This window comes from Crocuta crocuta, unplaced genomic scaffold, assembly GCF_008692635.1.
Source record: "Crocuta crocuta isolate KB4526 unplaced genomic scaffold, BGI_CrCroc_1.0 scaffold455, whole genome shotgun sequence".
Taxonomy (NCBI): Eukaryota; Metazoa; Chordata; class Mammalia; order Carnivora; family Hyaenidae; genus Crocuta; species Crocuta crocuta.
Window position 1 is genome coordinate 782,731 of NW_027529531.1, and position 72,089 is coordinate 854,819.

Genomic DNA, 72,089 nt, shown 5'->3' on the forward strand with positions numbered 1-72,089 from the left:
ATCCATCCAACGCCGCGGTGTTGCCCTCACACTCTGGTTAGGGAGCTCCTCGACCTTGCCGTGGATCTAGCTGGATAGGTCTTGATATATTTTAATTTTTCTAATCGCAAGGAAGAGCTAGGAGGAGGGAGAAAAAAAGCAATGAAACATTGAAGGATTTTAGTATTTTTTTTTAATGTGTTCCCCCCGCCCCCATAGGGAAGGTTGGCACAGTACAACCAGAGAGAGATCTCAGGGCTGAAGCTGCTTCTGCTAAAAGGAGAGTCACAGGGAGATGTGCGGAGCTGTGCCGGCATTTCCTCACTGGACGTCATAAGTCGCTTGATGGGACTGCTTCTCTTCCCTTTATGTATCATTGTTTAAAATGTTAAAGAGGGAAAAATAGGGGTGTAGGGGTGGTTCCGTCCCTTAAGTGTCCAACTTCCACTCAGGTCAAGGTGTGTCCGAGCTCCACATCAGGCTTTGCCCTGACAATGAGCCTAGAGCGTGCTTTAGGGCCTCTGTCTCTGTCTCTGTCTCTCTCTCTCTCTCTGCCCCTCCCTCACTTGTGTTCTCTCTCTCTCTCTCAAAAATAAATAAATAAATATTAAAAAATAAAATGTTAAGAAAAAAATGTTAAATGTGATCTCTGTCCTTGCACTTTCTCCTCTCCTTGCTTCCACATGGCCTCCCGATTGAAGTTGGGTGTGATGACACTTGCTTTAAAGCATCTCGTCGTGTAAAGGTAAAGGGAGAGCTGACGTACGCCTGATAGTCAAGGATGAACCGTTCCCTACGTGTGTGTGGTTCTGACGGGTTGCAAGGTGACCTGGTGCGAACGCTGAGGTGCCGGGGTGAGCTGCCGGGGATTCTCTGCAAGGACACACAGTGGGATTCTGGAAGCAATCGGAAATCCTACTCTGAGAACCAGTCACTGGGCTCAGGGACCCCAAGCCTCCTGCTCTTGAATAACAAGGGCAGCAGATCTTTCCTGGAACCTCCAGGAAGTTTCTGGGGCTGGAGACAGGAAGCTGGGGAAGTCACTCTGCGAGTCAAGGAGTCTGGGGTCTGTCTCGGGAACCATTAGCAGACGGCAGTGAATGCCCACTGTTAGGGCTGCTGTAAGGAAGCCCCACGAACTGCGTGGCTGGAACTCTATCCCGTCCCAGTTCTAGAGGCTGGAAGTCGGAAGTCAAGGTGAGGGACGGGGTAGAGTCCTTGCTGCCTCCTCCAGTTTCTGGTGCCAGCTGTGGACCCCGGGCTCCTTGGCCCCCTGCTGGGTCACTCTGCCTTTTGCCTCTGCTGTCACACGCCCTCCTCTCTGTGTCCTTTGCTTTTCTTCTAAGGACAGCAGTCATACTGGATTGGGACCCACCCAAATGACCTCATGTTAACTTGACCCATCTGCAAAGACCCAATTTCCAAACAAGATCACGTTCACTGATGCCAGGAGTCGGGGCTGTCGCAGACACAATGTGAGCCTTAACAGATGCTTTAGGGTTGTAACATTTGGACAGCCCCTGCCTCGGTCCATGAGGAACTAGATCTGAGTTTCTCCAAAGATGTAGCTAAGAGTCGCAGGGGGGGGANGGGGAGCTTCCGCAGCCTCGAGAGAAACCAGATCAGCAGGTGCAGCTCCGGACGCGCTGATGGCGGGGCAGGGGCTTTAGAGGCGGTGTGGGGCAGACGGGCCAGCAGACGCCGGCCTCTCAGATGACCCAGGACTGTGTGCAGACAGCAGAGCCTGAACCTGAGGAAGGGAGGGGGGGGCTCCTATGGGTCTTTAGGGCCCAGTGACTCCAGGTGCGGGCTTGGCCCCAACAGCCCTTCAGTCGGTTCCCTTGCCCCCTGCCCTTCTCCAGCGGGTGACAGGAGCGCGCACACCTCTGTGTTGAGCGCCAGGTTGACTAGGCAGAGGACTGGCTGGGTCTTCTGTTTCATCCTGACGCCTGCCACTCGGTGTAAAGGCTTCCTGAGGCCCTGTGGTGTGTGTCTGCCTATAAGAAACAGCCCTCGGGCTAAGTAGAGGCGGGCCAGTGATTTCCAGGCGCCCCTCAGAGGAGCTCCAGGGCTGGGAAGAGGCGTGCAAGGGCCCGGGGAGGGTGGTGGGGAGGGGTGCTGGGGGAGAGTGGCAGGGAGGGGTGCTGGGCCTCCCAGTTCCAGTCAGAGCCTCACTGATGCTTTGCTGTGATTAGTTCTCCACGCCAACGTGTATACGGATTTGGTGAGGGATCCCATCTGGGGAAGGAGTCAAAGTAAAGAAGTGATTAGTGCGTGTGTTCATTGAGCAGATGGGCGGGGTACCTGTATTCTAGGTGCATGAGACACACCCACAAACAAAATAAACCACAATTCCTACACTTGGAGAACTCACATTCTGTTGGCTTAGGGACATACAATCAAGGATAACAAATGAGAAAAATAGATATTAGGACAGAAGGCAATCTATGTTTTGAGAAAAAGCCAAATAAGGGAGTATAAAAAGACAATAGAGCAATGGTGGGCTTTACCAAGGAGATGGCGTTAAAGCAGGATTGGAGTTGGTGAAGGAGTTAGTAATGTGGGGTGTGTGTGCAAAGAAGGTTCTGGTTACAGGGAAGAGCTAGAGACTGGGACGTGAAGTAATTAGGAAACCCTGTGGGTCATGGCAAGGATCTCCATTTTTACTCTGAAATGGAGGGCTAGCCATTCCTTTTTGAACAGAAAAATGACGAATCTGACATGCATGGTAGAGGGTTTTTCTGGCTACAGGGTGGAAAACAGACTGGGGGGGGTGGGCAGGGGCAGCAGGGAGGCTGGGAAGGAGACATCACAGAAATCCCACTGGGGGTTGAGGCCACCCAGAGCAGGGAGGCGTGATGGTGGCAGGAATGATAAGATGCTGTCATATTCTGTGTGTATTTTGAAGATGGAGCTAACAGGATTCCTGGGAGGTTCGATGTGGGATGTTGTGAAAAAGAAACAGAGGATGGTGCTAAAGAAATAAAATCAAAGTTTGACCATTTTATTGGGAAAATAAAAAATCTGGAAAGCAACACACCAAATCTGAATAGAACCAAACATCACTTCTGGATTTTAAAAATGCATTAGTCAGAAGCAGGAAGTCAGTGGGTGAGTTTAAAGTTTAAAGTCAATGGACAGACACAGCTAAAGAGAAATTATTAAAAAAGAAGATGCCTGAGGAGAAAGTGTCCAGAATATGACACAGAGTGATAAAATATGGGGAAATTTTTTTAAAGGGCAAGATGTATTAAAGAGGTATAAATGTTTTTTGTTTTAATCTCAAAAAGATAGAATGATTCAATGGGATAGAGACAATAATTGAAGAGATAGTGGTTGATAATTTCCCAGAAATGATGAAAGAAGTCAATCTACAGACTTAGGAAACCAAAAGAGTATCAAACAGGAGAAAGAAAAGATGTCCTCAGCTAAACATAACAGAAAGAGAAAGTAGCCATAGAAGAAAACATGGACTATCTTCAAAGGAGCCCAAACCGACCACTGAATTTCCTGAAAACTGAGAGAGGAAGCCTGAAGACAGAATGGCATCCTCAGTAAGTGTGCCGACAGGAAATCTTGGGCAACCTTCAACAGCGACGAAAAGACGGACCCATCATTCAAGCAGTGGCTGAAATGGTTTGTCACCACAGACCCATACTAAAAGAAATTCTAAAGAATGTGCTTGAGACAGAAGTAAAATGACCCAGAAGGAAAGGCAGGGATGTCCAAAGGAGTAAAGAGAAAAGAAAGAGACAAGCATACGAGTAAACCTAAATTAATCTTGCCTTTATAGTACAAAAATAATAATGTATTAGGGGGTTAAAATATAGAATTAAAATGTATGAAGATAATACCATGTATGGCGAGCACAGGAAAAATGGAACTGAAATACTCTAAGATCTATTTTATTTTCTGCGGAAGGATAAATGTATTGATTAATGTTAGATTGTGATTGAATACAGATGTATTCTGTCTTGTCAGAGGGAACATTTCAGCGCCCTAAAGAGGGGAATATGGAGAGTTCTACACTTGATCTAAAAGGCATCCACCCAGAAGTATTATTTAAGTATTACCCCATGCATCCATAACTAATCTCAAACTAATGTTATCTCAAGAGCCCACATATTCCTTCTTCATTAGCCATCGCTTCTGTCATTAGCAGTTCCTGAGTACGTGGACTGGGTTGTCACTGGAGACTGGGACATGAGCTGCGTTCTTGGGCACAGATTCACTCACCACTTGCAACCAAATGTCCTGGGCACGGTTCTTCCCCAGATCTGAGCAGCTCTATGTGATGGTTTAGTCCTGTCTACCTGAGGCTCCCCTTATACAAAGCCCACAGTGCGCCAATGTGTTTTTTTGTAAAATATTGAACATCTGCTTCAGTAGTTTCTTATTTTGATACTCTTTTCTTCAAGATATTCTATTGGAGCTTTCTAAGATTTTTCTTTCTGTAAATTTCTTTATATAAATGCCACTAAGATTTTAATGGCTTCATTACTTTATTAGCCAGTATACTTCTGCAAATAATATTTTCTGGTTTTAACACTTCACCACTGAGTATAGCTATTAAACCAATGACAATATAAGAAGGCTCACTCTCCTAAATAAGATCAGTGAAAGTTTTGCCTTCATTTCTTCAGAGTAACTAATGTTCATTATCATCATTGGGTTTACTACCAATAACGTATTCAGGACAGATTCACTACACTTGACAGAAAAGCCCCAGGAACCTTGTTATACGACCAATAAGTCAGAAATAAAAATAAGTAACAGGGTCTTTATTTCTCTATGTAAGATAATATTCACCAACAAATTTAAAACAACAAATTAGGTTTGGTTAAGAATTAGAGATCTTGTACAATTAAAAGTTATAAGAGGGAGTAAATGCTTCCATAATTAGATTTCCACAAATTTTGGTTACAACTGACAGATTAACCATTTCACACATAGTAAGTGTTCCTATTGCCAGGTTGAAACACCTTCCTGGAGATAACAATGGCTGCACAATGCCAGTGACATATTTCAGTTCAATTCCAGGTAAGTTCATTGTCTGTGAAAAAACAAACAAATAAGAACCTTCATACCATCACAGTTGATGGAACATCTTTTATCTATCTAGCTTTTATGATGTATTTAGCTGAGATAAACTTCCAAGCAAACTTTATGTATCTGTCCATAGAACTAGAAGAAAATATGGCATCAGTGAACTAATAGGAAAAAAATCTCAACATTGAAATGGAAACTTGGGGTGCCTGGCTAGCATAGTCAGTAAAGCATGTAACTCTGGATTTCAGGGTTGTGAGTTCAAGCTCCACCATAAGCGTGGAGCCTGCTTAAAAAAAAAAAAGAAAGAAAGAAAGAAGTGGAAACTTAAAAAACGGACACCCTAGGGCTTAAAAGTATAATAACTGAAATCAAAATTAAAATAACATATTGGGAATGGCTGGAGAAAAAAATCAGTAAGCTTAAAGAAAAATCATTAGAAATTATTTATTTTGAAGTAAGTGATCAAAGATGACAGATAAATGAACAGTCCCAAGGACTTGTGGGAAAATATTAATCAAACTTTTATAGGCATTATTGTATTCCCAGGAAGAGGGCACATAGAAAGGGTTAAACAATTATTAGAAGAAATAATGGTAAGATCTTTAAATTAGATTTGAGAAAAAAATCAAATCTAAGATTCAGGAAAAGCATCAAACCTCAAGTAGAAAAAAACATAACCTCACTTGAATAAGTCATAGTCAAATTGCTGAAAGGCAAAGGCAAAGAGAAAATATTGAAATCAACAAGGGAAAACTATACAATCCATCGCATAGCAAAATGATACACAGAATGACCAATGTCTGCTCAGAAACAACGGAGACCAGATGCATTGGAATATCCCATTCCAGGTGTTGAAATAAAATACAGATAATTAAGAATTTCATATCTAATGAAACTCTCCTTCTAACATAAAGGCAAAGTAAAGGCATTTCTTAATAATTAAAAACTGAGATAATTTGTTGATCAAATACCTTTGCTACAATAAATTCTAGGTGAAATTTTTCAGCCTGAGAGGAAATAACACCAAATGGTAACTATTTGGTAAATATAAAAGATAAGAATTTGTGTATGTGTGTGCATGTGTGTGTGTGCGTGTGCACGCGCTCTCTTATATTCTTTAAAAGGTATATTGCTATTAAATAGCCAGGATTTAAACATTATACTGTTAATTTAGAAAGCTTGTAGAGATGTTATATATGACCATACTAGCACAAAGGGAGTGTGGTAAGGAATGTCACATATCGGTGGAAAGTTCCTAAATTTTACTGGAACTGACTCAGTATTAATCTGTAGACTATTTTGATAAACGTAAAATATATATTTACTCCCTCGAACAACTACTAAATAATAAAACAAAATATGGCAAAAATATAAATAAAGATATTAAGATGATGTGTTAACAAATTCTGTAACCACAAAAGAGAACAGGAAATAAGAAAAAAAAAGGAGACAAATAAAAAACAAATTGTAAAGTGGCAGGCCTTAATCCAATCATATTATTACTTACATACAAATGGACTAAACACTCTAGTCAAACACCTAGACTGGATATAAAAGTAAGATCCAATTATATTTGGTCTATAAGAAATGCACTTTAAATTCAAAGATATGTATGTGACAAATATATATTTTATAGATCTTAAAAGAATGGAAAAAAGATATGCTATACAAACAAGTGCTAAGAAAGTTGGAATGGCTACATTAATGCCTGGCAAAACAGATTATACCAACAAGGAATATTATTACAGACAAAATACAAAATGGACAATCGAAGAGTGGAAATCAATTAAACCAAACTGATTCTTTTTAAAAAATCATACAAAACTAATAAAAATTTAACTAGATTGATGAAGGAAAAGGAAGAGATATTACCAATATCATTAATGGCAGACTTTACCACTACTACAGTAGTAGCCTTCTGAAACAAGAAAGCACCAGGCCCATGTGGATTCACTGGTGAATTCTACGAAACATTTAAAGAAGAAATGATACCAAGTCTCTGTAATCTCTTCCAGAAGATGCAATCCGAGGGACTACTTTCTGACTCAGTATGTGAAACGGGCATTACCATAGCACCAAAGCCACACAAAGAAAGGTATTAAGAAAAAAAAAACTGACAAAGCAGTGTCTCTCATGAACATAGATGCAAAAATCCTCAGCAACATCTTATGAAATCATATCCTTTAATATAAAAAAGAATTATACACCACCACCAACTGGGACTTGTTGGTATGCATCTCAGGTATGCAAGGCTGGTTCAACATTTGAAAATAAATTAGTGTGACCCATCATATCAACAGGATAAAGAAGACAAATTGCACAATCATATTGATAGATGCAGAAAAAGCACTTGACAAAATCCAGCACCCATTCCTAGTAAAAGTTCCCAGCAAACTAAGAATAGAGGAAACTTTCTCAGATTGATAAAGAGCATTTATGAAAACCTGTAGCTACAATCACACTTCCTGGTGAGAAACTGCAAGCTTTCCTGCTAAGATCAGAAATAAGGCAACGATATCCCCTCACACCAAGCTTTTCAACATCTTCCTGGAGTTGGCTTTTGTCCATTTTCTCCCAATGTTATTGAGATGTAACTGGCATGCAATGCTATAAAAGTTTAAGGTGTATGGCATAATGATTGGCTTACGTGTATTGTAATCGATGACCACTATTAGTTAATATCCATCATTTGATGTAGATAGGAAAAAAATGTTTTCTTCCTTGTGATGAGAACTCTTAGGATTCACTCTCGTAACAACTTTCAAATATACCATACAGCGATAACTATGGTCACCACGTTGAACTTTCAAATATACCATACAGCGATAACTATGGTCACCACGTTGTCCATTATACCCCCGTACTTTTTATCTTATAAATGGAGACATTTGTCCATTTCTCCAAAACTGTATCGACCTCCAACTACTGAAAGCACATCAGTGCTTGCCTGAAGGACTGACCGACTGCAGAGAGACTTTTTTGAGCCATGGAAATATTCTATAACTAGATCATGGTGGTAGTTACACAGCTGTATGCATTTGTCAAAACTAACCGAAGCATACGCTTAAACGGGCTGTGTTGCAGTTTATGCAAATTATACTTTAACAAAGTTAAGATCAACTTAATGAACTGATGTTTCAAAAAGAAAAAAAACAAAACAGCAAAGCTAATGTCGATGACACCAAGCCAGGCTCTCATTAACATGCCGAGTGGCCGGGAGTTGTCCCCATGGCCATGACGGTCCTGCCCCACAGGGCTGTGCTGAGGCGCCGTGAGGTACAGGGGAGGAGGGCAGTCTCACAGGTTGGTCAGAAGGAGAGCTGAGTCAGCTCCCTGGTCCGTCCAAGGCAAACCGGCCCTGCGACTGCTCTCTCCGGAGCCAGTTTCGTTTTCTATGGCTTTGGGCATTCTTGGTTGTAGGGGCCCCAAGCCACTACAGAGCAAACATATTAAAAATTCACCACATCCCACATTAAATATATATGGGTTTAGTTAAATTGCAGGAAACCAGTTGGCATAACGTCATATTTTGTGGGCATTTAGTTAAACATTTGTGTATTTCAAGTTTTCTGTGTTTTTCCCACCCACAAATTGCAGCCAATTTTTTCCCTTTGTAGTTCTTAAAAATCACAAAAAGTCTAATACAGTAGGATTTCTGTACCTGCCAGGCCTATGGAGGGTTTTTGGGTTTTTTTTTTCCGAAAGCTTCTATTTCATCTACAGAGAGCTCACGCCACAGAGAACTGGGTGGGGTGGGGTGCTCGTTTGGCTCCAGCTCTGGCCACACACCCCGGGGTGACAGCCTGAGCCCTGGTCCGCTGGCAGCAGTAAGGCACAGATCACCTGTGGGTATCCGTCCTGTTCACCTGCGGGGTCTGAGCGGCCCGTCCGGGCTGGCCCAGGGCCTCTGCGTCTCTAACCAGCTCCTGATGATGCCTGGTGTCTTAGACTCGGGTCTTTCTCAGCAGAGCCTGACTCCTCTTGTCTAAGTAGTTACTGAGGAAGGGTCCCCAGAGGAGCCAGTCAGGAGGAGGGAAGCACGAGAGAGCCTAGACGAGGGAACCTCCCAGAAGTGGTGTTAGTGGAAGGTTAGCTCTGACCTGACCCCAGAGGGGCTTCTGGAGCAAGCATCACCCCAGGAGCTGCCCCTGCCCTAGCCGACTCCCCCCATCTCCCCCTCCCCCACTCCCAAGCAAGTCACTCAGGGAGGCAGCTTTGAGGCAACTGCGGTCAATGATCACAGTAGTTGGGGCCCAGGAGAGGGGACCCGGCCACCCACAGCTCCTGCCCTACAGGCTGGCTCTGGCTCCTAAAGACTGTCTTTGTATGGTGGCCTCAGCTAATGGGTATCCTACCCCAATACAGATTTCCAGGAACCACCTCCAAGACAAAGGTTGTTTCCAGACATTTCCAAGGAATTCCGATTGCAGCCAAGTTTGGGAGGCACTGAATTGTAACCAGAGTTTCATTGGCTTTAACTCTTGCCCAGTAATGAGGGTGTGCGGAGATTTTCTCCCCATCCTCTGGGCTGCCATGGGAGCTGCCAGCTTGCACCCCTTTGGCCGCTGTTGGCTGGGTGGTGTTACCTGCACTGAGTTCACAGCCACACACCTGCACCGGGACTCTTGTGGGCAGCAGACCCTCTCTCCCTCTCTCCCTTCTATCACACATTTTGCAAGCATAGCTCCTTGCAAACCCTATACTACAGAGGTTTTAGCAAAGTACCTTTTTGGTTTTTACCAAATCACCCATAGGCAGGTGATGTCCTGGCGGGGGTATGTGTGGTGGGGGGGAGGGGGAAACAGTGTGTATTTACCCCAGTGATAACGTTCTCAGAATCTCCCCCATTCCCGCATCCCGTGTGGTTGGTAAGGAAGGACTAAGGACCAGGCCGGTCTCTGGGGAGACTCCTCAGCCTCTCGTGCCAATAAACCTTGTTGGCTTCTGGGCCCCGTCCTCAGACATACTCAGTTACTCAAGCAGGCAATGAGAGCATCTAGTGGGTTCTATTCTTTGCTCTGGTTCAGGAAGTGACCATGAGTAATGTCCTCATTTTTCTTCCCTTCATGTTCCTCCCCAGAAAGAGCAACTTCATCTCACACACCCAGTGCCCTTCGGGTACCCTTGGGTCTTTGGGCAGGAAGATTGTGTGTATGTTTTTGTCACTATATGCTCTTCTGTACCCTTCAAATTTCCTCCAACAAAAGAGAGCATTTCTATCTACGCAATGAGCGCCCATAGAGATGGTCTCTAATCACAAGGGCGAGGCAACAAAGAGTGAAATTTAGACATTTACTGAGTCTGTACCAAGGTGTGATAAGTCAAGTTTCATGAATGACCTCACTCTAAAATCTTTCCAGTTGTGAATGGAAAAATGACAGTAATAGGACGTCTTGTAAAAAAGTTTTTTCTATTTTCAGCCCGCTACAGAGTATATGAAAATATCAGAGTATCTGATGAGCTGTTAAAACATTTTAATTTGCAATTATCACCCTAAAATGAAATGTCTTGTACGATGGAAATTATTTGTATATCATACTGCCAAATATCTTACTAGGCTGTATGTTATTTCTCCAGACCCTCCCAGAAAGACGAAGAAAGGCAAAAAGGGTGTTGGTTTGATGCATTTTCCAGATTACCATAAAACGCTGGGACTGTGTTTGTTGCTGATTATTTCACACATAGTGACTTAAAATGCAGATCTGTTGATTCATAGGTAGAGAATATAAGCATGTCTGAATATATTCAGATGAAAAGAGGAGATTGAGCTTTTATCATGTTAATCTCATCAATGGAGATATTAAGCTGAAGGTTGAAGCTTAGAAAAATCTAGAATTTGTAGTTCAGCTGTCTTCACTGATCTGGTGTCTGACAGTTACTAATACTCTACCACTCCTTGGCCGAGATGAGCCTAGGGAATTCCACTCTCAGATAGCGACACATTATCTTCCATAACTCACGTAGAAGAAGCAGTGGTGTAACGGCCAGGAGGCTGGGCTGATGTGTGTGACCTGGGACTTCATCCCACCTACCACTTACCTGCTGTGTGCCCCCCACCCCATGCAACCACCCTGTTGTCAAAGCGTGGGTCCACGCAAACTGTGGAGGGGGGGGTTGCCCCACTTCTAAAATCCCATGGCATCATCATCTTGAGAATGGGATATTGAAGGCAGATCCAAAATAAATTTCAACTAAAAAGGACAGAGTTTTATAGAAGCACACAACTGTAACAAATCTGGGAATAAAACGTAATGTCCAGCTCATCTGGATCCTTTCTTTAACTACTCTTAGACCCTCAAATGGGTGCCCACAACATGTAAATGACCCCACGTGGCCCTGAAGCTGGAATAACGAACACGTCTCAGTCTTCGAGATCCTCTAAGAGCTGGGTGTTGGGAGACAATTTCCCATGGGTCTTTTGTGTTCCTCAATGTCTTGCACTGACTGCTTTCTTTCTGGACATCATTTCAAGGATGTTTGTGTGTGGACAGTCTTGGGAATAAGGTGGAATCTTCCTCTGCAGCAAAGGGCATGTGTGCTTACCCTCCAGTGGGACACACAATGTCCCCTTCCATGGCCAATGGCATCCCTGCCTGGTACGTACTTTTACATCCCCCAGGGAAGTTCTTCTCCAGTACTGCACATAACTGCAAAGTAACATGTCCCCTTTGCATTGGCTTACAGGAAATGGGGCTTGGGGGACTGAGCCACCAGCTGCTGCCAATGCGGTGGGTGACCTGCCGGCTTTCCTCCGGACCAGCAGGGACCATGGGCTGGGTGGGCTGATTTGTTAGCTTCCTTGTAGGGAAAATTCTAGACCCCTTGACACTTCTGGACTGAAGGCTGACTTTTCGCTGCACACCTCTAGGACTCAGCAAAATTGACAGTGATTGTGATTAAAAGGCTTTTCTTTCTGGTAAGTTTTCAAATATCAGTGGCCTTTTGCAACCGATGCTGTAAGTTGCATAAGATGACCTTCCTCCTCCTCACCTATAAATGATGAATAACGGTCTAATCCTCATAGGAGGACTGAAGGAGTCACCACATGTGGAAATACCCAGAAAGTGACTGAATCTCACTTGAAGGTAGACATGAAAAATTTAAGAGATATAGGACACCCCAGGGCAACTATACATGCACACTAAAGAAATACAGCTAATAAACCAATTATAGCCACAAAATCAGATCTCAAAAAATATTTAATACAGAAGAAGACAGGAAAAGAGAGAAGTAGACAAACAACCAACAGCACAAACCAAAAACAATAGCAAGAGAATAGATTTAAACACAAACATGTTGATAACCACATGTAAATGGTCGAAACCAGGAATTTCTGCCAGTGGCCAGATAGTAAACATTTTATGCTTTGCATGCAATAAGATCTTTGCTACAAATACAAAACTCTGCTGTTGTAGCAAGAAATCAGTAACAGACATTCCGCCACTGAATAGATGTGGCTGTGTTCCAACAAAATTTATTTACAAAACCAGGTGGTGGGATTTGGCCCAGGGACCTTAGATTGCTGGCCTCTGGCCTAAGTAGTCCAATTAACAGGCAAAGATATATAAAAACACTGAGACACTAATAGTAAAATATTGGAAAAACATGTATTATTAGAATACCAGTCCAAAAAAATGCTGAAGTGGCAAGATTAACATGAGACAGAGTAGATTTCAGAACAAAGAGTGTTGTCCAGGATAGAAAGATACTTTTTATAACGATAAGTGGATCAATTCATCTTTAGAACATTCAATGTTAACTTGGTATGCACTTAATAGAAGATCTTCAAAATACTTGAAAGGAAAAATCAACAAATCCATTATTATAAATGGAGCTTTCAACCTACTCTCTCAATAATTGATAAAACAAGGAAACAGAAGATTAATAAAGATATAAGGGGTATCTGGGTGGTGGCTTAGTCGGTTAAGCATCTGACTCTTAGTTTTGGTTCAGATCAAGGTCTCACGGTTCTTGAGTTCGAGCCCCACATCGGGCTCTGTGCTGACATGCAGAGCCTGCTTGGGATTCTCTCTATGCTCTTCCCTTGCGTGTGCTCTCTCTTTCTTTCTCTCAAAATAAACAAATAGATATTTTAAAAAATAAATAAAGATACAGAAGTTTTGGAAAACACTAACATCGACTTGTCTTAATTGACATCTGTAGAAAACTAGCCCCCACTATAAAACACACGTTTATTTCAAGTGCACATGGAACATTTACCAAGAAAGACCACATTCAGACCCATAAAACAACTGTCCATAATTTTAAAAGATTGAAATCATGCAAAGAATACTCTGTGAACAAAATGATATTAAACTAGAAATTAAACAGCAACATATGTGGCAAGTCCCCCAAATGTTTGGATATTGAACAGACACGCAATGTTTCAAAGAAGAAATCCAAAAGGGAAATTAGAAAAACATTTTGATTTGGATAACAATGAAAACATCTACCAAAATTTGTGAGATGCAGCCAAAACAGTGCCTACAGGAAAAGTTATAGCATCAACTGCTTACGTTAGAAAAGAAATGTTTCAAACCAGTGATCTAAGTTCCCAACTGCAGAAAACTAGTAAGACCTCTGATACGGCAGAGTGGGGAACTTGGCGAATCCTCTCCCTCAAAAGACAAATATAACAAAAACGACAGGGCTCTGGGAATTGATCAAAAACATGTAACAACTGAGAAATGGTTATTCATGAAAACCTACTGACCTTCAGGTAAGAATGGGTAGATGGCAGCGTCCTTGTCCCGGTGAGTCCCAGCATTCTCTGCTTCACCAGCGAGAGAGCTGCACCAGTTTGGGGCGAGCTCAGGTAGTCGGTGACCTTGCCACTAGCCTCTAGCCCAGCCTCACTTGTTCTGCAAAACAAGCAAACGACAACCCTGCCTCCAGGGGCGCTTTGTCAGTAACAGCAGAGACCAGGGCAGTCAGGATGCAGTCAGCTAGCCTGCGTCTGGTCTTGGTTGGGACAAGGAGCAGAGCAGAGGACTGGCCAGAAATCAGCAAATCCAGGCACTGGGACGGCTCCGTGCATTCACAGGACAGACCGGAGAGAGCCCACGCTATCCGTTCGCTGACCGTGAGCCTGCACNGGGCCAGAAATCAGCAAATCCAGGCACTGGGACGGCTCCGAAGGCCAGCTCCGTGCATTCACAGGACAGACCGGAGAGAGCCCACGCTATCCGTTCGCTGACCGTGAGCCTGCACGTGGGCGGAGACGGGAATGTTAGAGCCACAGCAGGCTTGAACGCACTCTCTAAGTCATAAACTGACCCCCTGGCAGGCAGTGCAAGCTCACCAGCCGGAGCTGTCTAAGCGCTGCCTCGGAGCAGGCCCTGGCTAACCACTGCACTAGGCAGACACACGGATGAGCCCTTGAACCCTCGAATGCCAGACTTAAGAATAAAGACAAGAATTTGAAAAATCTGAGCAGAGTCAGCAGTGTCCACACACAGTAGGGGAACCAGATTCCCCAGATTTGATGTAGGGAAATCACGAAACAAACAAAACACCAGCGACGATACCCTCGACTGGGAAATACTGGATTCCGTAGTTGCTAAATATAAAGGATACATATGTTATCTAAATATTAGCTTAGACCTAACGTATTACCCAAACTGCCCAGAAACAGTTAAATATGATCCATAGTGAGGGGGGAAAGCACTCAACAGTTATATTTTTCAACACCAAGATAGCTATTTTGTACTTTTCAATGATTTCTATCTCTTTACTGTGTTGAACCACTTTATTTTAATTCATCAGATTTGTTTTAATAATTTAAACTTCTTCAGTATTTTGAGTATATTTATTTATTTACATATTTTAAAATTTTTTAATGTTTATTTTTGAGAGAGAGAGAGAGAGAGACAGAGCACAAGCAGGGGAGGGGCAGTGAGAGAGGGAAACAGGATCTGAACGGAACCCCAATGGGGGGCTTGAACTCACAAACTCTGAGACCATGACCTGAGCCAAAGTTAGACACTTAACCCACCGAGCCACCCAAGGGCCCCAGAAATCTACATTTTAGGCTGCTACATCAAGGTGTATTTTATCTTGTGAATTCTTCCACTATTTTTCTGTTTTAAAATCTCCTTTTTTACCCCAATATGTCTTAATATTCTATTTTTCTAATTTTTTAATACTTGACTTCTTTAACCTAGATCATAGTATTTTGGTACCTGATGGACGTAGAGTTCTGAGGAGTTTCTTAGATCCAGAGCTTTCCCAGCGACATCGCTTGGAGAATCAGCCCCGCCCCACTGGTCTGGGGCAATGTCCGTGCCCATTGGGCACCTTTTCCACCAGAACATTCAACACATTCGTCAGAGTGACCTGACCCTAAGGTTCATCCTCTGGGTTAACCTCTGAGTCTTGGTTTGCCCGTTGCTTTATCCCTCGCCAACTAATTGCAGGGTTTCCCCTTGCTGGGCTGTGTATCACACCAGTTTCTTGCTGGGAATTTTCTTTCATCTAAATTGAATGCTGAATATTATGTGTCAAAGAGTAGAAACTGAGGGAATCATGACTTATGCCAGGAGATGAGGAAGGTGTTGGCATGGGGGGAGGGGTTTGGCCGAGTAGGGGGTGGGGACGGCAGGAAGGTGCTGGGGCTTCAGTTCCTGCAGGGACGGCTGAGGTGCCCTGTGCTTTTCTCAGTCCTTGCGGCCCCTCAGCCATCTGCTGTCCCCAACAGCTGCCGGCAGAGTGCAGCCTCTCACTGGGGCGCCCCTTCCGGAGCAGGGGGAGGAGGGTGTTGGCCCCCCGCTGGGCTTCTGCTAGTCCTGGATGCATCCTGAGTGAGGCAAAGCCTGTGCATCAGGGCTCCGANACAGGACCCACTAGCCCACCCTTGACCTTCAGGTCGTTGCTGACATTCAAGGTGGTTTTTTAACCTTTATTTTGCAACCGTCTCTAGCCCGCGCTCTGGTGTGTCCATCTGTCCTTGGGGCGTCTGTCTTTGCAATTCGGGGGACGTGGCTGCCTTGCAAAGTCAGTTTGATGAGCAGCTCAAGAAAAGTTGTGATTGCGTAGATCCTCGAGGTTTCTCTTGTTAAGAGGAAAATGACACTTTTAGCAGCTTGCTACATCCCAGTCGAAGCACTCTCCAGTGGGGAGCTAAAAATGGAGAATGGGGCCCAGGGACACGCATTGTATGATCTGGTTTTGTTCACAAGACCCTGACATCAAATGTGTGTTCTTTTCTTCATTCCAACAAATTCCTTTGGACATCTTTTTTTTTCCCTCAGAATTTTACTAGGATTACCAAGGCTCCCAGGGAGCAAGGCAGGGTTTCTGGGCGCGGAGGGCAAGAACGTTGTCCTGACAAGAGACCTTGCGTAGACATCGAGGCAGGCTGGCGGGCACAGTGTGGGGACGGGAGGGGGGGAGGGTTGGAGGAACAGAGAGACTTGGGAGAAGAGGGTGGCAGCCCTGCCATACTACCGCTCTGGGTGTCGCAGTCCTCTGGAAATGTCAAGTGCACTCTCAGTGTGTGGGGTCAGCTGGCCTTGGTTGTGCCCCAGGAACAAACAGCCCCCATGTCGAAGGGACTGAAGCAATATCTATTCCTTGCTCACGCTTCGGCACTGTGCGCAGGTAGCGTGTCTTTTTTTACCGTGGTCCCTTCAGAACCAGTTTGATGGGGAGCCTAGCTTGTGACGTGTGGCCCCAGAGCCAAGAGAGGAAAAGGCCATGGTGGACGCGCACAGACTCAAGGCTCCTTCTTTGAAGTGGCTGAGCTTTTGTCAAAACAAGTTACACTGTCACTGCTGACTTCAAAGTGGGTGGCCGAGTGCAGTCGTGCTGAATGTGCCCGGAGGGTGAGAGCAGAGATCTCCACGGACACACGTAATGCCAACCACAGAGGCAAATGGAGATGTTGGGGTGGCCCCGGGCTTTGCAGGGGCGCGTACATATTGCCAAGATTTGCAGTCAAACCTTTGACTTTAAAGTGTGTGTGTGAGGCAGGACCCATTCAAGGAAATAGAAATGACAGTAGGTATTTCAAGCCTAGAGGCGACAGGTCATACCATACCAGGAAAGCTGGGAGATGAAAAGAGAAGAGAGGGCCGGGGGATGGAACGCGAAGTGGTCCCTGAGGTCAGGGGCCCTAACGGGCCAGCGCAGGGGTCCCTGGGCTGCATGGTTGGTCCTGAATCTCCCACTAGCACGCTCACGAATGGCCGCGACTCAGGGCTGCAGATCGACCACAGTAATGTACCATTGTTCGTTTCCCGATGTTAATGGCTGTGTTGTGAGTTCGTAAGAAAATGTCCTTACGGTGGAGAAATGCACACTGAAGGATTGGTGGGTGATAGGGCCCGAGTTTGGCAAATTACTTTCAAAAGATTCAGATGCTTTGTATCTTCCGAATTGCACCTCTCGTTTGTAAGTTTGAGTTATGTTTTGTTTTTGTAACTTAAAAACTGAGCCTAGGAGCGCTGTGGATGGTCGGAACAACACACAGATTCTCTCCTTCCCCCACGGGAAGTACCAGCCCGGCTCTTCCTGAAGAGCGCTCCGTTCCCACGCCAACCTGCTCGCTCCTCCCTTGCCTGCTGCTGCCTTGGCACCAGGATCCTGAAACGCCTGGGTGACAGCCACAGCTTGAATTTGAATAGGACTGTCATTGTGGCCCCAGATGGAAATGTGCAAATGTTTGCCCTCTGGGAACCGGGACTCGACAACTGCTACCCTCAAGTTGCAAGTGCACATTTTGTTGGGAGACTGGATCCTTTCCAGGGATCGTTGGGGCGGTGGTCGCGGGACTTTCTTCCACCCCTTGAGTCCCAGACCCATATATCACACCTGATGGGGACACAGCACCACACAGGGGTCCCTGATTAAGGGAGCCTCTCAGTAATCCTGCCGTTCCCCAACCAGTACAGTCCTCATCTCAATCAACTCCATGCCGTTATAATTTACATGCAATGAAACACAACAGTTTCCAGTGTAGCAGCCGTTGGGTTTTTACCAGGATTAGAGTTTTTATTATCTCACAGTTTCCTCCTACTCCTTCGCATCCTTCCCACTCCCCCAAACCTGGGTTTTGGCAACCACTAGTGTGACCTCTGTCACAACAGCTTAGCTCTTTCTAGAATTTCACAGAAATGGACTCAGCCAGCATGTTGTCTTTCACGGTTGTCTTCCATGACTCGGCATCATGCCTGTGAGGCGATGCTGTCGTGTGCATGGGTGGTGTGTCCCGTTTTCCCGCCTAATTGTATTGTTACGTGCAGGTGCCACAGTTTGTTTAGAATAACTTTGAAGTCAGGTAGTGTGAGCTTTCCTACTTTATCATCATTTTTCGAAAGCGTCTTGGATATTCTAGGTTCTTCGCATTCGCAAAGAAAGTTGACAATCAGCTTCTTAATTTCTACGAAAATGCCTGTTGGGATTTGGGTTAGAACAGGGTTGAACAAAAGGTCAGGGTGGGGAAAGAAAACATCTTAATAATACTAATCCCTCTATCCCATGAGGTTGAAAGTCATCTATACTTGCCGGGTCGTCTTTATTGTTTTCAAGAGTTTTCTTTTTTCAGTTTACACTGTAGAGATTTTGCACCTACCTTGTTAAGGCTATCCCTAATTATTTCATCTTTCTGATGCTTTTGTAGATGGTCTTGTTTAAATTTTAATTTCCAGGGGCGCCTGGGTGGCTTAGTCGGTTAAGCGTCCGACTTTCACTTAGGTCATGATCTCGCGGTTCGTGGGTTCGAGCCCCGCGTCGGGCTCTGTGCTGACTGCCAGCTCGGAGCCTGGAGCCTGTTTCAGAGTCTGTGACTCCCTCTCTCTCTGACCCTCCCCTGCTCACGCTGTCCTCTCTCTCTCCTAGAAATAAATAAAACATTAAAAATTTTTTTAAAAAAATAAATTTTAATTTCCAGTCATTCCTAGTATATGGAAATATAGTTAATTTCTGTGTATTGATCATGTAGCCTGCCACCTTGCTAAAGTCATTTATTATTCTAGTAGCTTTTTTTTCTTAGGTTCTTTGGGAATTTTTCTATGTAGGCAATTATGTGGTGTATAAAGAAAGTCAGCTCTATTTTTCCTTTTCAGTCTGCATAGTTTTTCCCCCTTGCTTTATGGCACAGTGTAGGATCTCCACACCATGGTGAATAGAAGTGACTTATTTCAGATCAGTATTTCACCATTACACACAACATTGGCTGTACGTTTCCTATTGCAGTGCTTTATTATGTGGATAAAATTAATTTATATATCCAGTTTTCCAAGAATTTTATTTATCAAAAATGAATATTGAATTTTGTAAGTGTCTGTTTTGCATCTAGAGAGATGATCGAATATCGTTTCCTTTTTAGTCTGTTGATATGGTAAATCACACTCATTGATTTTCAAATGTTAATTCAACCTTAACATGAAACTTTCATGAAATTATACTCATTTATTTATGATGTATTCTATTTTTTATAGTAGGCAAGGTTTGCTCTGTCGATATTTTGTTCTGGGGATTTGTGTCTCTTATCATGAGATCTATTTATCTGCTTTTAGCATCAGTGCCATCTCCTTCCTGCTATGTCCTGGAAAGGTTTGTACTACTTCCGAAGCTATCTGGACCTGGATCATTTTGCTTGGGTTTTTTTTTTCCCTGGGGCTGTTTTCAACTACCATGTAATTATTTTGAAGAAGTAGAGCTATTCTGGTCATCAGTTTCTTCTTCTTTTTTTTTTTTTTTATTTCTAGGAGACAGAGAGAGAGACAGCGTGAGCAGGGGAGGGTCAGAGAGAGAGGGAGTCACAGACTGAAACAGGCTCCAGGCTCTGAGCTGGCAGTCAGCACAGAGCCCGACGTGGGGCTCGAACCCACGAACCGTGAGATCATGACCTAAGCGAAAGTCGGACGCTTAACCAACTAAGCCACCCAGGCACCCCATCATCAGTTTCTTCTTGAATGAGTTAGTAGTTTGTACCTTTAAGGACTATTGTCTATTTCATCTGCGTTGACATATTAATTCCTATGAAACTAATTCCTGTAAAGTAACTGGTTTCTATAAAATACAGTTGACCCTTGGACAAAGCACTTTGACTACATGGATCCACTTATATATGGATTTTTTTGATAAATACGGTACAGTACCATAAATGTATTGTTTTCTTTTTCTGTGATTTCCTTATCTTCCTTTCTGTAGCTTACTTTACTGTAAGAATACAGTATGTGATGCAAATAACATAAAAATATGTGTGAATTGACTGTCTATGTTATGGTAAGTCTCCCAGTCAACAGTACGCTGTTAGTAGCTAAGTTTTAGGGGAGTCAAAGTTCAAGGTGGATTTTCAAGTGCATGGGGGGGTCAACGCCTCCAACCCCCACGTTGTTCAAAGGTCACCTGTAGTTCATAATATTCCCTCATTATCCCCTCAGTGTATATAGGATCTGTACCGATGACCCCTCTCTCTCATCTGATTTTGGTAAATTTTATCTTTATTTTATCCTTATCAGTCTCATTATACTTTATTAATTACTGACCCTTTCAAGTAGCACAGATCTGGCTTCAGTGACTTTACTGGTTTTCTGTTTCCTTTAAAATTATTTTAAATGTTTTCTGGCACCTGTGTGGCTCAGTTGGTTAAGTGTCCGACTTCGGCTCAGGTCATGATCTCATGGTTCGTGGGTTCAAGCCCCATGTCCCGCTCTGTGCTGACAGCCAGCTCAGAGCCTGGAGCCTGTTTCCAGTTCTGTGTCTCCTTCTCTCTCTGACCCTCCCCTGCTCACACTCTCTCTCTCTCTCTCAGAAATAAATAAAAAACATTAAAAAAATAAACTAAAATTATTTTAAATGTTTTAATTTATTTTAGAGAAAGAGGGAGAGAGAGCAAGCCCCAATGGGGGAGGGGCAGAGAGAGAGGGAGACACAGAATCCGAAGCAGGCTCCAGGCTCTGAGCTGTCAGCACAGAACCTGACACAGGTCTCGAACTCACAAATCGCAAGATCATGACCTGAGCCAAGGTCGGACGCTTACCAACTTAGCCACCCAGACACCCCTTGTTTTCTCTTTTCTATTTGATAGATCTATTCTCTTATCTTTAATATTTTTCCTTCTTGCTTCGGTTCAATTTGCTCTTCTTTCCTAATTTCTTAGAGTTGATGCTTGGGTGATTGATTTGAGACCTTTCTTCTTTTCTCATCTAAACACACACTTGAAGAGAAGGTGTGTTCTGCTGTGGGGTGAAGTGAACTCCGAACGCCAATTATGTCATGTCGGATGACAGTTGTGATAAACTGAATAATGGTCCCCAAAGATATCCAGGTTCTAATCCCTGCGCGTGTGTGATTAAGTTAAGGTTTTGAGAGGAGGCGATTACCCTGGATTATCCGGATGGTTCCTACACGTAATCACGAAAGTCCTTATAAGAGGGAGGAGAGGCAGATGTGATCAGAGATGGGGAAAAAGTGAAGACAGAAGTGGAGAGAGATTTGAAGATAAATACGCTGCTGGTGTTGAAGGTAGTGGAAGGGGCCATGAGTCAAGGAATGCAGAGGCTGTGGCTTTAACAGGTGGAAAAGGAAAGGAAATGGACTTTTCCAAGAGTCTCTGGAGGGAGCATGGCCTTGTCTTCGGTTTGATTTCGCCCCAGTGAAACCTATTCCTGACTTCTGACCTGCAGGTTGCAAGAGTCACATGTGTTTTGTTTTAAACCACCAGGTCCACGGTAATTTGTTTCAGCAGCCGTAGGGAACCTCTGCAGTAGTGTTGCTTGGGACTTCTGCATCCTTGCTTACTTTTGGTCTACGTATTCTATTAACAAGGAAGGCGTGTTCCAGTCCCCAAGTGTGACTATATGCCCTGTTCCTTTTTCTTTCTGCCTCCGTTCTGCTTCGTGTATTTTGTACCTATGTTATACAATTCACACTATTATGTTCTCGTGAGGAGTCGTCTCTTTCCTCGTCATGAAGTGTCTCATTTCATCGCTAACAATATTCCTTACTCTGCTATGTATGTGGACTGTCATCAACGTAGCCATTCTCATGTTCTTTGGATGAGCATTTTTATAAGCTATTGTTTTATATTCTTCCCTTTTTAACCCATGGCTTTATATCCAAAGTGGCTATTTTGTAGACGTGTCCAATCTGATGAGCTCTCACACTCAATTTTGGTGTTTAGACCACATATGTTTCATCTAATTATCAATATGGATAGACCGAAAATAACCACTTTGCTATGCATTTTCTATTTGTCCTATCTTCTCTTTGTTCCTTTTAAATTAAATCAAGTTTGCCAATAATTCCATTTCATTTCCACTGTTGACTATTAGCTATACTTTTCAGTGTTATTTCTAAGTGGTTTTTCTAGAATTCACAATATACGCCTTTAACTTAACACAATCTACCTTAAATAGTATTAGCCTGCCTTACGCGTCTGTTAAGAACCTAACAACGGTCTTCTTACCTTAATCCTTTCTGCTCTTTGGGCGATTTTGTACATTATTTCTACATAATTCATAAATCCTTCAACCTATTATTGTAATTTTTGCTTTAAACTGTCAACTATATTTTAAAGAAATAAAAAATTAAAAGAAAAAGGTATCATACAGACCTACATAGCTATCACATTGGGTTCTCTATTCCTTTGAGAGGATCTCAACTTGTATCTGGGAATATTCTCCCTTCATCTGAAAAACTTCCTTTAACCTGTTTGGGACTGCTGCTCTGCTCATGATGAATTCCCTCAAGTTTTCTTTCTCTAACAAGGGCTTTACTCAGCTTTAATATTTGAAAAAATTACTTTCACTTTGTAAAGACTTCTAGGTTGATTATTTTTCTAATTATCTTAAACATGTCACCCATTGTTCTCCGGCTTGCATGGGTTCTTTCTTTTTTTAAAAAAAATTTTTTAGTGTTTATTTTATTTTTGATAGAGAGAGAGACAGAGCACGAGCAGGGGAGGGGCAGAGAGAGAGGGAAACACAGAATGCGAAGCAGCTCCAGGGCCTCTGGAGCCCGATGCAGGGCTCAAACCCATGAGAGATCATGACCTGAGCTGAAGTCGGAGGCTTAACCAACTGAGCAACTCAGCTGCCCCTGGCTTGCATAGCTTCTGATGAGAAACTTGGTGTACTTGTTCTCATTGCTCTTAGGTGGGTGTAATTTTTTTCTGGCTCCTGCTAAACTTTTCCCTTTATTACTAGCTTTTAGCAATTTAATGATGATGCACAGGACATAGTTTGCTTGCTTGCTTGCTTGCTTTCCTTCCTTCCTTCCTTTCTTTCTTTCTCTCTTTCTTTCTTTCTCTCCTTCTTTCTTCCTTTCTTCTTTCTTTCTTTCTCTCTTTCTTTCTCTNAACTTGGTGTACTTGTTCTCATTGCTCTTAGGTGGGTGTAATTTTTTTCTGGCTCCTGCTAAACTTTTCCCTTTATTACTAGCTTTTAGCAATTTAATGATGATGCACAGGACATAGTTTGCTTGCTTGCTTGCTTTCCTTCCTTCCTTCCTTCCTTTCTTTCTTTCTCTCTTTCTTTCTTTCTTTCTCTCCTTCTTTCTTCCTTTCTTCTTTCTTTCTTTCTCTCTTTCTTTCTCTCTCTTTTTCTTTCTCTCTCTTTTTCTTTCTCTCCTTCCTTCCTTCCTTCCTTCCTTTCAACTCATTGGGTATCTGGAGTTGGTGGGCTTATAGTTTTTCTTAAATTTGTAAATTGTTTTGCCATTATTTCTTCAAATGCTGCTTTACTGCCCCTTCTCCCATCTCCTGGGACTCCGGTTCTGTGCACATGAGACTACGTGACGTTTCCACAGGCTGGTGATATTCTGTTGGTTATTTCCCAGCCTTTTCTTCTCTGTGTGCTTCATTTCAGATAGTTTCTATCATTGTGTCCTCAAGCTCACTGCTTTTTAGAATATTTATCTACAACATCTAATCTGCTGTTAATCCCATCCAATTGCTTTCAGATATTTTATGCATTTTCATCGCTAGAAATATGACTTCAACCTTCATTGATAGCTTCCATTTCTGTCTCCACCATCTCAGGATCAGCTCCATTCCCATGAAGATATGATGCACGGTGAATATCTCTTCAATCTTTTTTCCTGCTCCCTACATCGTCTTTTCATTTCTGATTCTATTTCTATTAGTTGATGTATCTCTTGGGGAGGAGTTGTATTTTCCTCCTTTTTTTGCCTGCCAGATGGTTTTATATAATGTCCTGGACGTCATGAATTTGACATTGTTGGGTTCTGAGTTTGGCTATGTTCTTCTAAAAACTGTTCAGTCACGTGTGCAGTTATAAGTAGTTGCCTCCTTTGGAGGCTTTCTTTGAAGCTATGTTAGGAAGCCCAGGCCATCCGTAGGGCTGCTCCAGCCCCACTACTGAAGCAATCTTCTGGTGAGGGTCTAACTGATGCCTCATTTCCATGTTCCTCTCATTAGTGGGTGCAGGAACTATTCCCAGTCCTGTGGGGGCTGCGAGAATTGCACTATCTGCTTTCCCTTGTCTTTTTTCTTCCGCTGCCATGGGCGAGTCCCTGTCCTCCACACACGGATCAGCACTCACTCAACCCCCCAGGGAGACCCCTCTGGGCTTCTTCTCTTTCTCTGCAGTTCCCTCATCTCTTGTATTTTGAACCTGCAAATTCTGTCCACCTTGGCCTCCATGAGGTGTCAACTGTGTCTCCGCATGTTTGTAATGCTGTCAGGCCCCGTTGGTTTCCCTCCCCTGCCCTGCAGCCTGGAGACAGTCTCAGGCACTATGCGGAGGCAGACGTACAGCTCAGCTGCTCTGTTTCCCCTTCTTTCAGGGATCTCATTCCCCTGCTGCCTGCCGCCCAACGTCTGACACCATTGCTTTATACATTCGGTATTGTTTTACAGTATGTAAGGTAGGAGGTAAATCCAGTCTCTCTTACTCCACCTGGGCTCGAGGTGGAAGTCCCCAGGACATCCTGTATTGAGATAGCGAATGAGGTATCTTCTGGACCCCACACCAAATATGTCAGCTTACGGGCTCTCTGGACTCGGGTTGTCTATTCATTCATGACCACCAGCTCTGTGCCACCTACCCTGGAAGTTCTCGTGTTCCTACTTCACCTAATAGAAAAAGCCATCGCTTTTCCAAAATCCCAGGTCAGCCTAGCTATACGTCCGCCCTCTCTCCTGGGGGTCCTTGCCAGGGTGTTAAATCTGACGTCATGGAAATAGCACCTGGGACAGGAAGGAAAACGGCAGAAAGCCACTCTCAAAAAAGAAAAAAAGGTAGGTGACCTGGTCTGGTTTCTTTTTGAACATGCTGATAATTGGACCACTTGACAAGTAGTATTTTCCGGGAGAGCCCTTATCTGTTGAATATTCGTATCTAAATTTAAACCCATGGGAAACAAACCTAGACTCTACACACACGTGGCACATATTTCCCTGGAAAATGTCACATAGGCCGTGCAGTGATCTGTGTGTAAGATGGAGATATTTCATAACCTACCCTGCACCCTGGCATGTGAGGTGCCCTGCACTTTGCTGAGAGACCTCTTCATCTACTCTGGGCCCGCGTCATGTGTCTCCCATGGAAATGGGGGACCCGAGGGCCATATTTGCGCTTCCAGATCTCTCTCTGCTTTTCACGTGCCTCAGGACCCTGCCAGTGGGTATTTTCTAGATCCTGTTGCTCCCCCTCATCTCCACACGGCCCCTCTGTTCTCTTGGCAAGCCCGCATATCCTCAGTTGGCTTTCAGTAGGATTTGGCCCTTGACATTCATCTAGCTTCTAGAAGAGAAAATGGAGCTCTTTTTCACCAAGGTCCTGGCCAATCCTGTGAGAGACTTTGGAACTGAGGTGACCCTTTCCCGTGCTTCCCAAGCCGAAGTCAAGAGGTCAGACTCTGTACCCCCACCCACCGGACGTTGGTCACGCGCCCCTCCGTGAACAAGGTGGCCCCTGCGCTCATGGGCATTGTCTGGGCAGGGCTGTCGCTGTCACCTGAGCCAGCTGCTGTTGCCAGCACCCCAGCTGTGTGTGCGGCCAAGTATCCACGGCGTCATTCTGTTTGATTCTTTAAAAAACATTCTGAGAATCACTGCATTCCAGCGTCCTAACTGGTCATGGCCTGAAGCTGGAAAAACACCGGCCTGGCTCCTGCTTAGGGAGTTAGCCCCTGGCACGTGCTGAACACAGCCGGCGACAGCATCCGACTGTAATCCCATCTCTGTGGATGGAAAGGAAACGTCTTGTCTCCAGTAGCTCAGGCCAAAAACGTCAAGTTACGCCTGACTCATCTTTCTCTCTCACATCCCACATCCATTCCTCCCCCTCACGGGGCCAGCCCCCCCTTCAAAATGCAGCGTGTCAGAGTCTGAACCCTCGTCCCCCTTCCCTGCTGCGGCCCGGGGGCAGGCTGCCAGGCTTCCGCCGGAACCACCCTTCAAAAATATAAATCAGACAATATTATTCCTACTCCTCGCTCAAAATCCCCCGGTCGCTCCCCATTCCACTCAGAGCGAAAGGCTAAGACTTTACAAGGGTCCGTAAATCCCCGGGAGTCTCCCCACCGCCTGTCTGCCCACATCTCCCACGTGGCTGCCCTGCTCGCTGCCCCAGCAACTTCTTTCACGGTCACTCCATCAGGGCAAGGGACCCCAACCCCAGGGCCTGGAAGACCCTTCGTCAGGGCATCCGCAAGGCTCCCTTCTCCTTCTCCAGGTTCACTGCTGGAAACCAGGCCCACACTCCACCCTTCTGTTCGTCCTGTGCCTCTTCCAAAACCTTTTCTCTGTGCCACTTTTTATAGCATTTCCATCTTAAAGCACACTAAACAATGTACTACGTTCTCACTTTTTCTGTCGCCTTTACTAGGCTTTCGATCGTGGGACGGCAGGGAGTTCTGAGTTTTCGTGCACAAGTGTATTGTGGGGAGAGGGGAGGGTAGAATGTAGCAGGGCCCCCATAGGTGCTCAGTAAGTATAGAAGCTGTCAGGGGTGATGGAGAGACCTGAGGGACCGAGCTTTGACTTGTCTTTTCTCCAGAATTTACCCTCATTTTTAAAAACCTGATTCTCATGCACGTACTGGAATGTCACATTCTTTTTTTTTTTTAATGTTTATGTATTTAATTAGACAAAGAGAAAGTGCAAGTGATAGAGAAGCAGAGAGAGAGGGAGAGAGAGAATCCCAAGCAGGCTCCACGTGTCAGCGCAGAGCTCCGACATGGGGCTCGATCCCACAGACCATGAGATCATGACCTGAGCTGAAAAGGCAGACACTTCATCGACTGAGCCACCCAGGGGCCCCTGGAACGTCATCACGTTCTTAAGCTCTAAAAGATGAACATACAAAATGATTTATTTTCAAAAGATTTTAATTTATCAGTCTTATTACTAAGTTCAAATCTGATTTGAAATTATGAATTTTTCTGATTTATCTAACCGACAAACATGAATTCAGGAGACCATCCTTTCTGATAGGAATTTTATCTCCAAGGCTTCTGCCAGCAATGAAAACAGTCTGTGATTCTAGGAGTCTGTTAACTCTCCACGACCACATCCAAATATTTTAACACCGAGCCACAGCCTGCACAGTTGGGCGGCCCAGCTGGTCTGCGAGTTCCGGGGGAGGCTCATGGTGGACTGACGTCAATTGGCAGAGCCCAGTCTGGAAGGAGCTCGCACTTAGCCTGCCTCCCACATGTTTCTGTCTTTTCCATCCCCTGTTATCAGCTAACGTTGCTTCTCAGTATTCAAATTCACCTTCTACGGTTTTTTTCAACACAGGAATGTGTGGCTTTCCTGGGCTCCTCAGTCAGCTGCTTCTCAGGCTGTAACCATGTCAATGGAAAATATGGGAATTAAGTGTGAATTGTGTCAACTAATGACATCCTTAACTGTATGTTTCTTTGTTACGATGGTGCTATTTTTTTAAAAATGTCTGAACCAATTCTTTTAAGCGTTTGCATTTTCTATCTGCATGGTGGGTGAGTTTGGGAGAGAGACGCCGTTGAGCAGGGCAGGGCCCGAGACCGCAGACACAGGAGCAGCCGTATCAGTTCTCTTACCTGAATGCTAAGGTCTGCGAATTTATCTTTTGTTTTTCGGTGTGTAGTTGCCTTGGTTAGGCTTATTAAACAGTATGTCTCGTTGTCACTATGGTGTGCAAATAAACCAAAGAGAAAACTCACCCAGCGAAACTGATGAGAGTTTAGAGGGTGTTGTGTGGAAACAAACAAAACTAGCACAATTCGTGATCTAAATAGGAAATGTTCTCTTCTACCAGCACTGACTTTCATCTGAAATTCCTCCTGCAGTCCTGGCAATCTAACTTAATTACAGAATATGAATGCCTAAGGCTCCAAACGTGGAAACGGGGAGAGGAAGCGTGGAGGCCATCCCGCCGAGAGCCGCACCGCAGACCGGCCAGGCGTGGGCGCTTGTGTCCCCAGAGCTTCTGTGCCACGTGGACTTCGTGAATTGTCCTGCCCTTGCTCTCGGTGACAATTCTGCACCATGCAACCCCTCCCTCAGCTGCCCTCATTTTTTCCAACCTTTACTCTATTCTCAGAATCCTACAGTTATTTACTGACCATTTTTTTAAATGTTTATTTATTTTGAGAATGAGCGAGCAGGGGAGGAGCAGAGAGAGAAGGGGAAAGAGAATCTACACTGACAGCGGAGGGCCCTATGTGGGCCTCGAACTCACAAACCATGAGCTCATGACCTGATCCAAAGTCGGATGCTCAACCAACTGAGCCACCCAGGTGCCCCAATGGCACATTTCTATGTGGGATGGATGACTGTGAAGACTGGTGGCTTCATTACGAGTTCAGTGGAGCAGTTAGCAGAATGATGCCGTGTGGAAGGAGGTCTCTGGGGGGGAGCCACCGGGCTTCAGTGCAGTCTTAGAAGCAAATCTCAAAAGCAAATGGTCTCCTCATCACATTCGTTCCAGATGGAAAGTTCTCATGGATAGTCAATGTGTAGGTCAGACTAAAAACCAAATAAAACAAAAAATAGAGACCTCAGCAATCTCAAATAAGAGTCTAAATCCCAAAGAATGAAACTTAATAAGTATCTCAAGTCTTGCATTTGAATTCTGCACCAGAATGGCACCACTCAACCTCAGATTATTGCAGAATTGTAGGATTCGAAACTTCCAAAGGAATGAGTGACTTAATTCACGGACCCAAGCCCCAAGGGAGTGTGCTCTCGAGCTACAGTAAAAGTGGTTCTAGAAGAAAGGGAGATGTTAATCCTGATGGGACCATTCCACCCAGCACTGTGGAAGGATCTGTGGGGATGCTTTTCGAGACAGGTTGGCAAATGTGTGAAAATCCTGGCAGGAAGGTGGGGAATAACAAGACCATCGTTTATTGGGAAGAGTGCAGTTACTGGTGATGTTCATCTTCAAGAAGAAAACTGGAGACCTCAGAGCTCACCTCAAATATTTAAAGATGCTGACGCTGTTAAAAGGAATAAATTTTCATCTCCAACGCCAATGCAATCTGATACAAATACCCCCGGGTTGTTAGTCTTTTCCTGGAAAATGCTGCCGACTTGGCACCTCAACCTTTGCTCTGCAAGTACGTATTTCCCACAAGCCCTGGGAATTGTCTGCAACACGAAGGAGGTATCCTTGCCTCATAATTGCATTATTAAAAATAATTAACATTTTAAAATATCATTAAATCAGAGATCGATACGGGAAATCAATAGTTTGCCTTTCTCTACATGCTCCCACATTCCCCAGCACCTCAGGATCCGCCTGGACTGTAACAGATGACTATGTGGGGAGTCTTTCTCACGTGGCATTGATGGCTTTTGGCATCTCCACCCGTGGGGCTGTCACTACAATCGACATTTCCATCATCCAGAGGTCATGGGGCCACATGGCCTCCTCACCTGTGACTAGGCAACTAGGAATGTGCTTTAGAACCATCATAGGTTGCAGTCCCCTTCTAGAATTTCGTCCAAATGGAGTCATTTACATGCATTCTTGTGCCTGGCTTTTGATCGGGGTAAATTTTCCTTTGAGATTCATCAATGTTACATGTGTTAGCACCTTTTCATTCCTGTGTATCTTTCCATTGTAAGGAAACCACAATTTTATATCCACTCACCTGTTGATGAACATTTGGGGTTTTCCCTAGGTTTTGGCTATTTTAGGCAAAGCTGCCATGAACATTCCTGTAAAGTCTGCGTGTGGAGAAGGTTGGCATCTCTTTTACTTAAATACCTATGAGTCATGGCCAGCATTTTCTTAAACTTTCTGTTTGGAGCATAAAGTATAAAGTTGAGTTGATCACACTCCTAAGTTCTTGACACAATATCGTCTCTACCCATGCATAGCCCTTTTTGTGTTTCTCTTATGTACTTACTAATGAATTTTTTCAAATTTTTCCCTTTCCTTTCCATCCCTGTATCCCTGGCCTTCAAGTTCTTGGGAGAGTTTGAAGCGGTTCCCACATCAAATCATGGCTCGAACAGGGAAATCCATCCAACCAGAGATGTCCACGCTATGAGAAAGAGTGCATCAACAGGTTGTAGCAAATGGACAAATCCATGGAGATTTCTTAGAGTGATTTGTTAAGAAACGCATGCTCTGCATCACAATCTCCCACCAGTTGCATGAGAGGTACAGTTTAGTAACAGACAAAAGGGAAATATGTGTCTTGTTTCTTGATTTGCCTCTGAATTTATATCACTTGTAAATGTTTTTAACAAGTCCCATAGGAGTATGCTTCTGCTTGTAATGTCTTCTCATGAAACGAGAATCATCTGAGATGTGTGTGTGTGAACACACACATGTGTGCACATATTTTAACTTACATGTGTGACATTGTGCTATAGCTCTTCTGTTGCTTCTTTTCTTATTCACCAGGCACAGTGTTTCTAGGATCTATTCACTTTGCTTCTAACCACCACCTTGTACACTGGATATACATCTACCACATTTGTCCATCACCATCTCCAAATTCCTGTCACAGAAATACACCACAATAAATATCCTTGTATGTGTCCATTGTGAACCCATGTGAAAATTCAACAAACGTGTTTTAATTCAACTAATATTGCCAGGGAACTCTTCAAAATGGTTGCACCTGTTGACATATGGGTTTCCTATACTCCCATTCCACAAAACTCGACACTATGCATCGTATCTTTAGTTTCACCAATCTAATAGGTATCGAGGGATATCTTAGAGCTTCCCGTGTGGAGTTCCTGTGGGTTGATGATTAACTCCTACTTACTCTAGAGTTGTGACAACTATACTGAATAGTGTTTTCATTATATTTTCTAGTTAGTATTGTCATGGTAGAGAGATGCTAACATTTCATAAGTTCCTGGATCTGAAAATGTTGGTGAATTCTGTTACTGGTTCTAATAGTTGGATTTTTTTTTTTTTGAAACATGATTATATCATCTGGAAGTAACACGTTTTTATGTCCTTCCAATCCTTACTTCTTTTTCTTTCATGGTAGCACCTGCCAGAAACTTAAGTACAAATGTTAAATAACTATAGTGATGATGCATATCCCCACCTTGTTCAAAGTTTTAGAGGAAAGAGTAATAAGACTAAAGTATGCTGTAACTTTTAGAGCACATAATGGTAACAAGAAGTTCCTTTATGTTTCTAGTTGGTTAGTCATCCTCACTATGTGTTGAATTTTCCAAGAATGTTTTCTGCATCAGTTCAGGTAATCATGCATCGTATACTTGAGTCTTAGTTAATGTGGCAAATTCCACTGATGTGTGGTGAGACATCTCACGTTCATGAATAAGTCTTATTTAATTATCATCTCTTTTTAAAAAATATACTATGGTATTTTCTTAGCTATATCTTACTGAAAACATTTACACCTGTGTTCAAAATAAACTATCGCTGTAATTGTCTTCTCTTGAATTGTCCTTACCTAACAATAGAATGAAAAGTGCATTTTTTATACGAAGGGGGGAATAACGTTATAAAGTAGAAATGAATTGTTTCCTGCAAGTTGAATAAAACTTATCAATACAACCATCTAGGCCTTAGAGATCTGGGGAGGAAAAAAAAAGATGTTTTTTAAATGTTATATTTATATCTAGGTACTGGGGTGCCAATTAAAAGTATGGTAAAAAAAAAAAAACAATCTCAAAGGCCCATGTTAGGAGAGTCATGAAGTCCTTTTCTTCGGTATAACTTGTCTGCAGATGCTATTTCTCAACCTCCTGCCTACCCACCTCTTCGTCATATTTCCTGTATGAGTCATGCCGACTGCGTTTTGGAAACGATCAACCTCAGGCACCTGTCACCACCGTCTCCTCCCTGGCCAGAAGCCCTGCTGAAATCTACCTGCTTTGTCTCACTACAGATAGTTGCCTTGTCCCCTCCTCACTCAACCCCCAAATTTCTTCAGCATCCGAAACTTCCGGTGTTAGAAATGACCAATTGAAACACTAGAAGGGAGGCCCCTCTTTGCCACGGCCCTTAGGAAAATCCTCTGTGAGTTTTGTTCTGTTCTACCTTGGCCAGGGGACAGAACTGACTTTCCGGTTTCCATATCCAAACAAGCTACATGAGTGCCTGGGTTCTGCCCAGCGTCTCACGCTCATGTGCCCCCGTCCACTGGAGGGAGGGCGTGCACACTGCAGGGCAGCAGGACCACGGTCCCTGGTCGTTGGGAACAGAACATCCGGAGAACGCCACCATTGTCAAAGATTTGTCTCTCTGTGACTAATTTTCCAGCCTTCTGTCTTTCCCTTCCATCTCTGGATCGATGCATCTTTATTGTGGACTGAATGTTTGTGTCCCGTGCAAATTCTTATGTTGGAATCCTAATTCAATTCCAGAGGGCTGAGAGGGTGGGGCCCTCTGCAGGTGATTAGCTCATGAGAGTGGCGCCCTCGTGAATGGGATTAGTGGCCTCGTGAAAGACCCCAGAGAACTTCCTTCCCGCTTCCAGCCATGTGGGGACACAGAGAGAAGTTCACAGACTGCAATCCAGAGGGGATCCCTCACCAGAACTTGACTGCGCTGGCATCCGGCTCTTGGGCCCCAGCCTTGGTGTATAAGCCACTGATCTGTGGTATTTTCTTATAGGAGCCCAAACAGACCAAGGCAATCTTTGGGCCAAAACATCTGGCTCTGGGATCTTGCCTCTAAATATTTAGGCCAGACCTTGGGGTTAGAGGTCCCTTGGAACTTTGTTTCTGCTTGGTGTGAGCTGAGGTGCTCATGAGGCACCAAGAAAAAAAGGCAATGGAAAGCAGAGAAATAAAAAACCAAGGGGTTAATACTCCAGAGATGTGGCCAGCCACCCACGCTCACGCATGGTCATCCAGCCAGGGCTCACACCCTGTGAAGCCAACAGACAACAAAAATGTCTCTACTCAAATTATCTTTGGGGGCTGGGGAAAGAAGAGGTAAAAGAAGACAAAATTAAGGTACGAAAAGGAATCTTAAAATTGTTGATGCAAATAAGTTTGAAGCTCTTGGACTAACCCAACTATTTCCAAAGACGTGGAAAATACTTTTGTATGGAATGGATGGAAAACTGCATGTTATGCTTGAGAAGCTTTAAAAATTACGTGAAAAAACATGTAAATCAGCTTCTTATTTTCAAAAAGCACAGAGGAAAAAATTATGGACAAAGAGAGGGGAGGTTTATAAATTACTTGATCTCAGGCCATTCTTTCCTGTGTGATTCATGCACGTGTCCATCCACACATTGAGTTCAGTAATAAACCACATCTTGCTAATTTCATTTCTGTCTTGGAGGGGATTATGTATGATGGAAATTCTTAAATTACCACCCTTCTCTTTTCTCTTTGTTTTTAATTTTTTAAATGTTTATTTATTTTTGAGAGACAGAGAGACAGAGAGCAAGCAGGGGAAGGGCAGAGAGAGGGAGTTAGAACTGGAAGCAGACTCCAGGCTCTGAGCTGTCAGCACAGAATCCAATGCAGGGCTCGAACTCACGGACTGTGAGATCATGACCTGAGCCAAAGTTGGACACCTAACCGACTGAGCCGCCCAGCCACCCCTCACCCTTCCCTTTTCCTAAGGATGTTAGAAGCAGCTACAGATATGTCAGCCAGCCCACAGATCCCCACACATAGCAAACTTTTCACTACTTCAAAATAAGGAGTGGCGAATGGATGTGCATACAAGTTGATTTTAACCTAAAGCCTAAGGGAACTAAGTGAGTAGTTAGCTAATCAGAAATCTACCCTTCACAGGTGGCTGTAACAAGATTTTGAGGCACTATTACTTCAATCTGCTGCAGAACTTTCTTGAATTTGCAAATTTTCCTTGGTGAAAGAAATTGTTTTCAACAAATGCAGTCGTATCGGAAAGTTTTACAGTTTCTCCGGCCCTTGTACAGACAGGTGTTAAAAACTGGTTAGAACTAATACACTTGGAGCAGGGCTCTCGATCCTGTCCACCTTGTAAGGACTAAGGACAGTGGTTGCCTGCTTCATCCAAGAAGACTGACCCTGACACGGGGTACTTTGGGGCTCACCACTTATACCTGAGGACACATAGAGAGGATTCCACTAAAGGCCACAAAAAGCTGTATGTTGGCCTTGGGGTCTGCCTGTTAATACACACAGGGTGGGGCAGAACTGACTCCTAGCCTTCCCACGTGGCATCAGGTTGCAGCAAAGGGGGCCTATCTTTAATCACAAGTGAGTGCGGGGCGCCTGGGTGGCTCAGTCGGTTAAGCGTCTGACTTCGGCTCAGGTCACGATCTCATGTTTTGTGGGTTTGAGCCCTGCGTGGGGCTCTGTGCTGACAGCTCAGAGTCTGGAGGCTGTTTCAGATTCTGTGTCTTCCTCTCTCTGACCCTCCCCTGCTCATGCTGTCTCTTTCTCTCTCAGAAATAAATAAAACGTTAAACAATTTTAATCACGAGTGAGTGGCAATGCTATTCAAAAATCTGAAAAACCATGCTTTACACCATGCAGCCCACCTACCTGCCACAACCGAGCAGACCAAGGGCAGTCGCCTCCTACAGGGTTTGGGGCGAAATTATCCAAAGGGGCCTCCACTGAGAGAATATAAATACGGGGCAGAGGAAGGCAGTGGGCAGACGCAGAGCCAGAGCACAGGGAGAGGCAAGATGGAGAGAGCTGGGAGGGAGCAGAAGGAGCCGTGTGAGCAGAGATAAAGCAAGGCACTGGGGTGACTGCTCGTTGGGGGCCCCAGCACAGCTTCCTAGGGAAAGCAGGGCCCTGCTACACAGCCGGGGCCCCACTGGCTTGTGAGGCACATCTCAGGCCCAGGGGATAAGCACACAGAGGAGCGGAACGACTAATGAGAGGGGCTGCTATCGAAACTCTATTTGATGAAGATTCCAGAGTGCTTGTCAACCTTCCCTGCGTTTACCACCCATTTACATGTACATCCATTGCAATAAGGAAACTTCGGAAAGTTCAACCTGAAGTTGTGTTATTAACATGAAAAGAAACATTGAAATGGATGGTTTTCAGAAAAAAATGTTTTCTCTCACAAGTATGCTTTAAGTAACTGATACATATGAAATATATATATGATATAATACATATAAAATATGTAACATATAATATATAGCATATGTTTTATGTAATATATATATGATGCTGCCCTAGGATAAAGCTAACACGGATAGAAATTAGAGGCAAATAACAGAAACAAAAACAGATTTTTTAAAGAAATTTTAATGTTTATTTATTTTTTAAGAGAGAGAGAGAGACTGAATGGGGAAGGGGCAGAGAGAGACACACAGAGTCTGAAGCAGGTTCCAGGTCTGAGCTGTCAGCACAGAGCTTGATGCGGGGCTCAAACTCACAGACCACAAGATCATGACCTGAGCTGAAGTCGAACACTCAACCGACTGATCCACCCAGGTGCCCCAGAAACAGATTTTTCAAAATGTTTATTTATGTATTTTGAGGGAGAGAGAGAGAGAGAGAGAGAGAGCACAGGAACAGGGGAGGGGCAGAAAAAGAGAAGGAATCTTAAGCAGGCTCCATGCTTAGCACAGCCCGATGTGAGGCTCGATCCTACAACTCTGGGATCACGACCTGAGCTGAAATCAAGAGTCAGACACTTAACTGACTGAGCCACCCAGGCGCCCCCAAATTTTTAAATTTTATTAATCACTCCCTGTTTTGGCCACGCTGCAAGAGCTAATAAACTTACATTGATCTGTAGTAATCTTCATCTGTACAGCATTTATCCTGCCAAATATCAGGGTTATTCTTGTTATATAAAACAATCAAAAAGCTTTCCATTATATATACTATGTCTTGGAATAGTATATAATCCACAATCATTATCTTCAAAGTTTTGAAATTATTTGCATAAAACTCCCTAAACCTGGTGCCTTTTAAAAGACTTCTGTGATTGGTTGTAAGTATGATGGCCATGCAATGTACTTCTCAAAGTGGAGCACTTCTAAGATTTAAAATGGGTGCTAACCACACAGATGCCAAGACAGACCTAAAACCAAGATGCCCCCAGACAGACGAGGGACCTGTGTGTCTAGGGAAGGAAAAGGCATGTTGGGCTCCATAATGCATTCTCTCTCTAGAGGACTTGAGGAGACAAGGGAAAAAGAAAACAAATGACCTATTCAAAGCTCCTTGGTAACATGCTCATCAGACTTCTTCATGAGATTTACGAGCAGAAAGGTAAGAGGTCTTATCTATTGAGAGCTTTTAGCAGGCTATACATGGTCTGTCTCGGTTGCATGTGATACATGACCTCAGTATTGACCAATTTATATCCCATGAGCCTCTGGAAAATGTCAATATCAAATATATAATTAGTAGAATATGTAGCTCAAGTAGAGCTATTTTATGATTGAAATGCCCCCTTTTGGGGGAGCCGTGCCCTGCACGCCTGACCAGGAGCCTCACAGGATAGATCTTTCAAGCAGGACCCTGGGAGTTGCACTGGTGACCTAGCCTTCCCCTTGATTAACCAGCGTCTCAGAATTGCCTGTACCTGTTGAGTCAGCAGTAAAGCTTAATAATGGGTACACTTTCTGATTCTTGAGAGTCCTATTTGATATTCCAACTGAACTTCCCCATTTATTATTATAGAACCGGGCAGGACGCATGCTTATAATTTCCTTGACCTCTTCTCTATGATCATATAGCAATACTAACAGCACGCATTTGCATGTTTTGTCCTGTTTTCTTGATTGCCCTTGCCTTTAGAATTCCACCCACAGCTACGAACACAATGCCACAGACAGAATGCCACTTTTATTCACGAATACTTCTGTGCACATTCCTTCAAAACAAGAACTTGCTCTTATCCAACCACAATGCAATAAATAAAATCAGGAACTAACCTTGATATGCTACTAACATCTACAATTCCAAACCTTTTTAAAATTATGCCAGGTGTTCCATAAAAGGTTATTTACAGAGAAACAGACACAGTAATCCAACTGTGATTCGGGTTATCATCCAGGACCCCTGTGTTGCTTCTGTGTTGTCTTCTTGCCTCCCTTCCTTCGATCTACAACATCTCCTTGGCCTGCCTTTGTCTTCACCACATTGACTGCTTTAAAGACTGCGTGGCCTATACAAGTTTTCAAAAGAGATTTTTTTAACAAGATGCTTGACTTGAAGGAGAATTTGCCTAGTATCATTTTGTTAGAATAATATAGTCCTGTTAAAAGACAGAGAATATCCTACGATTGACAGGAATATAGCAAATCATAATAGAGGCAAAATCCAAGTGGGGAATGTATGAAAGGCTTTTATTCATGTTTGTTTATGGTTAAACACTGAGATCAAAATAACCTACTGATATATGAACATAAGACATTTGGCCACGCGTGTCACCACTGAAGAGGAAAAGATGTATTTTCTGAGAACCAATTTCTGCCCTCATCTTTCTAGAGTCGATGTTGATCAAAACACAGTGTTGACAATTTAGGGGAAAAAGGAAGCGTTACGCTTGAGCACACACACACCAGTTATTTTGTGTATCATAAATCGCTGGCGGCAGCCAAAGACCAGGAAAAACCTCGGTCATCGTTAGAACAGGTGAGATCGACTCATGGTGTCCCAATAGTGAACATATTACTGGGAATGTTTGCCCGGTGTCAGATGAAATCGCAAGTGTTTTGTTTGCCCATAGTTTTGGGGGGTTTGTTTGTTAGTTAGATCCCTTTGGCTGGTATGAAACATAGTAATCTTACCTGAATTCTCTCCTTCCATGTGCCGTTTCTTTGATTGGCTGGTCTGATCCAACTTGAATTTGATCTGATTTCATTGACTTGCCTTCAGGCGTTCACGGTTTGCTTCGTCGGAACCTGGCTCTGCATGGTCAATCCTGTCACTTGGAAACATTCAAACACTTTATTCCCCCTTGTACCTTAAGAGATGTGAAGGGGGCGCACCTGAGTGGCTCAGGTGGTTGTGCATCAGACTTTGGCTCATGATCTTCAGGTCATGGTCTCATGGTTTGTGGGTTCTAACATCACACCGGGCTCTGTTCTAACAGCTCAGAGCCTGGAGTCTGATTAGGATTCTGTGTCTCCCTCTCTTTCTGCCCCCTCTCTAAAAAATAAATAAAACAGAGAGAGAGAGAGAGAGATGTGAAAGGATGCTCTTTGAATATTCAAAACATTCTGGCTCTGTTTTCTGCCCTCTATTTAACTGGTGATGAGCTTGGCTACGTGAAGTGGCCCAGAGATAAATGGACAAGCATTTTTCTACAGCCACAGGCCACCGCTCAAGGGACCACCAGATCACTGCTTCAGAGGGTCACGGCTGCGGCACAATCAGTGGGCTGAGGTGAGGCTCAGGCGCTAGGCAGGAGCGCAGCCAGCAAGAACAAAGGCAGACATCTCACCAGAACTTCGCCAGCATGTGCATTTTCTTCCCTTATTACATGGCGTATGAGTTACTGTTTTAGGAAGAACACTCAGATCCTGGTCTAATTGCCTTAATGGATATGGATATACTTTTAAAATTCCATTTTATTCCCCAAAGAAAGGGAAACAAAGCCATCTGTTACAGGGTTCATAAGTAAGTGCCCAGAAAGGAATCGGACCAAGAATCTCCCACCCAGAATTCTTTTGAGTTTTCTTCTTTCTCTACATCTTTATCTACAAATGGAGAAATACCTACTGTTAGTCAAGGGACATTTTAAACTCAGAACAAGTGTTAACACATGCTGACAGTTTCCTTTCATTCAGGGGACTCATAACTGGTGCCTGATGGGCGAGGGCGAGTGGCTAGCACTAATAGAGGTAATATTGCCGAGCCCTGAAGGTCAGTCCGCATGCACCTAAGCCATCCCTTGAATGAAGGGGCTGAGTGGCCGGGGTCGCAGGTGATGATGCCACAGACTTGTAACCACCTTTTACACTTTTCTTTGTTGAGCCAGAACCACAGGCAGCATCCCTGAAGCTGAGGAAATATCTATCCCACTTTCTGAATTAAAGATGAACAGAGGGAGGAACCCCTCCCGACAGGTCATCAAAGCCGGGTGAGCGCGGGTCCCCAGGGGCTCTCTCTGGTCCTTTCCCACCAAATGATCAAATCCGCGAGTTCTCCACCCCATTCCTGGTGAAGTAGTAGCTTTCCACAGGGACGGTTTACATCCTCTTCTAGATGTACTTCAGACACAGAATTTTCAGCATTTTGACACAAACTTAAAATTCCAACAAGAGGCGCCTGGATGGCTCAGATGGTTAAGCTTCTGACTCTTGATTTTGGCTCAGATCCAGATCTCGCGGTTTGTGAGTTTGAGCCCCACATCTGGCTCTGCGCTGTCAGCTTGGGATTCTCTCTTTCTCCCTCTCTCTTGGCCCCTCCTCTGCTGTCGCTCTCTCAAAATAAATAAATAAACTTAAAAAAAAAAAAAGCTGTGATGAGGAACAGAAGCCCAGGAACAAAGATGTTTAAAAATAAGTAAATAGCTCGCTTCGGCAGCACATATACTAAAAATTGGAATGATACAGAGAAGATTAGCATGGCCCCTGCGCAAGGATGATACGCAAATTCGTGAAGCGTTCCATATTTTTGTTTTTGAGAGATTAATGCCATTATTATCAATAAAGAAGATATCTGAATCTGCAAAAAATAAAAATAAAAAAATAAAAATAAGTAAATAAACAATAACGAAAATAAAAACTCCAACAAATGTCAATATTTTAAAAATAAGCCATTTATTTGAGGTTACTCCCTCCTATTTCTAGAGATTGATCATGGAATGTATGTTCTCTCCTTTTATTTTCTTGTTTCTCTTTCTGAGAGAGAGAGAGAGAGAGAGAAAGAAAGCATGAGCAAGGAAGAGAGAGAATCTCAAGCAGGCTCTACACCCAGCTCAGAGCCTGATGCAGGGTTTGATCCCATGACCGTGAGTGAGATCATGACCTGAGCCAAAATTGAGAGTTGGATGCTTAACAGAGCCACCCAGGTGCCCCATAGGATATGCATTCTTAAGCAATGTCTAATAAGCATCCCTGTGGCACCGTGAAATGCTGTGAAACAAGATATTTCTTAAAATCATAAATACATAAATTTGTGAATGTTAAAAGTTTCAAATACCAAGCAGTTTTTTCCACAGATTTTTCTGAACCAAACTTCTGTAGTTAAAATAATCAGAATCATATGTAACTCCAAATTTTGTAAATATTTCCAATTTCCTGGATTTATTCTCCTTCAGTATTTGAAAACTGATTCTTTATGAGAACCCAAGGAAAAGCTAAATGTGGGAGGGGGGTAAATGGTCTCCACTCATATGTTGTAATCTGGGGACTATAGATTTCAATACCATGTGGAAATAACTAGCTTAAAAATATCACACATTCTACAATTTCAGCTTTTATACACGTGAAGAGATCAGAACCAACTGTTGAAACTCTCAGGAAACTCAGGGCAGGGCTATCAACAAGTTATTATTGTGCTGAAGGCGTCCACACAGCCGAGAACAATGTGCTAAGCCAGAAATCTAGACACATTTCACTGAGAGTTGCCATTAATTCCTATTATAATAGGCACAGTTTTAAAGATTTTGTGTGGTAATTTGGCTAACAACTTTCAGGGTCTACAAAGCAAATATCACAGAACATTATTGGCTTATTTTTAAAAATCTTTTTAAACATTTATTTATTTTTGAAAGACCAAGAGAGACAGAGCGTGAGTCGGGGAGGGGCAGAGAGAGAGGGAGACCCAGAATCCGAAGCAGGCACAGAGCCTGACACAGGGCTCGAACTCACAGACCATGAGATCATGGTCCCCACATACTGGCTTATTGAGTAAGCACAGGGCCTTGTGTGGAGTGCCAACATCGATGTGGACATAGCCTGGGATGTCTCTGGCACTGTGGGACCGTTGGGGACACTCGCACCAGTTATGTGAGAAATAGATCACACCCAAATGAAAGTCAAGAAACATTAGGATCACGTGGTCATTCAACAATATTGGTTGTGCAATAACTTCTTGGTCAGACATTTAGGCTTGGAAGGTGTGGGATGACATCTATGGGAACACAGGAGAAAGATGATCTAAGTCTTCCTGAAAATGTCGCCAAGCTTCAGAAAGGTTATCTATCATCTTTGAACTGAGACTTGAAAAGCAATTGGAAATTTCCTTAATAAGTCAGGCAGAGAAGGACAGATACCATATGTTTTCACTCATATGTGGATCAAGAGAAACTTAACAGAAGACCATGGGGGAGGGGAAGGGGGAAAATAGTTATGGAGAGGGTGGGAGGCAAACCATAAGAGGCTTAAATACTGAGAACAAACTGAGGGCAGATGGGATGGGGGAGAGGGGAAGGGGGGTGATGGGCATGAAGGACACCTGTTGGGATGAGCACTGGGTGTTATATGGGAACAAATTTGACAATAAACTATATTTTAAAAAAGAAAGAAAGAGACATTTTCTTGCAGCCAAGTAGGAGATGAACATGTTTGGCAGAAGAGCATCTTTCATAACACACCAAAGGGGGGTGGGGACTGAACTTTTTGGGGGCAATGAACACATATAACAAAGCACTTACCACATCTAAGAAACAGGACTGGACGTTATGAGAATAAAATGACAAAGAAAAAAAATATATATATATATAGCTGGAAATAAAGAATAAGAATTTAAGGGCAGGGGCACCTGAGTGGCTCAGTCAATTGGGCATCAGACTCTTGATTTCAGCTCAAGTCATGATCTCATGATGGGTTCATGGATTTGAGCCCTGTATTAGGCTCTGCACTCACATTGTGAAATCTGCTTGGGATTCTCTCACTCCCTCTCTCTCTTTCTGCTCCTCACCTACCCACCCCCCCTCAAAATAAGTAAATAAGCTTAAAAAATTTTTGAGGACAGAGGACAACAGGACAGAAAACATTAAAGACAGGAGTGAGATTGGTCTTCAAAATACGTACTATAAGCTGCTGAACACTTAAAATTGGCTCTGTACTTCCAACCAGCCAACAGAAAGAGGAAGACACAATCAGTTGCCTGGGTGACATTGCAAAGAAATTTTTTTTTAAATTAATTGTTCCAGGGGTGCCTGAGTAGCTCAGTCAGTTAAGCATCTGACTTTGGCTCAGGTCATGATCTCATGGTTCGTAAGTTCGAACCCCACATTGGGCTCTGTGCTGACAGCTCAGAGCCTGGAGCTGCTTCGGATTCTGTGTCTCCCTCTCTCTCTGCTCCTCCTCTGCTCCTGCTCTGTCTCTGTCTCTCTCTCTCTCAAAAATAAAAACTAACTAAATATTAAAAATAATTAATTGCTCCAGAGAAGCACGGGCTAATTTAACAGAACTCTGACATATTTGTCTCCAGGTGATTCTTCATGATGTAGTGAAAAGTGTCCTTGACAACATCTCTACATTAAGAGAAGCTTGAATGGAAACAGCTTCCCTTCCAATAGCCCTGAGGCACAACGACCAGAGCACATCTGGGTAAAACAACTTCTATTTTGGGTCAAAATGACACAGCCCAGACCCACAGCTCTCTGATAGTCTGGCAGGAGGAACTGACAGACTCCATGCCCATCGGGCAATACGCACAACGGGTGCCACCACGGGACGCTCAAGGGCCATTTCCCCTCACAGGCAGGGGCTCTGGGGCATCGAAGAGAGTCCAGGTTTTCCTCAGAAAGCAATTCTGAGTTGATTACAACACAGAGAATGGCTACGGTGCCTCTGGCTTAGTAAACTAGGTCATCTCCCAAAGTCTCATCTGGGTTCAAAGACCGGCGGACGCGAAGTCTTGATTCAAGGCGGGTCGTACGGTGCTCACCACCAGACCGCCCGACGTGCGCTGCAAGGATCCACGCCGGCCACGAATACAACCGAGTGGCTGGATGCGCTCCAAGCTTTCTTCAGCTGCTCCCGAAAATGTGACTGACATCTGACACCCTGTTAAGAGGTACGGCTGCCCTGCCGGAGAGGCCGCAGGGAGACACCAATCTGGGCAGCCACCAGCCACGACAGCCATTCAGCAGAAGCACCGGATATGTAAGCGGAGACTTCCTCCTGCCAGGAGTAACACCGAGTGACACGGGCAGAGCCCAGCCCACACGGCAGAATCAGACCCCAAGCAGGGCGCCTGGAGGGCTCAGTCAGGTAAGCATCAGAATCTCACGGTCTGTGGGTTTGAGACCCGCACTGGGCTCTGTGCTGACAGTGCAGACCCTGCTTTGGATCCTTGGTCTCCCTCTCTCTTCCCCTACCTGATCTCTCAAAAATAAATACACATTGAAAATTTTTTTAAAAAATAAAAGGATCATGCAAACCGATGGCTACTGGTTTCAGTCACTGAGTTTTGGGCTAGTTTCCCAAATGACCTTAGATCACTAAAATAGCTCCACACTTGGGAAAAAAATTTAAAACATATTTGTTGAAACACCCATAAAGACCTCCTTTCCCCAAATTAAAAAAGAAAACAAATAAAACATCTAACATTTAAAAAAAAAACTTATGTTTATGTATTTTTGAGAGAAGAGATCGTGAGTGAGAGAAGGGCAGAGAGAGAGAGGGAGACACAGAATCAGAAGCAGTTCCAGGCTCTGAGCTGTCAACATAGAGCCCCACACGGGGCTTGAACCCTCGAACTGTGAGAGCATAACCTGAGCCAAAGTTGGGAAGCTTAACCGACTGAGCCACTCAGGCACCCCTAAAACATCTAACATTAAGCATTAACACTTCACTATGGGGCACCGGAGTGGCTCATTCGGTTGAGCATCAGACTTCGGCTTGGGTCATGATCTTGCAGTTTGTAGGTTCGAGCCCTGCATCGGGCTCTGTGCTGACAGTTCAGAGCCTGGAGCTGCTTCAGATTCTCTCTCTCAATCTCTCTCTCTCTCTCTCTTCCTCTGACCCCCACTCCCCACTTGCACTCTGTCTCTCTCTTTCAAAAGTAAAACAAACATTTAAAAAAAAATACCTCCTGATCACTAAATAAATCAAAGAGTTATGTAGGCTGTGATCTCTATACTAGTTAAATGCTGGAGGTGACCCAGTGATTTGTGGTTAACAGGATCAGAAAGTGCCTTCAACAACTACCTGAAGCATCCCCCACACAGGATGTACTTTCACCAAAAATGAGGGGTTTGATTCTGCGATATTTACTCTTAAACCCTTCTCCTGCGTTTCAGGTGGAGCCTGTAACCACACTGAAAAGTCAGAGGTGAGGCCGCGTGAGAAGAGAAGGTCCGCACCTTCCTCCCGATGGGGAAGACGTCACGCACAAGGCCCGGCGGTGGTGGTGAAATGGCAGGCGTGCTAGTGGCCAGTGTGGTAAACTGGAGGATGGCGTGGTGGAGCTGTCCGCGTGGTCATCAACTACCGCCGAAGACATCTCCTCGGTTGCCCGGGGCCACCGTAACAGAGTGCCGCAACCGAGGCGACTTGTAACAACAGGGGACTGTTCTTTCATGGGTCTGGAGGCTGGAAGTTCTAAATCAAAATGGTGGCAGAACTCTGCTCCCTCTGAGGCCTCTAAGGGAGGCTCCTTCCCTGCCTCTTTCACTTCTGGCCGTCGCCAACAATCCTTGGAGTTCCTTGGCCCATGACAGTGAAACTCCCGTTGCTTGTCTCCACAGTATCATGTGCTCTCCATGCATGTTTCTGTGTCTGCACATGGCCTTCTCCTCTCTGTGAGCCTGTGTCCAGATTCCCCTCGTCTTCTAAGGACACTGAGTCATGACGGCCACCCTATCCAGTGTGAACTCACTTTAACTTGATGACCTCCATAAAACCCTATGTCAAATAACCTCACATCCTGAGGTTCCAGATGAACATGGAACCAGCCTCTTTTCAACCCATTCCAACCTTCGGTTCCAGTCGGAAGACCCCGGGATGTTTCACAGCACACAGCTACACCCCCCCCACCCCCACCCCTCCGGAGTGACAAATTACTGCGAGAGGGTGACAGGTCAGGACCTTCTGTGAGTGAGGGAATAGTAATGACCTTCCTCTGATAATGACAGATGCTTGTGTGTTACTACCTGACTCTTGTGGGTGTATCTTTCTCCCCAGCCAGAATCTGGTGGAGGGCCAGTGACCTCCATTTTTTCAACATTGTGTTGCACAGTTAATACTTTCAACACAGAGAAATTTTTGAACAAAGGAGGAGTGGGAAGCCAGGAGAAGGGAGTAGAGGGAAGCCAGGAGGAGACCACGTACTGAATCCACACTCCGAGTCGGGCATGCTCACCAGGCATGCTGAGACCCCACCCCAGAATGAGGAACCTGATGAGAAATTTGACGCCTGCCCAAACCAACAGTCTGCATGTTTTACTTGCCTTTATGGGGACCCCGCTCTTGCACCTCAATAGCATTTAACTAGTGTTGGCGACAGAAGAGGGAAGGCTCTAGGGTCTTGTGAGGTGCTCAGTGTTGCTGTGGAGTGTGGACTTGAGAGGGGCTCTTAAAAGACCGGATTTCCTTCCAGGTTATTGTTGGTTATGAGACTGTCCATCTCTGGATTCAAGAGAGGCACACGGCTGCCTCAGGAAAATATGAAAACTATGCAAGAAAATACTGTTTGGTGGAAACTTAGATTACTTGTTTTCTTCCTTATACTTTTCTGAATCTCTCTTTTGTTTTAAGTTTTTATTGATTTATTTTGACAGAGAACAAGCAGGGGAGGAGCAAAGAGAGGGAAAGAGAGAGGATCCCAAGGAGGCTCACGTTGTCCGTGCAAAGCTCTGCACGGGACTTGAACTCACGAACCATGAGGTCATGACCTGAGCCAAAATCAGAATAAGACCCTTAACCAATGAGCCTCGCAGGTGCCCCACTTTTCCTAATGAACATCTTTGTTTCTGCAATAGAAATGAATAAGCACTTAAGCATACACACACAAAAAAATTGACTTTGGCATTTTAGGTCAAGATGTGAATATTTCTTCCCCTACTCATCTCTGAGTACCTACTAGCTAATCATCTCTAGGTGAGGCTGTGTTACTTCTTTATCACCGTGGCCCACAACTAGAAATATCTATGTAAATAATCACTACCAGCCAAGATCGAAGAGAATCAAATCAGATCTTAATAGTTTAAGCACCGAACACAGTACAAAAGACTAAATATGTGGCATATACAAGCAGCCGCCACTTTTCATCTCCCCTCGGGAAGTAGCTCAGCTCCGAGCAGACGTGGCCACAGCTCATGTAACCCCAGAATATTTCTTACAGACCCCCGGATGGCACCGTTCACGAACACAGCCTTTCATTACCGGCCTGTCTCCCCACAGTTGTTCACCTTTATTAAAAGAAAAGAAAATGGAAGCCAGGCTTGAAAATCTCCCAAGCACACAAAATTATTTAAGCCGCATCAGCAAAACTAAATCTAGCTTATGTCGTGAACGTTAAGCAAAGCCTAAGCTTGTTCTTGTAAATGTCTCTGATCATCATGAAAGAAACGTAAGCCATCTTTCGAAAATAGTATGAGAGAATTGTTTTTAGCCAATCCCCTGCTGTCTGGAAACCCACACTGTAATAACCAGTTACGGTAAAGGTTGGACAACCTCCTCATTTTCATTTTATAAGCCATCCCATGATGCCACGCTGCTGAGTTCATATCAGTTTGGGTTTGGAGCCTCCCAGTTGCCAACCATACTTATGCATTCAATGATCTCTCATTAAATACTATTTTCCTGATCTGGTGGTTTTAATTTTTGCTGTTTCTGGATTCAGGACACATTTCAGGGTAGACTACACATTCATGTCCTTAAGCCAAACGGCCCCCAAACGACTTCAAGCATGGGATGGTACTCGCATGTCTTCAAATTTGTATATAAATTAATATTACTCAACAATATGGTGTTACACTTTTTTTTTAAAAAGCATGTAAAAATTTAAGAATAGACTCTTTCTTTAAGGCTGTTTTGTAATTCAAAATCTTAACACATATTTAAGGCACATCCCTCCAAATTTTGGAGGAGGGCAGTTTCACAGAGACTGATATCTGTTACCTAAAAGGACCAAGGTGTTTAAATATAAAAACACAAAAAAGTAGGCCAAAATATATAAAGGCATGAAATGGAGACAAATTAGTTCAGGGCTACATGGCATAGTCCTGAAAAGCCCAAAAATCATATTTATACTTTTTTGCCCCAATTCTCTCGGGGAACACTTAAAGGCTCCTTCCCACCACAAGGTCAAAAGCAAAGCTCTTAGCATAGACTTGGTTTTTCAACAGCCTGTGAGTAAATGCATATGTGTCACTGGTCGCTGAAATTCACAAACATATTTGGAGCGTTGTTGCCCAGTGCAGATTGAAAGCCACCAGCAATGGATCAAGCCATGGCAAATATACCAAACAAGTACTTTATGTTTAGGATTCTTCACCAAACAGCTACATCGCCTGCTGGAAATCACATTTTAAAACTTTTAAGAAATTAATCTCCAAAATAGTAAAGGGCAACAGAAGGATTTCAAATTTTGGTAGGTTTAAGATGGCAAAGACCTTCCCCTGGGGCCAATACAGAAGCGCATGGGTTTTTGTTTGGTATACTGAGCACTTCCAGACTTTTGACGTCAATAAAAGGAATTTTATTTTTTAATTGCACCGTACTACTTTTAGTGAAGAAGAAACTAAGATTTGATACTGCTGAGTTAATAATGTAACACTCATCTTCTTAAGGGTAGTTTTTGTCTATATGCAGCATTAAAATAAAATTAAATGCTACGAAACATACAAAATGTTTCACCTTTATATTTTTTGAACCAATGGAGAACATAACAGATCATTCAAAACCATATTTTTTTTAATGTTTTTTAAATTTATTTTTGAAGGAGAGAGAGACAGAGTGTGAGTGAGGGAGGGGCAGAGGGAGAGGGAGACACAGAATCCAAAGCAGGCTCCAGGCTCCGAGCTGTCAGCACAGAGCCCGACGCGGGGCTCGAACCTACAAATTGTGAGATCATGACCTGAACCGAAGTCAGACGCTTAACCAGCTGAACCACCCAGGCATCCCCAAAACCATATACTTTTAAAATAACAGGTGCTTATCCAGAATTTGCTGCTTATCAACTGGACAGGCAAACTACTTATCCAATATAAGCCCATTTGCTCAGCTATAAGTTTGGAATAACCATCCCTAGCTCGGAGGATGACTGAGAATTCAAAGCAGTAATGAACGTGACAGTGATTTTGCATCTGAAGGGGATGTACACACACAGGGCGTATTACTATAAGTGTGGGTTCAAGAAAGAAGTAGCAAAATATGTGAAGTTGTATCCGCTCAGGGACTTCCACTACCCAAAGTTTCCTCCTATGCGCTTTCTTAAATCTAAGCTTCGAACACTAAGCCTTATACTTTCCCCTTTTGCTTTCTTTTCTGCATCTGTTTTTAGCAAAACACAAACCCCTTAAATACCTTGGAGAATACTTCTGAACCGCTTAGCTGGTACTTCTGACCAATTTCGTTGACTGTTAAAACAGCTTAGGGAAGAAAAGAAATCTAAATTTTGGAATCAGTGTTATAAAATCAACTGCCTTTCTGAAACTCTGAAAACTTCAACTACTGCAGTTGGTAAAGAGCTACCTCACACCTTTGCGTGGGTGAAAGACATCCACGTGTTCTGAGAGAGACAGCTGTTAGGTTTTCCCATAAATATGGGTAGAATCTCTGCTTGGAAAGGTAAACAACCCAACTTCCCCCAAATTAGTCATGTTACATGACTGGTCATTTTTACAAGCCTCCAAATATCTCTGCAGAGCTAGTTGAAAGGTAGACATCTGGGGCGCCTGGGGGGCTCAGTCAGTTAAGTGACCGACTTCGGCTCAGGTCATGATCTCATGGTTTGTGGGTTCGAGCCCCATGTCGGGCTCTATGCTGACAGCTCAGAGCCTAAGCCAGTCTTCAGATTCTGTGTCTCCCTCTCTCTCTGCCCCTCCCCTGCTCACACTGTCTCTCTCTCTCTCTCAAAAATACATAAAACATTAAAAAAGAAAGGTGGACATCTGCTTCTGTTTGAATCCCTTGACCTCCTTTTCTTCAAAGGCAACAGGCTAGAGAAGGGCCACGTCTGTGTCACACACAGGTGTGCAATTGTAAAACGCATGGACTAATATAGCAACATCACATACTGTCTATGTCTGTCACTTTTATATTTGAATGCATGGTAAGGATTGGTTTAAATCTATGGAGACCATACAATCTGATAAAGCAGCAGCTGTGTTCTAAAGAAGAAGGAAATCAGTGTACTTTGAGTCCAGGAATAAGCTCTTGCTCTTGGGAAGAAACACATTTTCTCAGAGTTTCGATCTCTCGGTTCATCAAATGGGTGGCCTGATACCACCACAGTGTAAGGGGTTGTAAGACAGGAAAAAGCCTTCAAATTTAACCTACATACAGGTCCCCTGTGCATCTCGCGAAAATCCAGATTCTGATCCCACAGAGCTCGGGGAAGAGAGAGACTCTGCTGCTAACCAGCTCCCAGGAGATGCTGGTCCCACTAGTGGAGGGCCACACTGTGAGCAGCAAGCTGACAGTACCCACGCCACCCCTCTCCTTGGTGGTGGCTTTGTACGGCTTGCCAGGTAACCTCATTGGAGAAGGGAAAGGACAGTGAATCCATTTTGAAGTGAAATATGAGGCAAACCCCAAAGTGACTATCAAGGGTCAAACTGTGTTAAGTTTTTCACTAGAAATAAGACAGGAAGCCATCAAAATCCTGGAGGAGAAAGCAGGCAAAAATGTCTTTGACCTCGGCCGCAGCAACTTCTTACTCAACACGTCTCTGGAGGCAAGGGAAACATGAGCAAAAATGAACCACTGGGAACTCATCAAGATAAAAAGCTTCCACACAGTGAAGGAAAGAATCAGTAAAACTAAAAGGCAATCAATGGAATGCGAGAAGATATTTGCAAATGACGTATCAGATAAATAGTATACAAAATCTATAGAGAACTTATCAAACTCAACACCTGAAAAACAAATAATCCGGTGAAGATACGGGCAAAAGACATGAATAGACACTTCTCCAAAGAAGACATCCAGATGGCCAACAGACAAATGAAAAAATGCTCAACAGCACTCATCATCTGGGAAATACAAGTCAAAACCATAATGAGATACTACCTCACACCTGTCAGAATGGCTGACATTTACAACTCAGGCAACAACAGGTATTGGCAAGGTTGTGGAGAAAGAGGCTCTCTCTTGCACGGCTGGTGGGAATGCAAACTGGTGCAGGTGCTCTGGAAAACAGTGTGGAGGTTCCTCAAAAAATGAAAAATAGGACTACCCTATGACCCAGCAATAGCACTACTAGGTATTTTTCCAAGGGATACAGGTGTGCTGATTCAAAAGGACAGCCGCACCCCAATGTTTACAGCAGCACCACCGACAATAGCCAAAGTGTGGAAAGAGCCCAAATCCATCGATGGATGAATAGGTAAAGAAGGTGTGGTATCTGTACACAACGGAATACTCCTCGGCAATGAAAATGAATGAAATCTTGCCATTTGCAACTACATGGATGGAAATAGCAGGTATTATGCTAAGCGAAATTCGTCAAAGAAAGACAAATATCATATGACTTCACTCAGATGAGGACTTAAAGATACAAAACAGAGGAACATAATGGAAGGGAAGCAAAAATAATATAAAAACAGGGAGGGGGCCAAAACATAAGAGACTCTTTAATTTGGAGAACAAACAGAGGGTCGCTGGAGGGGGTGTGGGAGGGGGGATGGGCTACATGGGTGAGGGGCTTAAGGAATCTACCCCTGAAATCATTGTTGCGCCAGATGCTAACTCCCTTGGATGTAAATTATAGAAAATAAATAAATTATTAGATTAAAAACAAAGACACAAGACAGCTGGAGCTGCACATCACTTTTCAACCCACCTGGGCTGCGTTTCCTGCTGCCCCACTCGCTCCTTCGGGCTTACATTCAATCCACGAGAGCCAAGAAGTTGGGGATTGTTCCTATCTTTTTATTTTTTTTTTATTTTTTATGTTTTTTTTTATTTATTTCTAGGAGAGAGAGAGAGAGACAGCATGAGCAGGGGAGGGTCAGAGAGAGAGGGAGTCACAGACTGAAACAGGCTCCAGGCTCTGAGCTGGCAGTCAGCACAGGGCCCGACGCGGGGCTCGAACCCACGAACCGCGAGATCATGACCCAAGGGAAAGTCGGACGCTTAACCGACTAAGCCACCCAGGCGCCCCTGTTCCTATCTTTTTAAATGTTAGGCCCCAGAATCCCCATTGCTCTTGTTAGCACACTTATTTCCATGAGATCATGAATCCTCAATTTGGTTCAGAAACAAAAGGCCACCGCGTTAGAGAGGGCGGTCTGACCGGTCCCACTGCTGCATCTGGTTGGCAGGAAACGGAAGGCTGCACACCATCCCTCTCGGGCCCCGGGGTGTCTTTGGTCTACTGGCCCCACCTTCCCCTGGAGCCCTCAGGGCCCTGGGTCCTCTGAGCTCAGGTGACAGATAATGGAAAAGGGACAGAGCGTGGCGTTGGGAGAGGTGACACCACCTTGTCCACCAGGAAGAAGCCAGTCGTGCGGATCCCCTAACTGTGTGGATGCTGGTCTAGTGGCGTGATCAGGAGGGAAAAAGCAGTGTCCCTGTGGTACCGCCTAACTGACTTGCCGGCTTGGTCTGAAGGCTGAAGAATTCACTGGACGTGAGGCGTGAGTCCAGACCACGTGGAGAAGCATGGCAAAGCGTGGAGTCTGGAAGAGCCCTGACGTGTTCCGGAACCACACCTCCTGCCCAGGGAAGCAGGCATGTGGAGAACCGTTAGCACTCCTGAGCCAGGTACATCCCTGTAGAAAGCAGAGGGGAGTTCAGCAGAGGGAGAGGACGATGCTTCTCGGAGGACCTTCACGATCGCCTGGAGCTGGATATGACCCTGTAGGTAAACACATGAGGAATCCAGGAATGTCTGTAAGCCCTAGAGTGAGGCCAGCCCTCTGAGGGCCCTTCTAGTCCAACACCAAGCTTCCCGAGCGTTGTCCTTCTGGATGTAGGGAGCCTAACCAGACCACCCCCAAGGGCGTGTGTGTGTGTGTGTGTGCGTGTGTGTGTCCAGGAAAGACAGAGAAGGCTGCTCATGGTTAATGTATTTGTTAGAGCCCTATGACCAGGGTCTCTGCCCAGCTACATATTCCAGACTCTGAACATGGGAAATCACGTGGGAACATCTGTGACAACACCAAAATGCTTTTTCATAGTTGAGCACAAGTGTGTCCCTGATGCCAACTTAGGTGACCGTGATTTCCAGTTTACACCGCCCCCACCCGCGGGAACTCACAGCAGCCCTCCATCTGCGGGGAGGGCCCTGCGGTTCTTACTTCAGTTTTAAATTGAAACTGATTCTAATCATGTTTTCAGTATGTGCGGTTGTATGTGCGAAATAAGAGCCCTGCTGGTAAACAACACTTCTGTGGGCACACTCACAAGATTTTAGTTCTTCGGGTGTGAACGAATTGAGCCAATGTCAGGGGAGAAAGGCTCCCACTCTGGGAATTTATCTGAGGGGGGGTAGTCAACTGCCTCTTGGAAAATCCCAGGTAACGTCCCAAAATTTAGTAAACGGTTTAATCACAACAGACACCAGAATAAAATACAAGCATAGGAAAGAGGTCCCCCCCTCAAATCCTTCACGTGTGACTTTTTCTGTCACTCACAGAACTACTATCCTGGGGATTCCCCTCCCCACTGCCTCTAAAACCAGAGAGGAAATACAGAATATCTTCAGACTAGGCTTCAAATGTGCACATTTTTACTTGGCAAAGATTTGGAATTACCTTTTTTAATTCGAATGTCTTGTAAGAACAAATACCAGCTTGGAAACTGGATGGGTCAAGAAAGGGGAGGAAAGGAAACAGGTAAACCACAGAGTCAGTGTCTGACATGCCCAGTTTCCCAAGCTTCGGGGCGGGCGCGGTACAGGAAGGAAGAAATTGTGAGTTTACAACTTTCCTAAAGGTCACCCCTAAATCACACACGCACACGCTAATCCTGATTTTACTTACAAAGTACCTTAGAATTAAGTCAGAGTAGCTGTGCGCTTGCCAAAGTATTGAGGGGGAATTTGTAATGCATTCACCTTGATCTTGTATTGTATTCTGGAGCGATTCCAGTTTAAAACACCTGATCTCAAAAACGAAAACTGCTTTCCATTTGCGGAAGGGTCTGTTTCAGGGCCTCCTGGGGCCGATCAGGGCCGCAGGGAGCTCAAAGAAGTTCCTCTGTTTAAGGGGTCCAGGAGCAGCCCCCCAGGAGGCACCTTGCCCATGCCACCTGCCCTGACGTCCTGGACAAGGGAGGGGGAGGAGTTCCAAACCACACCACCTGCTCCCCCACCCCAAGGGGTGCCTGGCCCACAACAACTGCGGCCCCACCCCAGGGGGCACCTGGCCCTCGCCACCTGAACACCCCCCAGGGGCCTCCAACCCTGAACACCTGCCCCAACACTCAGAAGGGAACGACTGGCCAGCACCCTCTGCCTGTGTGTGTGGCGGGTGGAGGGGGAGGGAAGGAGGCTCCCTATGGGCCCCGTCACCACTGCCCCAAGGATGCCCCTCAGCCAACATCCCGGTAATGCAGCCCCGCGCATTGTGGGACAAACCCCTGCTGGAAAGAAGGAGGAAAGGCAGAGGGGAGCCAGCTGCCTGGACACCTGCCGTCTTCATCACCGTGGACAACGGTTCCGCGTCTGAGACCCGCTAGCTTCCCTGTAAGAGCCATCAACGGGACTCAGACTTGGCTGTGCTGGCTGCCCGCAGGGTCCCCTGCGCCCCACACGCGCCCCAGGACCGTCCTGTCTGCGCCTGCGTCTCTGCAGACATTCCCTCCCGGACAAGCCCTTCCGCGGATTCGCCTACACTCTGTGTCCACCTCTGCCTCCCCTTCACCCCTTTCCTCCCCAGCTTCCAGCGCCAACGCACCCCTCATGTTGCTCTGTTAGCTGGCCGCCTAACCTCCGGGGAGACATCCCTGACCTTCCCTGGGGGAGCGCTCTTCGCGGTTGACATCCCATCCTGGAAACACCCCCCGCCCCTGGCTCTCCTCTGCTCTCCAGGCCTGGCCGGTGACTCCTCTCTGCCTGCTTGGTGAGCATCTCCTCACCTACCCTGGCCCTAAACTCCGTGTGGCCCCGAGGCCTTCTTCCCATCCCTCCCGGAAAGTCAGTGACCATCTGTGTGCTGGGGACTCCACGTGATCATGTCCGGGCCACATTTTCTTCCCGGCCTCAAACCTGACTATGCAACAGAAATCACAGGGATCTCACACTGGGTGTGTCTAAAAGGAAACTCACTGATGTACCCCCAACAATTCGCACCCGTGCCCCCCAGTCCATGGGGTCACTGTTCATCCAGCTGCTCCAGACAGAAACCTAGGCAGGCAACCCTGTCTCCCCTTTCTCTTAATGTTCACATCCAATTCCCGACAAACCCAGTCAAACCAGTGCCCTGAACGATGCCGGCGCACCCTCTCGGCTCCTTCTCAGCCCGGCCGCTCACCTCTTGTGGGGATGGACGCAACGCCTTCCAGGTGTCTCTGCCGTGGCTATTGTCCCCGAACCCCACCCATGGTTCTCTCTCCCCTCAATTCCTCATGGCCTTTAAGATTCCGCATCTTATGGGCGCTACCCATCTCCCCACCCTCATCTTTACCATTTCTCTCGCGTGCACACCCGCTCCTGGGACATTTCTTTGGTTCCTAGAAAATACCAAATTGTCCTTTTCTTCAAGGCTGTGTCCTCTGCCTGCAACCCGCACACAGAGTCCTTCTCGTGCTGGTGTCTTAATGAAACATCACACCCCAGGAATTTATCCCACCTCCTACTGTCTGTTATGAGAACCTCACCTATGGGCTCCAGAGCAGACTCCGTGGGCTGGGGCGCCCTCAGCTCCCAGCTCCATGCCTAGGGTGCAGCAGGCACTCAACAAATATCTGAAGAGGGAGTGAAAACTCGTGCTGCATACTTTGTGAGGTAAGGCAAATCCAATTAAACAGAATTATTGGAAAATGCTTTGTAATTGTAAAACTGTTTAAGTAAAACCTATTAGCACTTTACCTATGATGCATATATATTGGTAAAAATCTAATACAGGAGAGGTCTCATAAAACTAAAATAGAAGCCATTGATGTTTTCAAAAGGAATAATCATACAGAGTTGTTAAATTCCTCTGTAGCCAATAACTTCGAACACCAACGCCATGGATGTGGACGCTTCCTTTATTCACCCAAATTCTATCTAACAGCCTGCTCAGTGATGGGCTGTGTTTAATCAGCTAGGATCAACAAACAGAAGTACAACCAAAATAATAACAATAGTAACATGACTCAAATGACATAAAATCACAAGGGAATTTATAATCTCATGACAAGAATGCTGGACATAAGTTGCACACAGAATCACAGTCTCTCCAAAATGGGCCTCACACACAAAGATCTCTCTACCCCACCTTCCTCTGGCAAAGGCTCTCTCCTTGACCAGACCTTAAGCAGGCTCCTCTGAGCTCTCTTCTACACTGGGACTTGACCTTGTCCAGCCACCCTGCCCTTGACCATTGAGCCCAGTGTTAGCAAGGAATCCTTCTAAGTAAGTTCAGCAAGAATCCCTTCACCTTTGGTGTCTAATCAGGCTCCTCAGTGGTTTTCTAGCCCCGGACCCTCCACTCTGCTCACCAGCTGTAAGTCCTCGTTGCCTTTGCTGTATGTGGATTGGAGCTCAGTCTAGATAAAGTCGCTTTCCTCTACTGCGGTAGCTCAAATAAAACCTGTCTTCCTGTTTTTAACAGATGTCCGGTGACTAAGTTCACTCTTACACCTTGTTACTGGCTTCCTTCTCCGCTTGGTCACTAATGCAGTTCTGTGGGTCAGATCTTGCCTGGGTAGCAATGGCAAACAAAGGAGCATTCATCTTTCTTGAGAGCAAAGAGACCTTCCCCCAAACAACCTGGCAGACTCCTTTGTCTTATAGGGGCCATAGACCCATCCCTAAAATCTTTAGACAGTATTATACTTTGTAACTGTAAAACAGTTTAAGTCAAGTATATTGAACTGTATCTACTATGCATATATTGGTAAAATTTATTATAGAAGACGCTTCATCCCATACTAATAAAAAGCCACTGACATTTTTAAAGAGAACACACATGCAGATTTTTAAAACTCTTCACAGATGAACTTGAGATGCGAAGAGGAGTGCACCATTGCTTAGACTCAGTGTGTGAGAAAGAACGGTTGTTGGGCACTCACAAAGACCATCACAGCTCTAGGACAGGTACAGCAGAGAACACATCATGTGGGAAATCACCTTGATGCATGGTGGCCTCCAAGCACACTATGGGGCAAGCAAACCCAGAGGTCACTGGCAGAATAAAACGCTCACGTCACACAAGTTACCAAAATCAGCTAAAGAAGCAAGAGGAACGAGATGGGGTAAGTTAGCACACTTCGGATAAGGTGTCCTCCTGCCTGAATCCTGGGCATGGGATGATCGTGTCTCTTCTGTCTTTCCTTCTCTCTCTCTCTGTCTCTCTCTTCTTTGTCTATCTGTCTATCTATCTACCTACCTACCTATCCATCTGAATCTGTCTGCCTCTCTTTTTCTCTTGCATCAGCTTTTCCCACTGATGATGCTGTTGTGGGGACCAAAGTTGAGTTTTGAGCACGAGGGGGTCCATATTAAGAAGGTGCCCTGGGCCAATGACATGTGGCTGTTCTACTGAACAAGTTCTATTTGTGTTTCTTGGGAAGAGGACACAAGACCAAGATGACTGTCACCAAAACATGACTGAATTAAACTATGGCCTCGTGAATATTAAGTGCATATGTGTTGTATATTTAGTGTGTATTTGTATACACTATTGTATATTTAGTGTATCCTGAATATGTAGTGACTCATGCATTTAGAGAGTGCATATTCTGTACATTATTATTCAGCATATCATAAATATTTGGCACTTTTGTGTATTTAATGGATCGTGAATATTCAGTACCCAAGCGACTCATGAATATTAGGTGCCCATTTCTTCCATCTCTCTCTATTTAACACTCACACACTGCTAACTACTTATCTATACTTAGCACGACCCGTGAGCTCAGCCCGTGTCTAACAAACTTTTTGCTTACTAACTCCTCTCCTATACTTGGCATGTCTTACGTTTTCACCCTGATTTACAAACATTCACTTCTTACTATAGAATTAAAATGCTCATGGAGGAGGACACTTGTGGGGATGAGCACTGAGTGTTATGTGGAAACTAATTTGACAATAAACTATTTAAAAAAAAAAAAGAATTAAAATGCTCAAAACTAATGCACACTGCAGAGCCTAAAGTCCAGTAATTATAATAAAGAAACATTAACAGAATTGGGTAATTGAAGATTGTTTTCAGCCTGGAGAGGGAAATAAGTTTCCAATAGAAGAAAAAGCAGAGAAATCTATGGTAGGGGAATGTGTGTGGTCTGGGATGGCCCTTGAAGGAGGCCTGAAGGATGAGAAACACAGCCATGTGATGGGTCTGGGGCGTCCCAGGCCCCCAGGGCCTGCTGTAGGAACCCACTGGGAACCCGACAGCTCAGAGTGGTGCTTGTGAGCCAAGCAGATACTTCTAGAAACTGCAGCTGGACAGGCAGGCAGGAGCCAAATATTACACTGGGGGTCAATGGGAGCGGGAGGGGTGTGTTGGTATCGGATTAGTTTATCCTTTTAAAAGTTCATTCTGTCTACTATTTGGAGACTGTGTTGATGAGCAAAGCAGGAATGAGAACAGGTAAACGAGTCAGGAAGCTGCTGGGATAATCCAGCCTACGGCGGTGGTGGTGTGGACAGAGAGAGTGGAGTGGAGACAGAGAAAGGTGGGTGGTCTTTAGACGTATTTTGAAGATCAAATCAACAGGACTGATTATTGATTGAGTATTGGTGACTAGGAGGAGGGAGAGAGGAAGGATCAAGTCAAGGTGACCTTAATGGATGGCTGAGTGGATGAACTAGGTGACAGCACCATTTACGGAGACGGGAGTCAAATGTTCCGGTCAGGAGGGAGGCTCAAGAGCTCCTTCTAGACAGGCTACGTTTGAGCCACCTGTAGCTGTTGCTGTTGCACTCCCTGTGTTAATAAGCAATGTCATAAGCCAACTTGGGTTGCAAAAGAAATGTCTGGGCTAGAGATATAATTTGGACCTTCTCGGTGCGTAGATGGCATGTAAACACGTGGAAATAATGAGACCACCTGCAGAAAAAGCAAAGAAGCAAGTGTGGTTCAAAAGGCCAGACAGTCTCTTACGGGGGCGTGCACCCACTTACCCTGCGGCCCAGCCCATTTGTAGGTGTCCATCCCAGAGGAATGAAAAACGATCTTTACACCAAAACCTGTCCATGAGTATTTACAGCAACATTATTCACCATCATCCAAAACAGGACGCGACGCAAATGGCCTTCGATGGACACAACAACTGTGGTCTGTCCGCAGCATGGACCCACCCATGTCCTAGTGACATGAGGTGACAGCGTGGCAACCTCAGTGCGTGATGCTGACAAAGGAAGAAGCCAGTGTCAGGCGCACACACCGTGTGGCTCCGCCCCCACGACACTCGCCCAGAGCAGGGGCGAGGCAGGGACACCAGGGGCTTCTTTGCGTGTTAGAATTGCTCTGTATCCTGTTTGTGCTGCTGGTTACAAAAATCTTATGTGTTAAAGCCCACAGAACAGGACACCAAAAAAGTGAATTTTACTGTATGCAAATGTTTTTAAATAAAATAAATGCTAAATTAAAAAAGAAAAAGAAAAGAAAACCAAAGAGTCCAAACGAAGGAGGCTTTATGTGGCTTCTACTGCCGACTAACCTGAAGAGGTGCCCAAGGAATTTGGACGTCAGACATCACCAGCCGTCTCCCGGGAGAAATTAAGAAGACAGGCAGAAAACAGATGTTCGTTCCCCGGAAGGGCAATTGTCTAAATTTGAAACCAGATGTCGGCTGCAGGACCCTTCTTAACCGAAACACGTGAGTGGGAGAGAAATACCCCCTTTACTCCGGCCAGTTCGCTGCACAGACCCAGCTCGANCATGGAGGAGGACACTTGTGGGGATGAGCACTGAGTGGTTATGTGGAAACTAATTTACCAATAAATTATTTAAAAAAAAAAAGAATTAAAATGCTCAAAACTAATGCACACTGCAGAGCCTAAAGTCCAGTAATTATAATAAAGAAACATTAACAGAATTGGGTAATTGAAGATTGTTTTCAGCCTGGAGAGGGAAATAAGTTTCCAATAGAAGAAAAAGCAGAGAAATCTATGGTAGGGGAATGTGTGTGGTCTGGGATGGCCCTTGAAGGAGGCCTGAAGGATGAGAAACACAGCCATGTGATGGGTCTGGGGCGTCCCAGGCCCCCAGGGCCTGCTGTAGGAACCCACTGGGAACCCGACAGCTCAGAGTGGTGCTTGTGAGCCAAGCAGATACTTCTAGAAACTGCAGCTGGACAGGCAGGCAGGAGCCAAATATTACACTGGGGGTCAATGGGAGCGGGAGGGGTGTGTTGGTATCGGATTAGTTTATCCTTTTAAAAGTTCATTCTGTCTACTATTTGGAGACTGTGTTGATGAGCAAAGCAGGAATGAGAACAGGTAAACGAGTCAGGAAGTTGCTGGGATAATCCAGCCTACGGCAGTGGTGGTGTGGACAGAGAGAGTGGAGTGGAGACAGAGAAAGGTGGGTGGTCTTTAGACGTATTTTGAAGATCAAATCAACAGGACTGATTATTGATTGAGTATTGGTGACTAGGAGGAGGGAGAGAGGAAGGATCAAGTCAAGGTGACCTTAATGGATGGCTGAGTGGATGAACTAGGTGACAGCACCATTTACGGAGACGGGAATCAAATGTTCCGGTCAGGAGGGAGGCTCAAGAGCTCCTTCTAGACAGGCTACGTTTGAGCCACCTGTAGCCGTTGCTGTTGCACTCCCTGTGTTAATAAGCAATGTCATAAGCCAACTTGGGTTGCAAAAGAAATGTCTGGGCTAGAGATATAATTTGGACCTTCTCGGTGCGTAGATGGCATGTAAACACGTGGAAATAATGAGACCACCTGCAGAAAAAGCAAAGAAGCAAGTGTGGTTCAAAAGGCCAGACAGTCTCTTACGGGGGCGTGCACCCACTTACCCTGCGGCCCAGCCCATTTGTAGGTGTCCATCCCAGAGGAATGAAAAACGATCTTTACACCAAAACCTGTCCATGAGTATTTACAGCAACATTATTCACCATCATCCAAAACAGGACGCGACGCAAATGGCCTTCGATGGACACAACAACTGTGGTCTGTCCGCAGCATGGACCCACCCATGTCCTAGTGACATGAGGTGACAGCGTGGCAACCTCAGTGCGTGATGCTGACAAAGGAAGAAGCCAGTGTCAGGCGCACACACCGTGTGGCTCCGCCCCCACGACACTCGCCCAGAGCAGGGGCGAGGCAGGGACACCAGGGGCTTCTTTGCGTGTTAGAATTGCTCTGTATCCTGTTTGTGCTGCTGGTTACAAAAATCTTATGTGTTAAAGCCCACAGAACAGGACACCAAAAAAGTGAATTTTACTGTATGCAAATGTTTTTAAATAAAATAAATGCTAAATTAAAAAAGAAAAAGAAAAGAAAACCAAAGAGTCCAAACGAAGGAGGCTTTATGTGGCTTCTACTGCCGACTAACCTGAAGAGGTGCCCAAGGAATTTGGACGTCAGACATCACCAGCCGTCTCCCGGGAGAAATTAAGAAGACAGGCAGAAAACAGATGTTCGTTCCCCGGAAGGGCAATTGTCTAAATTTGAAACCAGATGTCGGCTGCAGGACCCTTCTTAACCGAAACACGTGAGTGGGAGAGAAATACCCCCTTTACTCCGGCCAGTTCGCTGCACAGACCCAGCTCGAAAACTCTGCTGTGATCCCATTAAAAAATCCAGAGTAAAGTCTTCCTCCCCTCTGGGCGGGAAGGAACTTTCGAAGCAAAGTCATGCCACCCAGCTACCAGGGCGCAACTCAGCAAGCCCGGTCAGTCTTCATCCTCTCTCCCTTTAAAACTGGATTCCCTATGCAGCTCCGTCTTGCAAAACAAATCATTTTACTACAATTGAAAGATACAACTCCCCAAGTTTGTTTTGCAAGGAAGATGGTGGTGAGGTAGTATCTTCATGTTATGTTTTGGGAAACCCAGGGCTATGTGTGCTGTCTGCAGGTAAATTCACAAATTCCGAGCCCTAGCCCAGCCGCCCAGAGCGACCCAGGGCTGCTGGGGCTCCCCCGGTGGCTGCCCTGGGTGTCTGCTCTGGGATTACCTTGGTCTCAAAGCAACGGAAGCAGGAACCCACCGTAGCTACAGAAAGGAGCCCATGCACCGGGGATGGTTAATTGCAGGACAAATGGGAGCATAAAGTGGGTGACCCGTAGCGTTCTGTTTACTAACTGACCCCTAGACAGAGCAGGGCAGCCCAGTGTTTTCCATAAGCCTGATGACCAGGAAAGCCCTGGAGTGTCTAACACACACCCCTGCACAGGTCTGGGACCTGGGAGCCTGCAGAAGCCCCCGGGCCAGGCTGAGACACTTTCACGCCAATCTCCTTGTGAGGCCCCTTCTTTTTCCCTACGATTCCCCTAAATGGAAGTTTTATCTGCTCTGCTATAGACAGAGAACAGGGACAAGGAAAGGACGAGTTACCAGAAATAAGGAGGCCCCGGGCCACGAGGTACGTAGTCTTTCCTGTATTTGGTGAACTGTAAGCCCCTTGTGACGGGCCGGTTAGCTGTGCTGGGAGGTCTCCCTAACTGCAGACGTGGAAAGGAGAGGCAGCGGGCGTGGGAATCCCCTCCCTAAACTTACTTGAAGGGAGCCCCTCCCTCCCCCTTCTTTCATGTGTTTTTACCAGAAGTAAAGACAGAATCTAGTAACTTACCTATGAGAGAAAAACAAAGATGTATGTGCAAAGGTACTCACTTTAGCATTGTTTATATTTTTTTAGGTTTTTAATGTTTATTTTTGAGAGAGAGTGAGACAGAGCACAAGTGGAGGAGGGGCAGAGAGAGAGGGAGACACAGAATGTGAAGCAGCTCCAGGCTCTGAGCTGTCAGCACAGAGCCCGACGCGGGGCTCGAACCCATGAACCGTGAGATCATGACCTGAGCCGAAGTTGGACGCTAGACTGACTGATCCCCCAGGCGCCCCAGCGTTGTGTAAAATAATGGAAAGTTGGGAATGAATTCATGTCCATCAACATGGACCGGTTCCCTGCCACAGGCCACGTCTATCAGTGGAACACAACACACCGCGGAGAGAAGGACCCTCGTCTGTACCACTAACGTGGCAAGAAGTCCGTGGCGTGATGTCAGAGGACGGCCCTCCAGGGTTGATATCACCGTGTAGGTACATTTCCGCCAACGAGACGCACAGATGGCCGACGGCACACCACTAACCATCGGGAAACGCAAACCAGAACCACGGTGCGGTATCACCTCGCACCTGTTAGGACGCTGTTTCGGGAGGGGTAAGGGTAGCAACGACGGAGAGGGCGTGGAGCGCAGGGGGCCTCATGCACTCTTTGTGGGACTGTCAGTTGCGGCAACAACGATGGAAAACAGTATGAACGTGCATCAAAAAACTAAAAACAGACCCATCGTAGGATCCAGCAATCCTGTGTCTGAGTGTATATCCGAAGGAAATGAAATCAGTACTCGATCGAAGAGGTACCCGCTCCCCCGTGTTCACTGCACCGTTATTTACATCAGCCAAGACGTGGAAACAGCCTAAGCATCCTTCGATAGATGAGTGGATGAAGACAGTGTCACACACACACACACACACACACACACACACACGTATATTATCGCACCATAAAAGAGAAGGAAGCCCGGGGCGCCTGGGTGGCTTAGTCGGTTAAGCGTCCGACTTTCGCTTAGGTCANTGAATATTATTGCACCATAAAAGAGAAGGAAACCCTACCTTTTGCGACAGCACGGATGTTGCTGGATGGTATTGTGCTCCGTGAAATAAGCCAGACAGAGAAAGGCAGACGCTATATGATATCATTTATATGTGAAATCAAGAAAAATACTCACAGAAACAGAATAGAATGGTGGTTCAGGGGTGGGAGGGAGTATAAATGAGGAGCTATAGTTAAAAGGATACAAATGTTCATGGGGCGCCTGGGTGGCTCAGTCGGTTAAGCGTCTGACTCTGGTTCAGGTCACGATCTCACGGTTCATGGGTTCGAGCCCTGCGTCGGGCTCTGTGTTGACAGCCTGGAGCCTGCTTTGGATTCTGTGTCTCCCTCTCTTTCTGACCCTCCCCTGCTCACACTGTCTCTCTCTCTCTCAGAAATAAATAAAAAACATTAAAATTTTTTTAAAAAAAGGATACAAGTGTTCAGTAGTAAGAAGAAGTTCTGAGGACCTAATGTGCATCATGAAGACTATGGTTAATAATTCAGTATTATATAGTTGACATTGCCGAGTGTAGACCTTACGTGTCCACACCACGCACATGCGCACGCGCACACACACACACGACAGCTCGGTGAGGTGGTGGACGGGCTCACCCTCCTGACCTTGGCAATCCGTCCACAATGGACATCCATACCCAGTCGCCACACTGTACACTAAACATATGCAATTATGTTTGTCAATTATTTGTTAATAAAGTTTAGAGAAGCAGATCCGTGTGTGCACAAAGAGGGGTTTATTAAACCGTAACAGCGGCTGCAAGTTTTTTAATGATTTTTAATTTCTTCTTTTTAATTTTCTGTGTCACCTAACTGGAAAGACAGTTGTTTTCATTCCTTTAGAGTAAAAAGACAGCGCGATCTTTACGAAGTCCGCTCACATGAGTGGGAGGAGGGGGTGTTCTTCCGGAAACCGGCAGGAACGTCAGTGATTTTTACAGGACCCCGGGGCCCCGAGGGCTGCTGGCTTTATCCCTCTTCCTCCAAGACTGCAGACAGGCATCTGTGGGAGAGACCAGTAGGGAATGAAGTAGGAGAATCCGGTGCAAAATGAAACCTGAAGCTTCTTTCTAAAAGGAGATCCCTACAGGCGTGGTCTCCCCGGTGGGGTCAGACTTCCCTCAGAACGGCCGCCCCTGACCCTGGCATTCTCCTCCACGCGGCCTGGCACAGTCGGTGCGACATTGTGTCCCTCATGGACGTCATCACTGCTGGCCTGTCCCAGTGAACCCGGAGACTCGCAAAGACATGGGCCTATTTCTGTCCACATTTCATCCTTATCTTCTGGCAAGGCCACTGACGCGTTTTCTGGGCTCAAAGACTATGTGTGTGGAAGTGCATAAAAGCACAGTAGATAACTTTTAAAAATTAATTATTGGGGCGCCTGGGTGGCTCAGTCGGTTAAGCCTCTGACTTCAGCTTAGATCATGATCTCATGGTTTGTGAGTTTGAGCCCCGTATCGGTCTGTGTGCTGACTGACAGCTCGGAGCCTGGAGCTGCTTCCGATGCTGTGTCTCCCTCTCTCTCTGCCCCTCCCCTGCTCACGCGCTGTGTCTTTCTCTCTCAAAAATAAATACACATTAAAAAAAAATTTTAATGAATTATAGCAAGTTGGGAAGCACAACTTAACTGACCTATTCATGTTAAGAATGCATTTCGTACCCCTGGCCTTGGTTGCATATTTTAAAGCAATAAATGACTCGCTATTTTTTCTTGACAGTTACCTAGTTACCACCATCCATCTAAGAAATTGCAGTGGCAGAGGATGATTCACTGTGAGAAAAGTCAGACACGTAAATCCTGGATTTGGGGGGCAGAGACGCAGCTTCTCCGAGGGCGCACTGCGTGCGTGACCTCACAGATCGGTGTGGCTCCGGCCGGCAAAGCGCTGACCAGCGGAGCGGTCTGTGCCAGGCCGTCACGGCGGCAGAGCCACAGGGGGGAGTCAGACCCCAGGAGGAGCCCCACGCAGGGCCCCCGCCTCTGAGATGATGTGTGCACTGCTCGGGGTCACAGAAGCTTCTGGAACAATGTGAGCACCAGGGAGGGGAAGCTTTGTTGGCTCTCAAACACGGTGGTGACCACTTGGGGAGTGACCTTAGAAGAAAGGACCTGACATTGCCTGAAGCCTAAAGGAAAACCAAACAAATATTCTTCACAGTTGGAGGAGTATACAGTGGGCTCCGGGTCAGCGGGCAAACTCTTTCCAACGGAGGGCACTTACCCCGAGCCTGCTAAAAAAGTGTGAGATGGCGTCACACACTGTACAAAGGAGTAATTTCATCATCATTCTAAAGCCTTACACTAACTTGTGGCACAGATCCTTCAAATCAATCAAATGTCCCCCAGAGTTTAATCATGTGCTTACTGTGAAACTTAGTTAACCTGGAACATTGGGTTATATTAATAGAAGCATATTTGTCAGATCACAGGAGGTCATAATTCCACTATAATAATCACAATATGTTGAATATCCACTGTTTCTCAACCCTTAGAACAACTGTGAGAGGCAGACAACTGGGGGGACCCTGTACCCCGATATCTAGAGGAACAGGCACCAGATCGACCCTGTGACCTTGTGAGAATTATGCAAGCAGATGCCTGGCAAGTGCTGACTTAGCACAGGGCTGGGTATCAGTAAACAAATAGTAGCAATCGTTGGATTATTATTGACAGATGGGAACCGAAGATTCTTCTGGTCACATGACTGGCAGTTGTAGGAGGTCGAGCCAGGGTTCAAATCCAGGTTCGTATTTTAGTTTCCGGTCCCTTCTTCTTCACTGGCTTCTCAGCCAGCTTTTCCACTCAGTCTCACCGTGATGACATCAAGGACAACACCTTCCTTTGTCCAGACATGTTGACACGATTCCCCAAAATATGGATAGGTCTCTTCTTCTATAAGTTAAGTCTTTCCGTAACTACTTATATCTTCCATGGTTCCCTGTCCACCTATTCTGCTGAGTAACTTCTCTCTGTCGAAAAATCCTTAAACAAAGAGACAAAAACATTTTTTCTCCTTCCTGCCCCCCTGTCAGCCTCAGGCCTATCTTGTGTTTATAGAGTCACCCACTCTGCCAGCCTCTCTGTTTGTTCTCTTGAAATCTGGCTGCAATCCCCCTATTATAGTGAAGTGCAGGGGTCCCAGTGATGATGGATAGATAGATAGACAGATAGACCGACAGATAGACGGTAGATAGATGGATAGATGATAGATAGATAGATAATAGATGATAGATAGATGGGTAGACAAACAGATAGATAATAGATAGATGGGCAGATAGATGATAGATGGTAGACATGATAGGTATATAGATAGATAGATAATAGATGGATAGGTAGATGATAGATGGTTAGATGATAGATGAGTAGACAGACAGATAGATAATAGATAGATGGATAGTAAACAGGTAGATAATAGATGGATAGGTAGATGATAGATGGTTAGATAGATGATAGATGAGTAGACAGACAGATAGATCGTAGATAGATGGATAGTAAACAGGTAGATAATAGATGGATAGATAGATGGATAGATAATAGGTGGATAGATAGATGGATAGACAGGTAGCCAATGCTTCACCCTGTCTTCCTTCTCCATCCTGACGGCGCTAAGCACCCTGGGTACCTCCCAGTCCCCAAGCCCCTTTCCTCAGCTTCCCGACCCAGTTTTGTGTTTTCTTGCTTTGCTCTAACTTTGCCACCTTGTTTCTTTTCTTGACTCCTCTTGCGGCTCCCTCCTGACTGTCTGGATTTCTCTTAAAGATTAGGGAACTTCAGGATGATAAGGAATCTCAAAAGTTATGTTCCACCCACAATCTACCATTTAATACCCTCCCCACAGCCCTCTCTAGTCGCCCGTCTGCAGAGCAATGTCCCCTCAGCTCGCTACCGTGTAGAAAGGTCGTCCCGGACCCACCGAAACTGGCTTCCTACAGCCGCTTGAGTTCTGCCCCTTGAGGTCCCCGTTTTCCGCACAATCACTCCGGACACAGAAGGCTCTCGCTTCGCCTTGACTTTGCCAAAACTCTGAGGTGTCTTCTTTCTGGATAGCAACCCAAGACTCTTCAACCGCAACTCATGAAATGCGGTTTCTTATGCTCCACTCTTCCGTCACTGGGCACATCCCAATTTACCTGTATTTAAACTCTGAATTTTGCTTGCCTGAGAGGACCTTTTTGGAATACTGAGGGATGCTCACCACACTGGTTCTAGAGAAGACGTAGCTGGGGAGAGGGCTGAGTCCCAGCTGGAATGGGATCCCAGGTAGATAGATGCATAGACAGATGGATAGAGAGAGGCAGAGGGACTGCAGATCGACAGATAAACTGGATTCGTGCGTCAGAAGGAAAGTCACACCACAGGCAGCATAAAAGCTGTTTGGTGCAGCGCCGAAAGGTGACAAGCACCGTAAGTGTGACCGAGTGTGCACGGGGCTTGCCCCGCACCACCGTGAGTCGGGTGTGCCGGCGCTCGGCGTCGGTGGGCCCCTCCCCGCGGTGCTGAACCCAGTGACAGCCGTGTCTTGTCCACGGCTCCGCTTCTCCACCATCACAACTTGCTCTCCAAAATCTATTGCCCTCAAATCTTTACCATATTCTGAAATTATCCTTTTTGACTCACTTTGGCTTTTTTGTGCACCCCCGTATCACACCTGGGGAGAAAAGCGTGTTATTCACGGTGGCAGTGCCAGGGCCTGACATGTAGTGACAGCTCCATTAATATTAACTGACCCAACAAGGGACTTGGTGAATGGATGAGTGTGTATGTTCACACACAGAAGAGGGTGCGCTACCAGCAATTTTCAAACACGGCGACCTGCGGAAGCTTTGCCGAGGTTGTTTCGCCATCGTGTGGCCCTTTAGGGTATTGCAGCTAAAGACTTTTAAGCTGGATTGTCTTTCGCAGCCCAGATGGGGGGAATTATGTTTGCCCCCTTGGCTGGTAAAATTCAGTCAGAAGCAAATAGGACCTGCTACATTCAGCTGCTTCTCTCATACGTCTCTCTTTCTGTGTCTTTTGACGCTGAACAGATGTTGCTGTTTCCCTGAGGCCCAGGTGTGGTTCACCATACCTGTGTGCTAATGACTACTAATTGTACACTTTAATCACAGACCTCTTCCCCAAGTTCAGATTCTCCACTTAGGCACTTAAAGTTACAGACTTCTCTCTAAACACAGCATCGGCTGCATCCCACAAATTTAGATATGTTGTCTTTTGTTGTCTTGCAGATCAAAGCGTTTTCTAACTTCCCCTCGATTTCATCTTTGGTCCCTGAATTTCTTAAAAGTGTGTTTAGGTATTGAGGGATTTCCCAGATATTTTGTTATTAATTTCTGGTTGAATTCCCTTGTGTTCAGAAAATATGCTTTGCAAGATTTTGATCCTTTTAAATGTATTGAGTCTTGTTTTATGGGCCGCCATATTGTCTGTCTTATTGAATGTATCATGTGCACAGGAAAAGAGTATGTATTCTGCAATTGTTGAATGTAGTAGTCTATAAGTATCAACTAGATAAAGGTGGTGGATAGTGTTGTTTGGATCATCTAGTCTTTACAGATTCTTTGTCAGTTTTTTCTACCTGTTGTAGCAAGAGGCATAACAACTCTCAGCTATAGTTGTAGAGTTATCTGTATTTCCCAATTCTGTCCATTTTTCTATGTATCTTAAGTTTTGTTATTAAGTATAAATATTTATTTAATCTCTAAGCCTTCCTGATGAATTGTTACTTTTATGATCATGATAATGAAATGTCTCTGGTAATACTCTGATATTACAATAACCACTCAAGTCTTCTTAGGCTTAACATTTGCTCATGGTATATCTTTTCGTTCCATTTCTTTCAACCTATCTTTGTCTTTATATTTAAAATGTGTCTCTTATAGCCACCATATAGTTTGGTCTTGTTTTTATCCATTTTGACAATCTCTGTTGTTGTTGTTGTTGTTGTTGTTGTTGTTGTTCATAATCTCTGGCTTCTAATTAGAGCATTTATACCATTAACATTTAATGTAAGTGTTGACACGGTTAGCTTTAGATCTTCCATTTTATTACCATTTTCTATTCTCTCTGTTTTTGTTCCTCTAATCCTCATTTTCTTCCTTCTTTTGGATAATCTAAACTGTTAGTTTTCCATTTTAATTTACCTATGAACTTTTCAGCTATATCTCTTGTGTGTTTTTAGTTGTTGCTTTATGGATTAAAATATACATACCCATTTTTTACCTTTGGGTTACAGTTAACATTGTCTCACTCCAAGTAAAATATAGAAGACTTGCAGACTTGCGGGACCCTCTACCAACACCATTCCACTGATCTTTGTGTTTCAGTTGTCAGAGTATGAGGTCTGCATTCATTGAAAACATCACCAGACAATACTATTGCAATAGTCATGCTTAAAGAACTTCAGAGGAAGAAAAATAGGCATGTATATTATCCAAGCTATTTATCATCACTTTCCCTTTATTAGTGAAGATTGAAGATTCTCGCGGGTGCCATTTTCCTTCAGCATGAAGGACTGTGCTCCATAGTTTGGTCTGCCAGTGATGTTTTCTTAGTTTTCCTTTACCTGAGAATATTTTTATTTTGTCTTCTTCCTGAAAAATATTTTTGGTTAATATAGAAATCTGTATTGCCAGTTCTTTTCTTTCAGTATTTGGAACATGCTGTTCCACTGTCTTCTGACCTTCATGGTTTCTAATGTGACATCTGTGGTTATTCAAATTATTGCCTCCCCGTATGATTTGTGACAGTTTTCTCTAGCTGCACTAAAGAGTTTTTCCTAACCTTTGAGTTTCAACAATTTGATTATAATACGTCTAAGCATAGTTTTCTTTGAGTTTATCTTATTTGGTATTCACTGAGCTCTTTGAGTCTCTAAATAATTCACTGAGCTTTTTGAGTCTGTAAGTAAATATATCTTTCACCAAGTTTGGAAAGTTTTCAGCGATTATTTCTTCAAATACTTTTTCTACACCAATCTCTTTTTCTGATGTTCTGAAACTTTAATGACATGTATTTTAGACCTTATGATATTTCCTTACAGTCTCACAACTCCCTGAAAGTCTGGTATTTTTTAAACAATTGTCCTCTGTTTTTCAGATTCTATTATTTTATTGATCTTCCTTTAAATTCACTGACACTATTCTGTCCTCTGATATTGAGCCCATCCAGTGAATTCCTAACTTCAATAAGTTCATTTTTCTAAAATTTCCTCTTGGTTCTTTTTAATGATTTTGATTTCTCTGCTAGTAACTTCTATCATTCTGTTTATCTCAAAATTTTTTACTATTACTTCATGGAGCATAGTGATAATAGCTGATTTAAATCCTTGTCTCATAATCTCCATGTCTGGATATCTTGTGATTGGCATCTGTTTATTGCTTTTTCCTTTGATAATATATTTCTTGATTTTTTTGTATGTTAAGCAATTTCAGATTATGTCATGGACACGGGAATGTTATGTTGTTTTGATTCTGATTTCCATTATAATCTTTGGAGAATATTGTTTTGTTTTATCAACTTATCAACACAGTTAGATTCTGAGAACAGTCATTTCCACCTGAGGCAGCTATGATGCTAAACAATTGCAATTGCTTGTTTTTAATAAATCCCTTGAGGAGAGGGCTATGCCCACTGAGCAAGCTCTGAGTCAGGTCAAATAAAGACAAGCTCTCTGACTGAGTCTTCTTCAAGGACTCACAGGTCAGATAATGACAATTCTCTTGGCTGCTTCCAAGTTTGGGGAATTATGAATAAAGCTGCTGTAGGCATTTGGGAGTGGGTTTAATGTTTATCTTCTGGGAGGAGTTTTGACTAACAGTATATGCTCCTGATTAAAACTAAAATCTCTGGACAAAACAAAAAAGCTAACTACTTTGACCTCTGAAGAGTAAAGTAAAGCAGGTGGTTTTGAAGGGAAGTAAAAAGAGCTGGAGAAATGGGATGCCTAGGTGGCTCAGTCTGTTGAGTGACGGACCCTTGATTTCAGCTCAGGTTGTGAACCCAGGGTCAGAGGATTGAGCCCCATGTCAGGCTCTGTGCCTGGTGTGGAGCCTACTTGGGATTCTCTCTCTCTCTCTCTCTCTCTCTCTCTCTCTCTCTCTCTCTCTTTCTCTGCCCCTCTTCCCTGCCCTCTCTCTCTTAAAAAAAAAGTTAGAGAAATGACATGAAATGGAGTAAGCTTCCTTTTTTTTTTTTACCAATGACACCAAAACAATAAAATGGGAGAGAATAGTTTTTTAAGCAAATGTTGCTGAAACAACTCAATTACATGCAAAAAAAAAGATGAAGCTGAATCCCTTTCACACACCATATACAAAAATTAACTCAAAATGTATCTAAGATCAAGATGTTAAGAGCTAAAAATATAAAACTCTTAGAAGAAAACCTAGGAGTAAATCTTCATGATCTCAGTTGAGCGACGGTTTCTTAGGTAGGGCACCAAAAGCATAAGCAACAAAATTTAAAATGGATAAACTGGACTTCATCAAAATTAAATACTATTGTACAACAGAAGAAATCATCAAGAAAGTGAGAAGATAATCTATAGGATGGGAGAAATATTTGCAAATCATGTATCTGATAAGGGACTTGTATCCCGAATACATAAAGAACTCTAACAACAGTAAACCAACAAATAAGTCCATTTTTCTAATATACACAAGATTTGAGTAGGTATTTTTTTAAAGATGTAGAAATGGCCAGTAAGCACATTGTCTTGGTCAGTTC

At 44.6% G+C, this 72,089-nt stretch overlaps 1 non-coding gene across 1 annotated transcript; it reads left to right on the forward strand.

Annotated features, from left to right (window-relative positions):
* Positions 1-39,866: 39,866 nt before the first annotated feature.
* On the forward strand, positions 39,867-39,972 carry LOC144229216 (U6 spliceosomal RNA). Its single transcript, XR_013334401.1, has one exon. It is a non-coding gene; the product is annotated as a U6 spliceosomal RNA (small nuclear RNA).
* Positions 39,973-72,089: the final 32,117 nt, after the last annotated feature.